Consider the following 72,089-nt stretch of genomic DNA (forward strand, 5'->3'; position numbering starts at 1 on the left):
CATCCAGCATCCCTGGTTCATTAAACTCCTGTCTATTGTAGTTATCGGGGGTGTCTGATATCACAGTGTCAGATCCCAGCCCAAAGATCCCAGAATAAGTCAGTCCAACAAGAGACTACAGGACACCGAAATAGCAAAATTAATGGTATAGTTTTTTCATGGCACAGTTGAATTCAGTGCAGCTTTAGGATAATTAACGACACCATAAAGTTTGCTATTTGGATAAGCTGCGGTCTCTTCTTGAGTAAAAGCTATGTCTTATGCACCAAACCACAAACTCCTGGTGTAATAATTCTTACCACGGATATTCTAGTTCTAACCCAATGAGACATGTTGCAGTAAAGCTGCCTGCAGCTATGAGTTGAGATTGGTTACCTTGCAATCATTGAACTCGAGAAATGAAAATATTATTTCTATATGAAGAGATTATTGTGAGAGAAATATTAACTCTGTATTTCCACTTACAGGCCGTGAACTTCCAGAAGACAGCCCATATTGTGGAACGTAAAACGTACTGGGAGAAGTGGCGCTGGTACCTTATTTGTGGAGGGATAGTTATTTTGGCTGTAATTATCATAATTATTATTATTGCCATTCAGTTCACTGGTGGCGAAAGTGAAGGGGCATCACCGGCACAAGAGAGGGCAGCTGACCCGGACGATACGAATGGTTGACGCCCCAACTTCTCAAAGCATGGATTAACATAGAGACAAGGACAAATAAAAATATGGAAGCCATATCTGATAACACCGAGAAAGATCTGCAGAATTTTCTTCTTCCATGACTTACAATCTATTCTCAATGCAAAGTGTTACTCTATAAAAACCAGTATGCTTAGACCTCATAAGTGCCCAATGAATGTGAGTCTCAGAAAACCCTCCGTCCTGCGATGGTGTGAAGCTTTTTCCTACAAAACTGAGGAACATGAGAAGACCATGTTTATAGTCCTGAAGATTATTTTTGTGCACTTTTTTTGCTTAACCCTTTGTACATATGACTATATTGTGCCAGAAGAGCTCTCAAAGTCCAAGGACAAGGCACTGATGCCCTGACGTTCACCTGGTCCCTTAGAGATAAACCTAATCCAAAAGTCTACATTCTCTCCAGGTGCTGTCTGAATAGAGCCTGTCAGTTCCTGTTATTGGCCACTTTAGGTTTGGCTTACTGCCAGAGAGTTCAGTAAGATTTCAGCCCCTATGATATCTGTTTTACCTCACATGTTCTATTCTGATGACCTCCCAAAATGTTATTACACATGTGTGAAAACTATTATTAGAAGTTGCTTTTATAAGATAAGGCAAATTTCTTATAACTATATGTAAAGCGGTTATCTGGGAATTTGCATATTTTTTTCCTATGGGGTTAAGAACTTATAATCAGGTGCTATTACCTGTTGTGCCCTGTACCGATCTCTGCCGGCTCAGGGTGGTCACGGCGATTCTGCTATTTCATTTGACCTCAAGCCAACAATACGGCTATCCCGCTCTGTCAACACGGTGTTGCTACCAACATCATGCTGAATGACAACACCCGTACCGGCAGTTAGGTAGCGGGGAGCTGGCCATTAATCAGCATGACATCGGCAATCAAGCTGCTTTGTCCATGTAACATCACCAGAAGCCGGAGAATCGCGGAAGGGATCCATGTTCGCTCTGAGCCTGCACATATTAGCGCTGGGCAGAACAACCAGGTAGTTAGCAACCAGCTACTGGAAAGTTCTTCACCCAGTAGGGAAAATAATCAAAGTCCTCCCAGATAACCCTTTAAAGTTCTAAACATCATTATTATACTCTTATTTTGAATTCTGCTGAATTACTGATTTCTTCTGTCGCTGTACCTCCTCAACCCACCCAGAAACAGTGCTCTCTATTAGTCATGTTTCAACTGCAATATCATAACCTTGGGGGATTCACTGAAAAACGTGTCCATGACTCTGCGTTCTTACACCCTGTAGTCTCTACTCTACAAATTCCAAATTGTCATCCTTTTAGTCATGTCCTGTAGATATGTCTTATCATGACCATCATTTACTGTAGTTTCTATTGTGCATGCACAGTAGAAGAAATTAATTTTTAGTCAAGGTTATGCTTTGCCATAGATACACTGCTTCTACTGTGTATGTAAGCAGGTACCGGGATGCAGTAAAGGCCCCATCACACTAAACGATGCACCAGCGATCCCGACAACGATACGACCTTGTCAGGATCGCTGGTGTGTCGCTACATGATCGCTGGTGAGCTGCCAAACAGGCAGCTTCACCAGCGATCAGGACCAGCTAGGACGCTGGTATCTAAGGTAAATATCGGGTAGCTAAGTGCGTGCATCACTTAGTTACCCGCTGTGTACCGTAGATACCTGCGTGCTCGCGCTAGAACGCTGGTATCTAAGGTAAATATCGGGTAACTAAGCGCGTGCGTCACTTATTTACCTGCTGTGTACCTTGGATACCAGCTCCCAGCGCCAGCACGCGGGTATCTAAGGTACACAGCAAGTAACTAAGTGACGCGCGCGCTTAGTTACCCGATATTTACCTTAGATACCAGCTCCCAGTGTCTGCTTACAGCGCTGGGAGCTCACTGATCGTCGGTCTCCACTCTGCCACACGCAGCGATGCATGCTGGCTAGCGGGAGACCAACGATCAAAAAATGGCCCAGGACATTGCTGCACGATCAGCGATACCCGGCGGGGGGGCGGTCGCTGATGTGTGTCACACACAGCGAGATCGCTGGTGAGATTGCTGTTGCGTCACAAAATCAGCGATCTCGCTAGCGATCTTGCTGTGTGTGACGGGGCCTTAATGCAGGGAATGCAGAGCAAGGGTTAACAGTAATGCAATTTAATTATAACAATATGGAAACTCCTCGCAGGGAGGCAACAGGTAATTATCAAATGGGATGGTAATGTAACACAACAGTCCTGTTATTAAACTTATCATGACTCCTATGCTCCTCAACTGCATGTAGTCTGATGAGGGTTGCAGTACCGCCAACACACGGGTGGTCTCTGGTTTTGCCTGTTGAGCCCCTAGTCCATTAATCTGTAGAGCTGATGTGAGTAACACTATGGAAGTCTCTACCCGGTGCGTGCTCTGCCGCATGTCTGTCCACATGGGGGAATACAGCTCACGATCCGGCACCTGGCACCCGATCCTCGCTGTGAGCACCTGACGCTGTCTGGCCTTGCGCCCGACGCTCTGAGCGCTCCCTGTTCCCCCAGGGCCCTCAAGTAACCCCTGCTGAGTCTCAGCTCCACATTCTCTGTATCTGCAGAGCGCGGTACATACCTGTCTCCACTCTCTGCCAGTGGGAAACTTTTGACTCTTCCCACGCTTCCTTCTCTCTCTTCCCCCTGCTCACCACGCCCCCTCTCACCAGGTCATGGGTCCTGTCCGGTTCCCCATTCTTTCCCCCCATCAACACTGGACGCAGCACTGACAGTTCCGGACCCGGCATCACGCAGGTACCCGCAGCCCAGTCTTCCTCCTTACAGTGTATACATCTGGCAGGTGATTTATCATGAAGAATCAGTCAGGCACAGAGCCATGAATTTGAGTGTTAGGTAAGCCCCAGGGCAGGATGTTGCATGGCATCGATGCAACAATAACCAGTAGAGAGCCCTGTTTTTGGGGTGTAGGGTGCAACAACAGGCGATATAAGAAATGAGTCAGAACTCAATGTACGGTTACGTTAGAAATGTTTACGTCATATTTATTAATGTATTCATAAAAAAGGTGGCCATTTCCTTTAAGATAACTACTTCTATGCCTTATGGTATTCGTAGACTGCAATTGCTATGCTCGTGAACCACAATTTCAGTCTTTGTGAAGGTTTTAAAAGATAACAGGCATATGACTGTGAACGGATGTGTTGTTTTGCTTATTGAGCAGCGTAGAACTGGTTTTTAACTTTCTCTTCTAATAAACTTGGATTAAAGGAATTTTCAGTTTATTCCTGTCTTGTGTGGTGTTATACAGAGCGATCAATGTAAAAAAAAAAGCTGACATTATACGGGATAAAGAGTTCACGTATTAGAGAGTTTGTGCCATTAGTACAGTAAATTTACATCATAAAGGAGATCCTCTGCTTTCGATGCCAACGAGCTGCTGCAAAGAACAAATACTCTAAAGGACTTGATCAGCTGATCCTTGTTTAGAGAAGTGGCTGATCATATAGAAAAATCCCTATGACATTGATGCTGGACAAATATATATCTTTGTGCCATATTAGCCAGTACATAGAAAAATATGAACATTTGTGAGTCCTCAGTGGTTGATACCATTTAATGGCTAACTTAAGATAGTAACAAATTGCAAGCTTTCGAGACTACTCAGGTCTCTTCATCAGGCATAGAATAACAAAATCTGACAAGTCACATATTTATGCACAAGAGGACACAGGAATAATGCAATAGATGAGACAAGTGACGTGAAGCAGAATTATCATTTTGACAGAGGGATAAACAGTTGTGGCCATACTCCAATTCATAGATAAGGAGTATGAAAGATTTATTGTCCTCTGACTGAGGTCTGGTCTATAATTGTGACGCCCCCAAATGGTCTGAGGAGCACATTCCTTAGTTGAGATAGAAAGACATAACCCAAGCGACACATTCAGTCCTGCTCTGAGTGTGTCAAAGGTTGTCATAAGTTTATATTCCCAGTTCCTTTTGTGTCTCTGAGACTTGAAGTTACCGTATTTTTTGGACCATAAGACGCACCTAGATTTTAGAGGAGGAAAATAAAGAAAAAATTTTGAAACAAAAATTGTGTTTTTTTCTATACTTAATATCCCCTATCCTGAGATATATATATATATATATATATTTCCCTCATCCCTATCCTGGTATGCATGGCCCCCCTCATCCGTACCCTGGGATGAATGTCCCCCATCTCGTCCTAGTATGCATGGCCCCATCCCTATCCTGGTATGCATGGCCCCCTCATCCCTACCCTGGCATGCATGTCCCCATCTTGTCCTAGTATGCATGGCTCCATCCCTATCCTGGTATGCAGGGTCTCATCCTTATCTTGGTATGATTGGCCCCATCCCGGTCCTAGTATGCATGGCCCCATCCTTATCCTGGTATACATGGCTCCCATCTCGTCCTAGTATGCATGGCCCATCCATATCCCGGTATGCAGGGCCCCATCCTTACCTTCCCGGCGCTCCCTTGCAGCATCTTGTTCCAATGCCAGCAGCTGCTTTATGCTTGCAAGCAGTGCATGACATCCTTTCCATGTGCTGCTTACAAGCATAAATCAGTTGCTGGCATTGGAGCAAGATTCTGCGAGGGAGCGCCGGGAAGATAAGTGTAAGTGGTTTGGTTTCCTAAATGTTTTCTGATGGGGTCATGCATACCAGGATGGGGTCCAATCTAACAGGATAAGGATTGGGCCATGCATAACAGGACGGGAATGGGGGCCAATCATACCAGGATACTAAAGAGAAATGAATAATCTTTGCCCTCCACGCCCATGGGCGTTGAATGCAGTGAATATTCATTTCTCTTTAGCAGCGGGCACAGGAGTTAGCTGCAGCAGCTGGCTCCTGCTTCTGTGACCCAATGCGCCGCCGATGTCGCTCCCCCACCTCCCCACCACAGCCAGAGCCGGTATATCTGGACTATAAGACGCACCCCCCATTTTCCTCCACATTTTTGTGTGTGACTTATAGTCCGAAAAATACATTACCTTTTAATACAAGTAATTTCATGTCCATGATGCTTTGATCAAGGATACAAAAATGTTTGGTCATAGGTAGATCTATTGTTTTTTCTTTTATTGTGTGGCAATGAGAATTCATACTTGTTCTAAGCTTTTGCCCTGTCTCCCCTATATACAGACACCCAGTTTTACACTATATAAGATGTGATGCAGCTGAAAGTACCTGGGATCTTGTAGTCCTGATGTGAGTTTGGGCTCTTTATCTTGTCCGTGGTCATTATAAAGGTTCCTGTAGCTGTTGGAGAGGACAGGGAGCTTCTGACAATGATGCTTCTTACATTTGGGGGTTTCCTAAAACACAGAAATGGGGGATTTGGAAATATAGATTGTTATCAGGCATCTTTTTGTAATAAAGGTTGTAGTTTTAGTGCAGTTCCCCTTAGCACCTCCAGATTTGGATTGTAGGTGACTACTAGAGGCGCCTGATTGCTTTCTTGTTTAGTAACATAGAAGATGATTCCTTGATATTCTGGTGTCTCTTGCAATCTGGTTTTCAGTTGGTGTTGGATGGTAGCACTTTTAAATAAATAAAGCAACTCACCTAACCCTGTTCCCCACTGCTCCGGACTGTGCTGTATATTAAGTTGCAACTGGCGCGATATAGTGATGTCATTGCACCTGCTATGTTCTTACACAAACAGGCTCAATTGTAGGAAAGGGGAGCTGACGGCTCCCAGTTTCATCATTGCATTCACCTTTTCTGCATCCTGAGAATACAGATACCATCCTGAGGATGCAGATACCATCCTGAGAATGCAGATACCAGTTAAGTGGAGATGCCAGGCAGGGGGTGGTCGCGTGGTGTGGACCTTACTGTGCCCAGCCCTTTGGCTGACCTGGTCCATGGGCAGCATCGGTACAGGCAAAAGGCTGCTGTATATCGGAATACTAAGTGTGCATAGAGGAGAAATGAATTAATGATCTGGAATAGACCAAGGCTCCATAGTGTGTTTTGGTGGATCCTGCACATCTGTGATTGACAGCTGACTAATTTTACTAGTCAATATGTAGTATATCCCTGGTGGCATTTCAGAGGAACTGAATGTTCGTTGCCAGTTCCCCAGATTACATCTGATTCAAATCAAATCAAATTTATTATCGCCAAGTACATATTACATATATACAAGGAATTCTTTGTGGCAAAGAGGCAACATAATATATAACAACAGATACAACAAGTAACATCTAACAAGACAGATACAGTATATAGTCTACACATGACGATTTATTTGTTGAACAGAGAGTGGATAGAAGCTGTTCATATGGCGGTTGGTGCTGCATTTGGGGACTCTGAAGCGACGTCCTGAAGGGAGTAGTTGGAATGAGGAGTGTCCCGGGTGAGAGGGATCGGATGAAATTTTCAATGCATGGGGTCGAATACTCTTATCATAAAGATCCTGGATTTTAGGCAGGGGGGAACCTATAATTCTCTCTACTGTTCTGAAAGTCCTTTGTAAGCGGAGTTTGTCATGCGCAGTGGCTCCCCCATACCAGACTATCAGAGAGGAACAAATCACAGATCTGATGACAGCATTAAAGAATAAGATCAGCAGATTCTTAGACAAACCATATCTTTTCAGCTGACGCAGGAAGAACATCCTCTGTTGTGCTTTTCTTATAACAGCATCCACGTTTTTCCCCCATTTAAGATCATGAGAGATGATAACACCAAGGAATTTGGTCTCTGTGACCCTAAGAACCACTTCGTCATGGATGTACATTGGAAGTATCTCATGTTGATCTTTCCTAAAATCCACAACCATCTCAGCAGTTTTTTTTAGTGTTGAGTACAAGATTATTGGCTTTACACCAGTCACATATTCTTTCCACCTCACTCCGATACAAGTCTTCAGCATTTCCCCTGATGAGACCAATCAGTGTCATATCATCAGCAAATTTCAAGATTTTTACTGAGTCTGCTGAAGAGATGCAATCATTCGTATAGAGAGAAAACAGTAACGGGGACAAAACACACCCCTGAGGTGCCTCGATGTTTGTGACCAAGGTGTCCGAAGTGAATGGTCCAACTTTTACACTCTGTATCCTGGCTGTCAGGAAGTTATAAATCCACAAGCATAAGTTGAGAGGGACTCCAAGAGCTACCATTTTCTTATTAAGTAAATTCGGATCAATGGTATTGAACGCTGAGCTAAAGTCCATGAAAAGAATCCGGACATATGAGTGCAGTTCATCTGTATGATCCAAAATGTACTTCAGTGCCAGATTGACAGTGTCGTTTGCCGAACGATTCTCCTTATAGGCAAACTGAAGCGGGTCCCATAGCTTCTGCGTGAATTTTATCAGGTGGGACATCATAATTCTTTCGAAGACTTTCATAGCTACAGATGTGAGTGCTACTGGTCTATAGTCGTTCAACTCAGAGGATCCCACTTTCTTGGGGACAGGGATAATTTTGGAACTTTTCCAACACTGAGGTACAACGCACTCTTTCAGTGACACATTGTATATATTTGTCAGTATAGGGGCAAGCTGGGTAGCACATACTTTCAGACACATTGGAGATACACCATCAGGGCCAGGTGCCTTTTTGACCTTAAGTCCCTTCAGGATGCGTATCACACTCTGCCTTGGAGATCACTACTTGGGTGTTGCACAATGAATGATCTTTATATGAACAGACTGAGGAGCTTAGAGATGAATAGCCACTGTGTGTAGAGCTTGCCTCAAATCTGCAGTAGAATTCATTTAACTCTGCTGCCAGACTTCTGCTGGGGTTCACTATAGTGGGGTGGCTTTTATAATTGGAGACCTCTCTTAATCCTCTCCATGCAGATCTTGTATCTTTTGATGAGAACCTTTCCTCCAGAATCTTTGCATACTCGTGTTTGGCTAACTTGATCTCTTTAGATAGCGAGTTCCTAAGTTTCTTGAATTCAGAATTATCGCATGCTTTATAAGCCTCCTCTTTTCTCTTACGGATCAACCTGACTTTATTTGTAAACCACGGCTTGTTGTTTCCCCGAAAGTGGACAGATTTGGATGGAATAAACGTGTCTTCACAAAAACGGATATATGAGGACACTGCATCAACCCATTCATCCAGACCCGAGCATGTTTCCTGGAATACCTCCCAGTCCGTGCATTCAAAGCATGCTTGTAGTTGCAATTTTGCCTCCTCAGACCATGTCTTCTTTGTATAAACTGTAGGTTTGGATGTTTTCAACCTTTGCCTGTAGGCTGGAATTAAATGAATTAGACAATGATCTGAAAAGCCCACTGCTGCTCTCCTCACTGCCCTGTAGGCCCCTTTTATGACTGTATAGCAGTGATCAAGCGTATTGTTCTCTCTCGTGAAGCAGTTTATATGTTGAGTAAATTTTGGGAGATCCAGGTTGAGTTTTCCTTTGTTAAAGTCCCCCATTACGATCACAAATGCTTCTGGAGATCCTTTCTCCCATTCTGATATTTTGCAAGCTAATTCACCAATAGCAGCTTTAACAGATGCTTGAGGGGGAATATATACTGCAACCAGGACCATAGAAGAAAACTCTCTTGGAGAGTAAAAAGGTCTACAATTGAGTGCAAGGTACTCTATATCTGGAGAGCAACCTTTTCCCAGTATGTTAACATCACAGCACCAGCTAGTGTTGATGTAGAGACATACCCCACCCCCCCTTTGTTTACCTGAAGCTACACAATCACGGTCAGCTCTGTAGATAACAAAACCAGGTAGATCCAGACTACAATCAGGGATGGTCTCATTCAACCAGGTCTCAGTAAAACAAAGAGCAGCTGAATTGGCCATATCAGATCTCATGTTACAAAGTAAGCTCAGATCCTCCATTTTGTTAGATAAGGAACGGACATTAGCCAAGTGGAGTGAAGGAAGAGCTGTTCTGAACCCTCTCCTCCGAAGGCGTGCCAAGACGCCTCCTCTCCTACCTCTCTTGCAGTACACCTCCACAGGTTTCACAGAAGTAATGGATTTTATGTACTCAATTGTTGAATTAGCAATCATGCTCCAAGAAGGGGAGTCCATGAGAAATTGCGAATGATTCCAGAATAATAAATGATTGTTGGGACATCAGTAACAGAATAACTTGTGATCAACTTACAGTATTGTCGAAGGATCCTTCTAATAAAAATAGATTGTCAAAAGTAGACAACCTTAATATTTTTATGTTTAAGAGTAATGATGATGTTCAGTTGGCTTGGATTTTTTTCAGCTGACTGCTTCACAGGTTGAAGGCACCCATATAAGTAAGACTACGGGACTATGTTCTACCACAAAGATGGATTGTCGGCTGGAGTTAATAAATTGTTCTATTCAACTTATGACTAATGGATGAACATTTGTTATTGTTGAAAATTGGACATGTTGGCTATTTTTTTGGTTGATGATAAATACTGGTTGTAACATGGGCCGAAAAAAAAAAAACAAAATTGCCAGTGCAGTCCGTGCAGGTTTATGAACCACACTCCCAATTCTCTCCAAGAATTTCTCGGTTGTTGTGAGTTCATTTTTCCCTTCACCATTAAGGTCTGATGAACTCCCTCCTCTGGTGAAGGAAGGTAGTGAGGCTGATTACCAAACACCTGGGCAGCTAGATGATGACTGGGTGGCTGGAATTGAGGACTGGATATAAGGCAGCCGACGCCCTTCTGCCTTGCTGGTGATCCTGCTGGATTCTTGGAGACCAGTCTGATTCCTGCATCTCAAAGCTAAGTTTTTCTGCTCTGCTTTGTACTCTTCAGTTTTGTTTTTGTTTTGCCTTGTTTTTCGGGAGTTCTGCCATCCCCGGCCGGGGGTGAGCTGAATTCCATTTTTGTCTCTGATCTGTTGATCTTTTGCTCTGTCTTCAGAATATACCTGAGTGCTGATATAGTCTTTTGAAGCCTAGCGACTTCAGGGCCTGTTTTTCCTATCAGTCGGTGGGCTCATTTTGGATAGGGTTTTTGCGGATGCAGACAGCAGCTTTCCTATCCTGTCCTATTTAGTTAGCTTGGGCCCCATCATTTGCTCAACCTATCTTTCTATCTGTGTTAGTGTTTTCATCTTGCTTCACCGTCATTATATGTTGGGGGCTGCCTATTGCTTTGGGGTCTGTTCTGGGGCAGTTTAGTTTTTCCCCTTTCTGTCTTTAGGCTATGTAGTTCTCCGGCTGTAATCGAGGGGTCTAGGGCACCGTAGGAACCCCCCACGGCTACTGCTAGTTGTTGTGGATAGGTTCAGGGGTCTGCAATCTGATAGCTGCCAACCTTTCTGGTTTTTCTGGACTTAGCTAGTACTATGTTTTTTCCTCCTTCGGTGACTCATCATAACAGAATCACCAGCCCTACCGCAGATCCTAGGGTACTCAATAGCAGGAGAGAATTGTAAAAAAAAAAAAAAGTGTGTCAGAATTTTTTTTTTTTGTGCATATTTTTTCCTCTATATCTCTGAGGCCGTAGGGGGAATTTTTCCCTCAATGGAGATGAAGCAATTGTCTGATCGTGTGGAGCTCATTCACATGCTGCTGAACCAAAGATTCCTACTCCTGATGTGTGTTTTGGGGATCGGTCTAAATTCTTGAATTTCAAGAATAATTGTAAATTATTTTTTGCCTTGAAGCCTAACTCGTCGGGGAACTCCGCGCAGAAGGTTAAGATTGTCATCTCTTTGCTGCGCGGCGATCCCCAGGATTGGGCGTTTTCTTTGATGATCCTATTCTGAATAATGTGAACGCATTTTTTCAAGCCTTGGGGTTGTTGTATGATGAACCTAATGCTATTGATCAGGCTGAAAAGACCCTGTTGGCATTAAGCCAGGGTCGGGATTCGGCAGAGTTGTACTGTCAAAAATTCCGAAAGTGGTCAGTCCTTACTACCTGGAATGATGGTGCCTTGGCAGCCCTCTTTCGGAAGGGTTTGTCAGAAACCGTAAAAGACACTATGGTGGGATTTCCTGTTCCCTCTGGTCGTGACGATTCTATGTCATTAGCCATTCAGGTGGATCGGCGTTTACGTGAACGCAAAACTGCACGAGAGGTGTTGCCACCTGTTGGACAAATGTCTGAACCTATGCAATGTGATAGAGTTTTGTCTAGGGCGCAACGTCAGGAGTTCAGAAGGCGTAATAAGCTGTGTTTTTTTTGTGGAGATGCCTCGCATATTATTTCTGTCTGCCCTAAACGAGAGAAACGTTGTGCACACACGTTTTCTGTTGGTGGTGTTCAACCTAAGTTTCTTCTGGCAATTACTCTGATCTGCTCCCTGTCCACATTTTCCGCCAAGGCTTTTGTGGACTCGGGAGCAGCTCTGAACCTGATGGACTTGGATTTTGCTAAACGTTGTGGATTTCCTATGACACCTCTGCGGACGCCTATCCCTTTGAGGGGTATTGATGCTACTCCTTTGGCGAAGAATAAACCTCTGTTTTGGACCCAGGTGGTAATGCGGGTCGCCCCAGACCATCAAGAAAATTGCAGATTTTTGGTGTTGCATAATTTGCATGATACCATTGTTCTGGGGTTTCCCTGGTTGCAAATCCATAATCCAGTTCTGGATTGGAAATCTTTGTCTGTGGTGAGTTGGGGTTGTCGGTGTGCCTTTAGTGAGGCTCCGGTGTTTTCCACCTCTCCTCAGTCGCATGATGCTCCTGATTATTTGGCTGACTTTTATGATGTATTTAGTGAGAATGAGTCTGCGTCTCTGCCTCCTCATAGGAGTTATGACTGTGCAATTGAACTGAGCCCGGGGTGTAAATTTCCCAAGGGTCGGCTCTTCAATTTATCTGTACCCGAGCACGAGGCTATGCGATCCTATATTAAGGAGGCGTTGGAGAAGGGTCATATTAGACCATCCTCGTCACCCTTAGGTGCCGGGTTTTTTTTGTAGCCAAAAAGGATGGATCATTAAGACCTTGTATTGATTATCGAGCCCTCAACAAAATTACTGTTAAATATCAGTATCCGTTACCCCTGATTTCTGATCTATTCTCCAGAGTTAAAGGTGCTTGCTGGTTTACCAAGCTTGACCTCAAGGGGGCGTATACTGTTATTCGCATTAAGCATGGGGATGAATGGAAGACGGCGTTTAATACTCCGGAGGGACATTTTGAGTACCTGGTGATGCCTTTTGGGCTCACTAATGCCCCTTCTGTCTTCCAGTGCTTCATGAACGATATATTCCGAGACTTTGTGGATCCATTTTTGATTATCTATCTGGATGATATTTTGATCTTCTCCAAGAATTGGGACTCTCATGTGGAACATGTTCGGACTGTGTTCCGGATTTTGAGGGAGAATTCTCAGTATGTCAAGGGATCGAAATGCCTTTTTGGGGTACAGAGGATTTCATTTTTGGGATTTATTTTGTCTCCGTCAACTATTGAAATGGATCCGGCCAAGGTACAGGCCATGTATGATTGGGTTCAGCCCACTTCTTTGAAGGCCCTCCAGAAGTTTTTGGGTTTTGCTAATTTTTATCGGAAATTTATAGCTAATTTTTCTGATATTGCCAAGCCATTGACGGATTTGACTAGGAAAGGTGCTGATGTGCTGAATTGGTCTCCGGAGGTTGTTTCTTCCTTTCAGGAGCTGAAGCGAAGATTCACTTCTGCTCCGGTTTTGCGGCAACCTGATGTCTCACTCCCGTTTCAGGTGGAGGTGGACGCTTCTGAGATTGGTGCAGGAGCGGTGTTGTCCCAAAAAGATCCTGTGACATCTAAAATGAAACCTTGTGCTTTCTTTTCCCGAAAGTTCTCCCCATCCGAACGTAACTATGATGTGGGGAATCGGGAACTGTTAACCATGAAATGGGCATTTGAGGAGTGGAGACATTGGTTGGAGGGAGCCAAACACCAAGTCGTGGTCCTTACTGACCACAAGAATTTGATTTACCTGGAGTCGGCCAAGCGCTTGAATCCTAGACAGGCAAGGTGGGCCTTGTTTTTCACACGTTTTGATTTTGTGGTCTCTTTTCTTCTGGGCACTAAGAATGTCAAGGCAGACGCCCACTCTAGGAGTTTCCTTGTTGATTCTCCTGTTGTGACTAAGCCTGCTACCATCTTAGGCGAGGGGGTAGTTTTTTCTGCCATCTCGCCCGATTTGAGACGTGCTCTGGAAGAGTTTCAGGAGGACAAACCTGAGTGTTGTCCCAGTGGAAAGTTGTATGTTCCTGACCAGTGGAGGAAGAGAGTGATGTCTGAAGTTCATTGCTCTGCATTGGCTGGTCATCCAGGTATTTTTGGTACTAGAGATCTGGTGAGTCGGTCTTTTTGGTGGCCCGCCTTGTCTTGTGATGTCAGGAATTTTGTGCAGTCCTGTGGGACTTGCTCCCGGTCTAAACCTTGTTCTCGCTCTAGTGGCTTGTTGATGCCTTTGCCTGTCCCCAAGAGGCCATGGACCCATATTTCAATGGATTTCATCTCTGATATGCCTGTCTCTCAAAGGATGACTGTTATTTGGGTGATTTGTGATAGATTCTCTAAGATGGTCCATCTTGTACCACTCCTTAAGTTGCCATCTTCCTCTGAGTTGGTGCCCTTGTTTTTGCAACAGGTGGTTCGCTTGCACGGGATTCATGAGAACATTGTATCTGACAGAGGAGTTCAGTTTGTGTCTAGATTTTGGAGGACTTTCTGTTCCAAGCTGGGAATTCAGTTGTCCTTCTCCTCTGCGTTTCACCCTCAGACCAATGGGCAGACGGAGAGAACAAACCAGACTTTGGAGTCGTATTTGAGATGTTTTATTTCTGCCGATCAGGATGATTGGGTTTCATTTTTGCCCTTGGCCGAATTTGCTTTAATAGAGCTAGTTCTGCCACGTTGATGTCACCTTTTTTTTGTAACTTTGGGTTTCACCCTCGATTTTCTTCAGGGCAGGTGGAGCCCTCTGCCTACCCAGGTGTTGACACTGTGGTGGAGAGAATGCACCAGATCTGGGACCAAGTAGTGGATAAGTTGTCTCTCTCCCAGGAAAAGGCCCAGCGGTTTTCCAACCGGCGTAGGACCGTTGGTCCCCAGTTTAAGGTTGGTGATATGGTTTGGTTATCATCAAAAAATATCGCTATGAAGGTGGCTTCTCCTAAGTTTAAGCCTAGATTTATTGGACCTTACAAGATTTTGGAGATTATTAATCCGGTCTCTTTTCGATTGGCTCTTCCTGTCACATTTAAAACTCATAATGTGTTTCATAAGTCCTTGTTGAAGAGGTTTGTTGAACCAGTAGTTCCTGTGGTGGCACCTCCTGACCCTATATTGGTTGAAGGTAACATGGAATATGAGGTAGAGGAGATACTGGATTCCCGTCTGGCTAGACGGAGACTACAGTATTTGGTTAAGTGGCAGGGTTAGGGTCAGGAGGATAATTCCTGGGTCTCTGCCTCTGAGATTCATGCCGAAAGATTGGTTCGTGCCTTTCATCGGGCTCACCCGGATCGCCCTGGTGGCATGGATGAGGGTTCGGTGACCCCTCCTCAAGGGGGAGGTACTGTTGTGAGTTCATTTTTCCCTTCACCATTGAGGTCTGATGAACTCCCTCCTCTGGTGAAGGAAGGTAGTGAGGCTGATTACCAAACACCTGGGCAGCTAGATGATGACTGGGGGGCTGGAATTGAGGACTGGATATAAGGCAGCCGACGCCCTTCTGCCTTGCTGGTGATCCTGCTGGATTCTTGGAGACCAGTCTGATTCCTGCGTCTCAAAGCTAAGTTTTTCTGCTCTGCTTTGTACTCTTCAGTTTTGTTTTTGTTTTGCCTTGTTTTTTGGGAGTTCTGCCATCCCCGGCCGGGGGTGAGCTGAATTCCATTTTTGTCTCTGATCTGTTGATCTTTTGCTCTGTCTTCAGAATATACCTGAGTGCTGATATAGTCTTTTGAAGCCTAGCGACTTCAGGGCCTGTTTTTCCTATCAGTCGGTTGGCTCATTTTGGATAGGGTTTTTGCGGATGGCAGACAGCAGCTTTCCTATCCTGTCCTATTTAGTTAGCTTGGGCCCCATCATTTGCTCAACCTATCTTTCTATCTGTGTTAGTGTTTTCATCTTGCTTCACCATCATTATATGTTGGGGGCTGCCTGTTGTGAGTTCATTTTCCCCTTCACTACTGAGGCCCGAGGAACTCCCTCTTCTGGTAAAGAAAGGTAGTGAGCCTGATTATCAAACACCTGAGTCTGATGATGATGACTGGCTGAGTGGAGTTACTGACTGGATATAAGGCTGCCGACACCCTTCTGCCCTGCGGGTGATTTCTCTGTGGGATCCTTGGAGACCAGTCTGAATTCCTGCTCCTCTAAAGCTAAGTTTTCTGCTCGGCTTTTTGCATTTGTGCTTGACTTTGTTTTGCTTTGTTTTTCTGGATTTCTGCCATTCCCTGCTGGGGTGTGCTGAATTCCTTTAGCTCTGTATTCTGAAAATACCTGAGTGCTGATTTAGTTTTTGAAGCCTAGCTGCTTCAGGGTCTTTTTCATATCAGCTTGTTGGCTTATGTCTTTGATAGGGTTTTGGCAGATTGCAGACAGCAACCTTCCTTTCCTGTTCTGTTTAGCTAGCTTGGGCCCAATCGTTTGCTCAGCCTATCTTTCTATCTGTGTGAGTGTTTTTTCATCTTGCTTCACCGTCATTATATGTTGGGGGCTGCCTTTTACTTTGGGGTCTGCTCTGGGGCAGTTAGATTTCCTTTTCTGTCTTTAGGCTATTTAGCGCTCCGGCTGTGATCGAGGGGTCTAGGGCATCGTAGGAACCCCCCACGGCTACTGCTAGTTGTGTTGATAGGTTCAGGGGTCTGCAATCTGATAGTTGCCAACTTCTCTGGTTTTCTGGACGTAGCTTCTATTTTTGTGTCTGCCTCCTACGGTGACTCAATCATAACACTGCCTATTGCTTTGGGGTCTGCTCTGGGGCAGTTTAGTTTTTCCCCTTTCTGTCTTTAGGCTATGTAGTTCTCCGGCTGTGATCGAGGGGTCTAGGGCACCGTAGGAACCCCCCACGGCTACTGCTAGTTGTTGTGGATAGGTTCAGGGGTCTGCAATCCGATAGCTGCCAACCTCTCTGGTTTTTCTGGACTTAGCTAGTATTTTGTTTTTTCCTCCTTCGGTGACTCATCATAACACTCAGTCATGTTTGCTTGCCATTAGCCATCATTTGTCATCTCCACTGTAAGGCTATGTGCCCACGTAGCGATTTTCAAGCGATTTTTTCCTGAGCAGAAACGCATGCCCTTGCCAGGGAAATCGCATGCGCTTTTTGACACGCGTTTTCCCATGCATTTTTGCTCATATAATTAATGGTATGCGGAATCGCGGGCGATTCCGCAAAATTAATGAACATGCTGCGTTTTTTACCATTATGCGATTCCACAGCGGTAAAAAACGCACCATTGGCACAACATGTGCGTTTTCTATTACAAATGCATGGAACGCTTATTTTAAGCGTTTCCGCTGCAGAATCGCGTGTTAAAAAACGCAGCGGAAACGCTTAAAAATCGCTACGTGGGCACACAGCCTAAAAGTAACAGCTCTGATGGCACTTGTATATCCAGAATGTTGGTTTCAGAAACGCGATATTCCAAGAACAAATTTCCGGGAAGGCCATACAGTTGTAATGGACTGAAAAGCTGAGAATAAAGATATTAAGGCCGGAGTCACACTAGCGATTAAATCGGACGAATGCAATGCGATAAAAAATCACATTGCATTCGTCCCAATGTTATTCTATGGTGCTGCTCCCATCATGCGTTTTTTGTCGGATCCGTTCCTCGGACCGAGACAATCACAGCATGCTGCGATTGTCACCGATTTTCGGATCGGACTCGCCAATGCAAGTCTATGGGGGCGAGAAAAAATCGGACGACAAACGGACCCGATGTGTGACTTGCGATAAAATCGCACCCGGTGTCCTTTACCAAAAGCCGGCAATTCTTTTTACAATACAGTAAAATCACACTGACCGGTGAAATAAAGAAACGAAAGAATAGATCTAGACATATATATATATATATATATATATATATATATATATATACAGTACAGACCAAAAGTTTGGACACACCTTCTCATTCAAAGAGTTTTCTTTATTTTCATGACTATGAAAATTGTAGATTCACTCTGAAGACATCAAAACTATGAATTAACACATGTGGAATTATATAGTTAACAAAAGAGTGTGAAACAACTGAAAATATGTCTAATATTCTAGGTTCTTCAAAGTAGCCACCTTTTGCTTTGATTACTGCTTTGCACACTCTTGGCATTCTCTTGATGAGCTTCAAGAGGTAGTCACTGGAAATGGTCTTCCAACAGTCTTGAAGAAGTTCCCAGAGATGCTTAGCACTTATTGGCCCTTTTGCCTTCACTCTGCGGTCCAGCTCACCCCAAACCATCTCGATTGGGTTCAGGTCTGGTGACTGTGCAGGCCAGGTCATCTGGCGTAGCACCCCATCACTCTCCTTCTTGGTCAAATAGCCCTTACACAGCCTGGAGGTGTGTTTGGGATCATTGTCCTGTTGAAAAATAAATGATGGTCCAACTAAACGCAAACCGGATGGAATAGCATGCCGCTGCAAGATGCTGTGGTAGCCATGCTGCTTCAGTATGCCTTCAATTTTGAATAAATCCCCAACAGTGTCACCAGCAAAGCACCCCCACACCACTACACCTCCTCCTCCATGCTTCACGGTGGAAACCAGGCATGTAGAGCCCATCCGTTCACCTTTTCTGCGTCGCACAAAGACAAGGTGGTTGGAACCAAAGATCTCAAATTTAGACTCATCAGACCAAAGCACAGATTTCCACTGGTCTAATGTCCATTCCTTGTGTTCTTTAGCCCAAACAAGTCTCTTCTGCTTGTTGCCTGTCCTTAGCAGTGGTTTCCTAGCAGCTATTTTACAATGAAGGCCTGCTGCACAAAGTCTCCTCTTAACAGTTGTTGTAGAGATGTGTCTGCTGCTAGAACTCTGTGTGGCATTGACCTGGTCTCTAATCTGAGCTGCTGTTACCCTGCGATTTCTGTGGCTGGTGACTCGGATTAACTTATCCTCCGCAGCAGGTCACTCTTGGTTCCTTTCCTGGTGCTGTCCTCATGTGAGCCAGTTTCTTTGTAGCGCTTGATGGTTTTTGCCACTGCACTTGAGGACACTTTCAAAGTTTTCCCAATTTTTCGGACTGACTGACTGACCTTCATTTCTTAAAGTAATGATGGCCACTCATTTTTCTTTACTAAGCTGCTTTTTTCTTGCCATAATACAAATTCTAACAGTCTATTCAGTAGGACTATAAGCTGTGTATCCACCAGACTTCTGCACAACACAACTGATGGTCCCAACCCCATTTATAAGGCAAGAAATCCCACTTATTAAACCTGACAGGGCACACCTGTGAAGTGAAAACCATTTCCGGTGACTACCTCTTGAAGCTCATTGAGAGAATGCCTAGAGTGTGCAAAGCAGTAATCAAAGCAAAAGGTGGCTACTTTGAAGAACCTAGAATCTAAGTCTGTACTGTATATATATATATATATATATATATATATACATGTCATATAGATACATTTATATATATATTTCTAATTCATACAGTTCTTCATAGCAGTATAGCACCCCATCACTCTCCTTCTTGGTCAAATAGCCCTTACACAGCCTGGAGGTGTGTTTGGGATCATTGTCCTGTTGAAAAATAAATGATGGTCCAACTAAACGCAAACCGGATGGAATAGCATGCCGCTGCAAGATGCTGTGGTAGCCATGCTGCTTCAGTATGCCTTCAATTTTGAATAAATCCCCAACAGTGTCACCAGCAAAGCACCCCCACACCACTACACCTCCTCCTCCATGCTTCACGGTGGAAACCAGGCATGTAGAGCCCATCCGTTCACCTTTTCTGCGTCGCACAAAGACAAGGTGGTTGGAACCAAAGATCTCAAATTTAGACTCATCAGACCAAAGCACAGATTTCCACTGGTCTAATGTCCATTCCTTGTGTTCTTTAGCCCAAACAAGTCTCTTCTGCTTGTTGCCTGTCCTTAGCAGTGGTTTCCTAGCAGCTATTTTACAATGAAGGCCTGCTGCACAAAGTCTCCTCTTAACAGTTGTTGTAGAGATGTGTCTGCTGCTAGAACTCTGTGTGGCATTGACCTGGTCTCTAATCTGAGCTGCTGTTACCCTGCGATTTCTGTGGCTGGTGACTCGGATTAACTTATCCTCCGCAGCAGGTCACTCTTGGTTCCTTTCCTGGGGCGGTCCTCATGTGAGCCAGTTTCTTTGTAGCGCTTGATGGTTTTTGCCACTGCACTTGAGGACACTTTCAAAGTTTTCCCAATTTTTCGGACTGACTGACTGACCTTCATTTCTTAAAGTAATGATGGCCACTCATTTTTCTTTACTAAGCTGCTTTTTTCTTGCCATAATACAAATTCTAACAGTCTATTCAGTAGGACTATAAGCTGTGTATCCACCAGACTTCTGCACAACACAACTGATGGTCCCAACCCCATTTATAAGGCAAGAAATCCCACTTATTAAACCTGACAGGGCACACCTGTGAAGTGAAAACCATTTCCGGTGACTACCTCTTGAAGCTCATTGAGAGAATGCCTAGAGTGTGCAAAGCAGTAATCAAAGCAAAAGGTGGCTACTTTGAAGAACCTAGAATCTAAGTCTGTACTGTATATATATATATATATATATATATATACATGTCATATAGATACATTTATATATATATTTCTAATTCATACAGTTCTTCATAGCAGTATAGCCGCTGAAACATTTGCCGGCTTTTGGAAAATCATTCTCCTACCCGACATGAAATGACACATGGTTTACATACAGTTAACCATTTCATTTAATCTTTTTTTTTATATGTCTATCACTAGTTATTAGATGAGGGTTTCTGGGTTAAATTTTGGAGTTGTAGGGGTTAATTTAAGGGGTTAATTTGTTGTTAAAAATTACGGGGACTCCCTGCAGCCTCAGTGACGTCAGCGGGAGTCCCCGCAATTTTATACAACGAATTAACCCCTAAAATTAATCCCTACAACTCCAAAATGTAACCCACAAACCCTCATCTAATAACTAGTGATAGACATATAAAAAAAAAGATTAAATGAAATGGTTAACTGTATGTAAACCATGTGTCATTTCATGTCGGGTAGGGGAATGATTTTCCAAAAGCCGGCAAATGTTTCAGCAGCTATTCTGCTATGATGAACTGTATGAATCAGAAATATATATATAAATGTGTCTATATGACATGTGTATATATATATATATATATATATATATATATATATGTCTAGATCTATTCTTTAGTTTGTGTTGGAAAACCTGTCATTGGGCTCCATTATATGTCCATTTTGCTAGCCTGTGAGAAAATCTCAGCATACGAATGTCAAACGGATGCTTAGATGCGAGTAAAATCGCATCATCACACGAAATTCGGCTGACAGACAGATCCCTGGTGAAGAAACCTTTGTGCGATTTCGGTCCGTCAAAATTGGACCGATTTTTTTTATCGTTTAGTGTGACTCCAGCCTAAGAGAAGAAACCGTATGAAATGTTTCTAGAGCTAGAGGCTGCAATTCTCACAGCAAAGTGTAGTATTAGCCCTTGGGGATTAATCAGGACTCTGCGTGACTACAAATATAAATACTGTCTGAGAGCCACAATGTGCTGAAGTCATCATGTATCCTGTGACGGCGCTCTGGCTTCAGGTCACAACAGTCAACACACTATTCATGCAATAGGATTGGATTTCCCAGGCATTCTTTGCCAGAAGAGTTTTTACATCCTGTTTAGTAGAACATTATTAAAACTTTAGTTTGTTAGTTCTTTTATTGTCATGCCTGCAGGTGGGGCACGTGGTTTGTTTACCTACTGTTCCAAAAGGTTAGGCCTGCCTAGGAAGGGGCATAGCTAAGCGGCTACCTGGTGTCCATTGGAGCTCCAGATGGTTGAGACAGGCTGCAGGTAGCCACCAGGTAACACTCCAATGCAGAACCTGGCACTGCATATGTTGACCTCAGTGGTCAGGTTCGCTGACACTAAGGACTAGGGCTTCGTTCACACTAATAACTTCTGGCTCCTCTACAGAACAGTTACTGACATGGATTGGGGCTATGTTCAGATTGGGCTGATTCAGAGACTGATTTTAGCAGACCGGATACACACATCGCGGCACAGGGATTCAGGCATCGGCTGAACACACACCAGGGGAGCAGGTTCAGGCACTGACTGCATATGAACCAGTGGAGCAGGTTCAGGCACTGACCGCATAGGGACCAGGGGAGCAGGTTGAGGCACTGACCGCATATGGACCAGGGGAACAGATTCTGGAACTGGTCTCACACAGATCAGGTTCAGACTCTAGCCGCACATGGACCAGGTTCAGACACTGACCGCACACGGACCAGGGAAGAAGGTTCAGGAACTGTCCGCACACGGACCAGGGTTTTGGGTTCAGACCTCTGGCCATACTGAGACCAGGGGACCTCACTATACCCTGTTGAATATTGTTATTTCGGCAACTCCCTAAAGAGGAGGGAGTCTTTTATACAAGATGCAATTCAGTTATTGTCAGGAAATAGCGTTACAGTTATGTAGTACAAGAATAGGGTATGAGCGTCTTCACACCAGCAGGGCAGCCATGAAATTGATACAGATGTTTAGTGCTAATAAATATTTATTTTCACACAAAATACCTGCTTTAAATTGGTCCTCTCACCAGGTTAAAAGTTTGCAGTGTTTTCTCTTACTTTATTCCTGCTACATCCCTTTCATTTTTTTTTTTAAATCCACCATGTGGTTCCAGAGATATGGCCTTTTTATTTACTACAAATTTTTATGATCTTTGCAAGGGGCATGGTTTCCAGGATTACTCAGGGGCGTGTCTTTAGGTTGCGCTGCATAATCATCCTGAGCCACGCCCACTTGATAAGTATCATAAAAATTAGCACTAAACAAAAGCAAACATATCTCTGTAACAGCATGGCATGTTTAAAAAAAAAAATGAAAACAGATTACTCAGTGGAACAGCGGGAATAAAATAAGAGGAGAAAGTACTCACTTTTAACGTGGTGACTGGTTCTCTTTAAGGTAACATTAGTCAGGAGTTGTTCCTAATGATTGTTCTGAGTCTTCTGCTTCCTGTTGATGAGTTGAACGAGCCCATAGTAAGCCTGATGGGTATAACTTGTAGAATTTCTTGTGAAAACATCAGTAGCTCGTACGGAAGCTGACACCCAAACAGGAAGGTAGATGGTTCGTAGCCGACGTGAATTGCCAAAGTGTGAAGATAGCACCAAAGGGAAAAAACAGTGAAAACACCTTGAAATGACATCCAAAATGGCAATGAAAAGTGGTCTTCTGGAGGATGGTCTTCCCAAAGCAGGTGGCCAATTTCTATGATACATGATGGAACTGAAAAACTATAACAGGAAATCTCGTCTATCTCTATCCTCATGCTAATTAGGGATAGTCCAGCCGCCAATCAGGTGCTGTAACATGCTGGGCTGTTCTCATATAAATTTAAGATTGTTCAGCAGCCCAATCACAGGCTGGGCCTGCTGGGCTTCCTCAAGGCGTCACCCATTCAGGGTGATCACCTAGCTATTTAGCTGGCTGGCAATAGTGAGAAAATTGTCAGTCATAGATTTGTTCGGTTGTGTGCATTCCTTTTGCTTTAGTGTTCTGCTGTTCTGATCTTTTGCTGCCTGACATTGGACATTGCCTTTGACTATTTGTTTGACTAGCCCCTTTGTCTTGATCCACACCGTTTTGGACTGGTGACTTTGGACTGTGACCTGTGTACTCTTTTGTCTTGCCCCCCTGCCTTTGATGTACACTCTTGGTATTTGACCCGGGACTTCTTAACTCCCTGGCTTGACAGTTTGTCCACCAAGCAACTGTGCTCCACTTAACACATTTTCTACACCATCCTCCGGCGGGCTGTAGATTATTATTAATATTAGTTATTTATAAAGCACCATTGGTTCCATGGTGCTGTACATGAGAAGGGGTTACATACAAATTACTGATATCACTTACAGTAAGCAAACTAACAATCATAGACTGATATAGATGGGAGAGAGGACCCTTCCCTTGCGGGCTTACATTCTACAGGATGGTGGGGAAGGAGAAAGAAGGGTTGCAGCAGCTCCAGTGATGGTGAGGCAGTAGCTCCAGTGGTGGTGAGGAGGCAGCGGGGATCATTGCAGGCTGTAAGCTTTCCTGAAGAGGTGGGTTTTCAGGCTCCGTCTGAAGGATTCGAGTGTGGTTGATAGCCGGACGTGTTGGGGCAAGGAATTCAAGAGGAGAGGATGGGGGCTATTCAGGAGAAGTCTTGGAGGTGGTTGGGTGAGGAGCGAATAAGTGTGGAGGAGAGAAGGAGGTCTTGGGAGGATCGGAGATTACATGAGGGAAGATATTGGGAGATTAGTTCAGAGATATATGGAGGTTATAGAAGGCCTTGTAGGTCAGTATTAGTAATCTGAACTGGATACGCTGAGGGAATGGGAGCCAGTGAAGAGATTTGCAGAGGGGAGAAGCGGAGGAGTAGCGAGGAGAGAGATGAATTGTCGGGCAGCAGAGTTAAAGATGGACTGAAGAGGTGCGAGGGTGTTAGCAGGGAGGTCACAGAAAAGGATGTTGCAGTAGTCGAGACGGGAGATGATGAAGGCATGCACAAGCATTTTAGTAGAGTGAGGGTTGAGGAAGGGACGGATTCTGGAAATATTTGTGAGCTGGAGGCAGCAGGAGTTGGAGAGAGCTTAGATGTGCGGTGTGAAGGACAGGGCAGAGTCAATGGTTACTCTAAGGCAGCGGACCTCCGGTACAGGGGAAAGCGTGATATTGTCAATTGTTATTGATAGGTCAGGTAAGGAAGATCTGTGAGATGGGGGAAAGATGATCAGTTCAGATTTGTCCACATTCAGTTTGAGGAAGCGGGAGGAGAAGGAGGATATGGCTGATAGACACTCCGGGATTCTGGACAGCAGAGAGGTGACCTCTGGGTCAGAGAGGTAAATCTGAGTATCATCGGCATAAAGGTGGTACTGGAATCCATGGGACTTTATGAGTTGCCCCAGACCAAGTGTATAGATTGACAAGAGTAGGGGTCCTAGAACAGAGCCTTGGGGGAATCCAACAGAGAGAGGGTGGGATGAGGAGGTAGTGTGGGAGTGGGAGATGCTGAATGTGCGGTTGGAGAGGTATGAGGAGATCCAGGATAGGGCGAGATCCTTGATGCCAAAGGAAGAGAGGATCTGTAGGGGGAGGCAGTGGTCAAATGTGTCGAAGTCAGAGAACAGGTCTAGAAGGAGTACAGAGTATTGCCCATTCACTTTGGCTGTAAGTAGGTCATTAGTAATTTTGTTCAGGGCTGTCTCAGTGGAGTGGTGGGGGCGGAAACCAGATTGTAGATTGTCAAAGAGCAGGTTAGATGAGAGATGGGAGGGAAGTTCGGCGTGGACGTGCTGCTCCAAGAGTTTGGAAGCTAATGAAAGCAGCGATATTGGGCGATAGTTGGACATACTGCAGTGGTTGGGTCGAGGGTTGGCTTTTTAAGGATAGGCGTGATTGTGGCATGTTTGAAAGCAGAAGGGAAGGTACCAGAAGTTAGTGATAGGTTGAAGAGATGGGTTAGGGATGAGATAAGAGTGATGGCGAGGTTGGGGAGGAGGTGGGATGGGGTCGAGTGCACAAGTGAGGTGTGATTTGGAGAGAAGATGAGCAAGCTCCCCTTCAGTGATGTTGAATAAGGAGGTTATGGGGTTTGGGCATTTGTCTGGTATAAAGCTTGTCATGCATAGCAGAGTGCGACGAAAAAATAGACAATCCTGGCACAATAACACCACTAAAAAGCTTCGGCAAGCATCCAGAACTGCTGAACGGCGCTGGAAGAAAACGCACTCGCAAGACAACCTCACTGCACTCAAACAAGCAACACTCGTATTCAAATCTGCCCTCACCTCTGCTAAAAGTCCTTCTTTACATCCCTTGTATCTTCCTTATCCCACAACCCTAAACTGTTGTTCAATACTTTTAACTCCGTCCTCCGCCACCACTGCCCCCTCCAACCTCCCTAATCTCCGCTGAGGACTTTGCCACGCAATTCAAAAACAAGATAGACAAAACACGGCAAGTCTTTATTGCTCAATCACCACAAACCCTTTGTCTGGTATAAAGGGTTTGTGGTGATTGAGCAATAAAGACTTGCCGTGTTTTGTCTATCTTGTTTTTGAATTGCATGGCAAAGTCCTCAGCGGAGATTAGGGAGGTTGGAGGGGGCAGTGGTGGCGGAGGACGGAGTTAAAAGTATTGAACAACAGTTTAGGGTTGCGGGATAAGGAAGATACAAGGGATGTAAAGAAGGACTTTTAGCAGAGGTGAGGGCAGATTTGAATACGAGTGTTGCTTGTTTGAGTGCAGTGAGGTTGTCTTGCGAGTGCGTTTTCTTCCAGCGCCGTTCAGCAGTTCTGGATGCTTGCCGAAGCTTTTTAGTGGTGTTATTGTGCCAGGATTGTCTATTTTTTCGTCGCACTCTGCTATGCATGACAAGCTTTTCTGGAAAATTATATACAGAAATAGCTAATACCGAGAGGTTGAGGGTACGGGTGACTCCGTCCTTTATAGTCGAAGTGTCACTTCGCTGTCAGACTCAGGGCCTGCTGTTCCGGCTTCAGCCACTAGGAGGCGCCGGACTGGCACGTCGCCGCCAGACTCAGGGCCTGCTGTTCCGGCCTCGGTCACTAAGAGGCGCCGGTCTGTCACGTCGCCATCAGACTCTGGGCCTGCTGTTCCGGTCTCGGCCACTAGGAGGCGCCGGTCTGTCACGTCGCCATCAGACTCGGGGCCTGCTGTTCCGGTCTTGGCCACTAGGAGGCGCCGAACCGTCACTTCGCCGTCAGACTCAGGGATGGCTGTTCCTGCCTCGGCCACTGGGAGGCGCCGTGGTTCGCCCATGGGTGATGGTGGTGACAGAGAAGGGGCTCCTTCACAGACATCTGGTGGGCGCAGGCTCCGCCCCTCTGTCAGTCATTAGGGGGTTACTGCATCACCATCTGGCCTAGTCCTGGGGATGGTCCTAATGACATCATCAGTCCGGGAACCTGTGAGGGATGACCTGATCCCTCAAATACCTTGGGACTGGTCTTGCAAGCCGCTGGATATATTCTTGGTTCCCCTGAGTGCTACCGTGTGATTTGCTATAGTTAACTCTGACCACAGCCTGGATTTCTGACCATTCTATTGCCTGCCGTTTTTGCACCTCTGCCTCTCGCCCGATTTTTGACGCTGACCTTGGCTTGGATTCCTGATCTTTCTTCTGCCTGCTGATTTTGCACCTTTGCTGCCCTTCTGGTATTTTACTGACCTTGGCCCGGACTTCAGACCCTTCTTCTGCCTGTTGATTTTGTACCTCTGCTGCCCGCCGGCCTCCGTCTCCTGTCTCTGGACCACGATTACGGGTTTTAGTTTTAACCCCTTGACGACCGTTCTGCTCTGGTCCACTGCTCCCCTAGACAGCTACCCCCTGGGCCTTGCTACAATTCCAGATCCCTGTATAGGGGTTAAGGGTCTTGGGGTTACTCGGGGCGCTGTCCTACTGCATCCCAGATTCGCAGACGGTCGTCACATTACAGTTGTGGCCAAAAGTATTGACACCCCTGCAATTCTGTCAGATAATACTCAGTTTCTTCCTGAAAATGATTGCAAACACAAATTCTTTGGTATTATTATCTTCATTTAATTTGTATTAAATGAAAAAACACAAAAGGAATTGTCCTAAAGCCAAATTTGATATAATTCCACACCAAACATAAAAAAGAGGGTGGACAAAAGTATTGGCACTGTTCGAAAAATCATGTGATGCTTCTCTAATTTGTGTAATTAACAGCACCTGTAACTTACCTGTGGCACCTAACAGGTGTTGGCAATAACTAAATCACACTTGCAGCCAGTTGACATGGATTAACGTTGACTCAACCTCTGTCCTGTGTCCTTGTGTGTACCACATTGAGCATGGAGAAAAGAAAGAAGACCAAAGAACTGTCTGAGGACTTGAGAAACCAAATTGTGAGGAAGCATGAGCAATCTCAAGGCTACAAGTCCATCTCTAAAGACCTGAATGTTCCTGTGTCTACTGTGCGCACTGCGCAGTGTCATCAAGAAGTTTAAAGCCCATGGCACTGTGGCTAACCTCCCTAGATGTGGACGGAAAAGAAAAATTGACAAGAGATTTCAACGCAAGATTGTGCGGATGTTGGATAAAGAACCTCGACTAACATCCAAACAAGTTCAAGCTGCCCTGCAGTCCGAGGGTACAACAGTGTCAACCCGTACTATCCATCGACGTCTGAATGAAAAGGGACTGTATGGTAGGAGACCCAGGAAGACCCCACTTCTTACCCCGAGACATAAAAAAGCCAGGCTGGAGTTTGCCAAAACTTACCTGAAAAAAGCCTAAAACATTTTGGAAGAATGTTCTCTGGTCAGATGAGACAAAAGTAGAGCTTTTTGGGCAAAGGCATCAACATAGAGTTTACAGGAGAAAAAAAGATGCAATCAAAGAAAAGAACACGGTCCCTACAGTCAAACATGGCAGAGGTTCCCTGATGTTTTGGGGTTGCTTTGCTGCCTCTGGCACTGGACTGCTTGACCGTGTGCATGGCATTATGAAGTCTGAAGACTACCAACAAATTTTGCAGCATAATGTAGGGCCCAGTGTGAGAAAGCTGGGTCTCTCTCAGAGGTCATGGGTCTTCCAGCAGGACAATGACCCAAAACACACTTCAAAAAGCACTAGAAAATGGTTTGAGAGAAAGCACTGGAGACTTTTAAGGTGGCCAGCAATGAGTCCAGACCTGAATCCCATAGAACACCTGTGGAGAGATCTAAAAATGGCATTTTGGAGAAGGCACCCTTCAAATATCAGGGACCTGGAGCAGTTTGCCAAAGAAGAAAGGTCTAAAATTCCAGCAGAGCATTGTAAGAAACTCATTGATGGTTACCAGAAGCGGTTGGTCTCAGTTATTTTGGCTAAAGGTTGTGCAACTAAGTATTAGGCTGAGGGTGCCAATACTTTTGTCTGGCCCATTTTTGGAGTTTTGTGTGAAATGATCAATGTTTTGCTTTTTGCTTCATTCTCTTTTGTGTTTTTTCATTTAAGACAAATTAAATGAAGATAATAATACCAAAGAATTTGTGATTGCAATCATTTTCAGGAAGAAACTGAGTAAACTGACAGAATTGCAGGGGTGTCAATACTTTTGGCCACAACTGTATATCCGGCCCAAAAAATACTACTTTTGTGTGTATGTCCATCATATATAAAAGCAGTCTCCTGAACTTTTTTTTTCCTTCTTCTCCTGCCTGAGCTGATTTCTTGGCCTAACACCTGCTTCAGTGCACAGCCTGAAGGAACACTCCCATCTTCCTATACCAGCACGCTGCAGCCAGGAGACTTCAAGGGAAATGCTGGGCGTCAGAAATCCACATTCCTGGGACATCGGCCCCTGGGCAGCCCTGGTCAAACCTGCCCGGGGGCTCAGGTATTGCCCGCAAGTGCGGCTAAAGTCTTGCTACCTGTCTCTCTCTCGTTTTCTAAGAAATCTCTGTGTGTAAAGGCTTATGTGGATTGTGGTTCTGCAGGCAACTTTATGGATTTTTTGCTTGCAAGGAGTCTTGGTGTACCTCTGCTAAGGCTTAATGCCCCTGTTCAAACCAATGCGATTAATGGTACATCTATTATCCAGGGTGGAGTGGAATTTGTCACTACAGAAATTGCTATGTCAGTGGGGACATTACACACCGAACAGATGTCGTTTTTTGTTATTCACAATTCATCACATGCAGTTGTTTTAGGTATGCCATGATTGCACCAGCATAATCCTGTTATTGACTGGCACCTAGGTGACATCGTGCGCTGGAGTCCAGAGTGTCAGAATAACTGTATGTCGCTGTCAGTGAACCAAATTAAAATGAAAACACCCTTTATACCATATGCATTCAGGGACTATGAGGATGTCTTTTCCATAGTGGAGTCTGAGAAATTACCCCCTCATAGAGAGTATGACTGTCCTATAGACTTGGTCCCAGGTTCCCGTCTCCCTAAGGGGAGAATATTTAATTTCTCTGGTCCAGAACGTGTAGCCATGAATAACTACATAGCAGACAGCCTACGAAAAGGCTTTATTAGACCTTCCACCTCACCTGTAGGGGCTGGGTTTTTCTTTGTAGAAAAAAAAGATGGTGGACTCAGACCATGCATTGATTATCGTGAGCTGAACGCTATTACTGTAAAGAATCAGTATCCGCTTCCACTCATCCCTGATCTTTTTTTTTTTTTTTTTTTAAACCAGTTATTTTTATTTAGGTTTCAAAAGATTTTAAACAATAAACAGTGGATATCAATATACATGTAACAATTCACATATCTTGTAGTAATACAATCAAAGCCATCCCCCCCTCCCCCAATACTCCTTATGCCGGGTATACTTGAGAGTCTTAGCAATCATATCACCGCCATCCAGGCGAGGCGGACCATATTTTTTCGAAAGTGCTTTCACCATGCCTTCGCCTGTAAATGCTTTCCTCTAAATGCATTACCGTACGTGTCTGAGCAATAAATTCCCTCCTAGTGGGGGGTTCCGAATCCTTCCATTTTCGTGCTATTAGTTTGCGTGCCACATACAGCAACCTCGCTATTGCCACTTTGTAATGTTCTGAGACAGGTATCCCATCCACCTCCCCCAAAACACACAGCACTGGATTCCTGTTGAGCGTACATGCATAAGCTCTCTCAATTTTGGACACGACACGACCATAGCATGTGTAACAGTCCGGCCTGGTCTGTGCCACATCTAGGGCAGCTAGAGTCTCCCCTCAAGCCCGCCTTGAATAGGACCAGCGGTGTTTTGTATGTTCTATATATTACATATAATTGGGAGAGCCGTGCCTGCTCGCTTAGAGAGATCTTCGGGACATATTCAAGAATAGTCTCCCATTGTTCTGTTGTGAGGGTACCCACCTCCCTCTCCCATTTACTCTTTGCAGTGAGGTGATTGTCCCCCAGATAGGAGTGTAGTAGATCATGATATATGCTCGATATAACTCCCCTCGTCCCTCCTTTCATACACACAAATTCTAGTACAATGTCGCCCTGAACCGTCATGGCTCCCAATCTACAATGTGCCCTCCAAGCATGTCGAAGCATATAGTATTGAAACCCCCATACCGAAGGCAAATCAAATTCCTCTCTCAATGTCTCAAAGGTCTTCAGGTCCGTTCCACTCTGCAGCTGGCACACATATCTTACTCCTTTCGCCTTCCAATTGCCCATTTGACGCAGCTTATTAAGTTCCGGCAGATGCTCATTGTCCCACACCGGTGAGTACCTAGTCAGCTCATCCACCCCTCTGATCCTTTTAATGGTGTCCCATACCTTCTGAATCATGCCTACGGTAGGATATGGTGCTCCCAGTTTCTTAAAGGTACCATCCTCTAGACCCTGGATAAGTGGGCGTCTCCCCGTCACATGTACCAGTACCCGGTGAGCTGCTCCTCCACAATCGAGCTCTCTCCATCCCCTGACATGCTGGCCCTGTACTGCCAAGAAATAGACCCATGGATTTGGTGCGGCCAGTCCTCCCTCTTCCTTTCCTTTTTGCAGAGTTCCAAATTTAATCCGTGCCTGCTTCTTGCCCCATATCAAGGATCTGAAGATAGAATCAATGCCCAGAAACCGTTTTTTTGGTAGCCATATCGGCGAATTGTGCAAAACGTACATTAGTTGTGGCATAAGGACCATCTTAATCAGGTTAGTTCTACCCGTTACCGTTAAAGCCAATTTGCACCATGCACCTATTTTCCCTTTAAATTTCTCTAGCAGAGGAACCAAATTCAGATCCGTGAATCGGGACAGTGGAAGAGCTACCCATATCCCTAGGTATTTAAACTGTGAAACTAGCTGGAGTTGTTTCCCCCTCTCATCTATCTCCTCCGCTTCTATTGCTCTATCCACAGCCATGACATAAGACTTGTGCCAATTTATCTCCAGTCCCGAAATGCTCCCAAATTGTTTAATTACATCCATCGCGCACCCCAGTGTCTCTCCTGCACTTTCCAAAAACAACAGGATGTCGTCGGCATACAATGATATTTTTTCTTCCAGCTTCCCAAATTTAAATCCGACCACTCCCCTCTCAGCTCTAATCTTGGCCGCCAGGGGCTCCACTGCCACCGCGAACAATAGCGGGGACAGCGGACACCCCTGCCTTGTGCCCCTATGCAAGTCAAACATCCCGGACTGTTCTCCATTCACCTTAACTACCGCCTTTGGGGATGAGTACAATAACTTCACCCAGGCCATGAACGCGGGGCCGAATCCCATCAGTTCCATGATTTTCCATAAGTATTGCCATTCCACGCTATCAAATGCTTTCCTAGCATCCAATGACATCACTATTCTCCTACCACCATTATCAGCAGGCAGTTGCATATTAAGAAATAATCTTCTTAAGTTAACAGCCGTGGAGCGGTTAGGCATAAAGCCCGACTGGTCCTCGTGTATAATGGTATGCGCAACCCCGGTGAGCTGGGTGGCCAGGATCTTAGCGCGTATTTTGACATCAGTTGTCAACAACGAAATGGGCCTGTACGACTCCGCATCCATGGGATCTTTTCCCTCCTTCGGCAGAACCACTATCACTGCTTCCTCCATTGATCTCGGCAGTGCCCCCGTCACTAAAGCCTCATCAAACACAGATTTCAATTTCGGAGCCAGCAGTTCCACTAACTCCCTGTACACCTCCCCAGGTAGACCATCAGCTCCCGGTGATTTGTTATTGGGCATAGACAGTATTGCACATTCCACCTCCTCCACACTCACAGGTTCTTCCAACCTCAACCTATCTTCCTCAGACAATTTAGGTAGTGAAATGCCTTCCAAAAATTTCTCCACATCCCCCTCTGTGTCCCGTGCTCTCGAAGTGTACAGTGCCATGTAATATGCCTTGTTGACCTCCAGTATGTCCTTTGTGTCTGTCAGAGTCGCCCCTGTTTGATCTCTCAGTTTATACACCCTGGAAGACTCCCTTTGTGCCGCAGATATCACCGCCAACAAGTGACCTACTCTCTCTCCTTCTTCAAAGAATTGAGCTTGCTGAAATGCCCTTTTCCTCTCAGCTTGCATCATGTGCAGTTTATCAACTGCCTCCTGAGCCAATTTTAGTCTATTGTGAGCTTCACTCGTTGGCGCCAAAATCATGTCTGCCTCCGCTCTTGTCAGGTCATCCTTTATTTGTTGATCTGCCAATTTAGTTTTGGTCTTACACCTCGCAATCTCACTTATAAAAAGTCCCCTCATAAATGTCTTCATGGCATCCCATACCGTTGTGGCCTCAGTACTCCCTTCGTTCATTTGGAAGAAGTGCTCTAGCTCTTTGGTTATGCCACCCATGTCCACCACTTTAAGCCACGTCGGGTGTAGACGCCAACCTCCCCTCTGACCCCGAGCAGATCTCACCATAAGCGTGACCACCATAGGACCATGATCCGAGAGAGTCCTCTGTAGGTATTCCACCTCCCCCACCATCCCGTCCATAGCGGTATCCCCCAAAGCCAGGTCTATCCTCGACAGTGTTCCATGTATTGCCGAATGACATGAAAAAGTCCTCTTACCCTCATTTCGTACTCTCCACAGATCTACCAGCCCAAGTTCCCCTACATACTTGCCAAAGGCAGTCATCCTGTCCTGTCCAGCTTCCGTACCTGCCGGTCGTACTTTATCCCAAAAATCATTCATAGTGTTATTAACATCTCCCATAATCAACAATGGAGTCTCCCCCCATCTGCCCGTCAGTTCCAGTACTGCTAGTAGTTTTTTTAGAGTAAGGTGGAGGGATATATAAAGCCACTAAAATCATTTTGTGTCCGAACAATCTGCAAGCAATCCATACATACTGCCCTTCACTGTCTACATGCACTTCCAGCTCTTCATAATGTGTGTTTTTGTGTATTAGGACTGACACCCCCCTGGAGTACGAGGAATAAGTAGAATGATATGTCTTTAGCATCCAGGCTCTTGACAACCAGTGCATAGTGTCTCTAGTGAGATGTGTCTCCTGCAAGCACGCGATCATAGGTTCACAGGATTTGATATGATTCAGAACAGCCGCCCTCTTAACCTTATCAGATATACCACGTACATTCCAACTTAACATCCGAACAGTACGGTTACTCATTGTGCATTAGAAAGAACAATCCATCATCATCAAATAACATCATTACATTGTGGTCCCAATCATACCCGGTCAAACAGCATGAAAACCACCATCTCCCTACAAATCCACCCCACCCACCTCCCCCCATCCCTCTCCGCTTCCCCTCCCCCCACCCTTCCCCTTTTGCACTTGTCACTCTCTCCCCAACGTGAGAGTGGGAGCTCAAAGAACCTGAGCAACTTCTCAGTATTCCGCACTTCAACATGCGTCGTGTCCTCCTCCATCATTGGCAGCCTCTCCGCCATATTGTCAACAGTATGCATAGTCCCGAACCATTAGTCAAACAATTAACCATAATACGTAGATCCCAGTGGGGAGTTCTCCCCCTCCTCTGCGCTCCTATTTCGCAGAGTAAAGCCGCGCCACAACCCTGTCCAGTGATCAGTCTAGCAGGGTCATGTGGTCATATTGCCATTATCTTCTCTCAATTTGCTCCGGTTGCGCTCCAACCACGAAGCAGCCTCAACCGGTGACGGGAAAAAAATGACATTTCCAAAAGCTTCCACTCTTAATTTAGCAGGATAAATTGTAGAGTATTTCAAATGCAAAGAGCGGAGCTGTTTCTTCACTTCGCCATACCGCAGTCGCAACTTTTGCACCTCGGCTGAGTAATCCGGGTATATTTCGATTCGTTTGCCCTCCAGGTTAAGATCTGTCAACTTTCCAGCCTTTCGTAAGATAGTGTCCCTGTCTCTGCAATTCAGGATTCTGGCTAGCATCGTGCGAGGTCCATCTCCCGGCACTGGGGGTCTCATGGGTACGCGATGGGCACGCTCCACCGCAAACACTCTCGACAAGTTATCAGCACCAAACTTGTCCAGCAGCCAGGTTTCAATAAAGGTTGTGGGGTCAGCACCCTCAGCTCTCTCAGGGATGCCCACAATGCGCAAATTGTTCCTACGTGACCGGTTCTCCAGGTCATCATTTTTATTGGCTACTACCGTGATCCTCTGAGTGTGCTGTTGTTGTGTCTTTTGCACTGAGGTTAAGTGATCTTCTGTTACACCAACTCTGTACTCCACCTCAGTTAATCTGGCTGTAACTTTCTGCATAGATGTTTTTATGCCTCCCATTTCTTCTTTCAGGCAATTCACTTGCTTTGTTATAGCAGTTAAGGCAGTCTTGCAGTATAAGACAGCTTGGAATACATCCCGCAGGGTGGGCTCTGCTACATCTGCACTTTCAGCTAACTGCACAGTGTCACCATCCCCCTCTTCCTCCTGCTCCAGCTCTGCATTCAGCACAGGCATCTCCTCATCGTCTTCCTCCTCATCTCTGTGCTTCTCACTCTCTCCATTTCCTTCTTCATCTGTCTCTATGCCCTTCACATACCTGTTCAGCCGGGCTGAGACTTCCAGCCTCTGTGCAAAGGCTGTGTTTCTTCTTCCTGCCTCCTCCTCTCTCTCAGCACCATCTTGGACTGAGGCACTGCTGCAGGATCCGACATCTTTCTGCCTTTTGCGGCCCATGTCTGTCTCTCTGAGTCTGGCAGAAGCTCACCCCTGACTCCTGGGACCTTCAGACATCTGATCCTGGTAAAGGAATTAGCTGGTTCGGGCTCTGTGCAGGATAATTGAGGCTAATGGTGGCAGAGAAGCACAGCCACCCGACTTCTCACATCAAGAGCTAGGCCCCGCTCCCCCATCCCTGATATTTTTAATCAGCTACTGGGAGCCCGTTGGTTTACTAAGCTTGATCTCCGGGGAGCTTACAATCTTGTCCGCATAAGATAAGGAAAAGAGTGGAAAACCGCGTTTTTAACACACCCCTTGGTCATTTTGAGTATCTTGTTATGTCGTTCGGGCTAAGTAACGCACCTGCTGTGTTCCAAAACTTTGAGAATGATATTTTCAGGGATATCTGTGTTGTATATGTAGTGGTTTATTTAGATGACATCCTGATCTACTCCGCTGATGTTCTTACACACGCGCAACATGTCTGTACTGTGCTCCAGAGACTTCGAGAACATTCTCCATTTGCCAAGCTGGAAAAGTGTGTTTTTATGGCTAAGGAGGTACAATTTTTGGGGTACATGATTTCTGCTAAGGGGTTCCGCATGGATCCTGCCAAGATCCGACCCATTAGAGAATGGGTGCAACCCAAAACTCTAAAAGCGCTGCAGCGATTCTTGGGGTTTACAAATTACTACCGTAAATTTATCAAAGGCTTCTCGGAGATCGCCAAACCGCTCACGGATTTGACCCGGAAGGGGGCAGACATGGTTAATTGGAAGCCTGAGGCACTTCAGGCATTTTCTGTTTTAAAGGATTGTTTTTCTGCCAACCCGATATTAATCCAGCCTGATCTAGACCGCCCCTTTGTGGTAGAGGTCGATGCCTCTGAGGTTGGAGTAGGGGCAGTGCTTTCGCAAGGCACTTCCTCCCTCACTCAGCTCTGTCCATGCGCCTTCTTTTCCCGAAAATTCTCTTCTACTGAAAAAAATTATGATATAGGGAATCGGGAATTGTTGGCCATAAAATGGGCCTTCGAGGAATGGCGCCACTTCCTCGAAGGTGCTAAGCGCAAGATTACAGTGATCACAGATCACAAGAACCTGACCTACTTGGAGTCAGCTAAATGACTGAATCCTAGGCAGGCTAGGTGGGCTTTATTCTTCTCAAGGTTTAACTTTGTGATCACGTTTCATCCAGGGACTAAAAATGTAAGGGCTGATGCCCTCTCTCGAAGTTTCTGCCCCTCACAGGCCGAGGACTCAGAACCAGTTCCAATACTGGCCAATGGGATCGTTGTGTCGGCCGTGTCTCTGGACCTTCTGGAGGAGATCCGTAGGTCCTCAGAACCAGCCTCTGACATGATGCCCCCCCCAGAAATTGTTCGTTCCAGCCCCGTTTCGTCTACAAGTTCTGAAGGAGTCGCAAGACTCTGTCCTGGCAGGCCATCCTAGTGTCAATAATACTGCCAGACTAGTGACTAGGAATTTTTGGTGGCCGACAGTAGTTAAGGCCTGTAAAGATTACATACTAGCTTGCGAAATCTGTGCTCGCGCCAAGTCCCCCCATAATCGGCCTGCCGGCTGGCTCCAGTCCTTGCCCGCCCCAGAGAGTCCATGGACCCACATCTCCATGGACTTCATTACTGACCTGCCGCCCTCAGAAGGGAAGACATGTATCTGTGTGGTGGTGGACAGGTTCAGTAAGCAATGCCATTTTGTTCCCCTGTCTGGACTACCTAATTCAGAAACTTTGAGTAAGTTGTTCATTATTCATGTAATAAGACTGCATGGCACTCCGGTGAATATCGTGTCCGACCGAGGTACCCAGTTCGTTTCTAAATTCTGAAGGGCATTCTGCAAACGCATTGGCGTTGAATTATCCTTCTCCTCCGCTTACCACCCTGAGACCAATGGTCAAGCTGAGCGCACCAACCAGGCTCTAGAGCAGTATCTCCGCTGCTATGTCTCAGAACATCAGTCCGATTGGGTGGACCATCTCCCGTTAGCCGAATTCGCCCTAAATAACCAATACCAGGAATCCATCAAAACCACCCCGTTCTTCTGCAATCATGGTTTGCACCCACGTTTTGGTTCATTTTCGGCCAAGATGTCGGAGCTCCCGGGGGTAGAGAATTCCATACGTCACTTAAGGACAATCTGGTCGGAGGTGAACACAAACTTGAAAGGGTCCCAGGTCAGGCAGGCTTCGGCCGCAAATAGACGGCGGTCCACGGGGCCGCACCTAGGATTTGGGGACAAAGTTTGGCTGTCTACCAAGAACATTAAGCTTAAGGTGCCATCTGCCAAACTGGGTCCCAGGTTTATTGGTCCCTATGAGATATTAGAGGTAAATAACCCGGTAGCCTTTCGTTTAAAGCTCCCTCAGTCCTTTAAAATACCCAATGTTTTCCACAAATCCCTCCTCAAGATGTACCGCTCCCCAATTCATCCCGTCCAGTCCCCTCCTCCTCCAGTTTTGGTCAAGGGTGCCTTGGAGTACGAAGTCCAGGGTATCCTTGATTCCCGTTTGGTGAGAAGGTCCATGCAATATTTGGTGCATTGAAGGGCTACGGTCCAGAGGAAAGGTCCTGGGTCCCCGCTAGTGACATCCATGCCAAGGGGTTAATTAGAAGGTTTCACCTCCTTCACCCTGACAAACCGGGTTTTGAGGGTCCGGAGGCCCCTCTTGGAGGGGGGTACTGTAACGTTACTGTCAGGGCCTGCTGTTCCGGCTACAGCCACTAAGAGGCACTGGACTGGCATGTCGCCGCCAGACTCGGGGCCTGCTGTTCCGGCCTCGGCCACTAGGAGGCGCCGGTCTGTCACGTTGCCATCAGACTCGGGGCCTGCTGTTCCGGTCTCGGCCACCATCAGGCGCCGGACCATCACTTCGCCGTCAGACTCAGGGATGGCTGTTCCTGCCTCGGCCACTGGGAGGCACCGTGGTTCACCCGTGGGTGATGGTGGGGACAGAGAAGGGGCTCCTTCACAGACATCTGGTGGGCGCAGACTCCGCCCCTCTGTCATCAGGGGGTTACTGCATCACCATCTGGCCTAGTCCTGGGGGCGGTCCTAATGACATCATCAGTCCGGGAACCTGTGAGGGATGACCTGATCCCTCAAATACCTTGGGACTGGTCTTGCAAGCCGCCGGATATATTCTTGGTTCCCCTGCGTGCTACTGTGTGATTTGCTATAGTTAACTCTGACCTCAGCCTGGATTTCTGACCATTCTATTGCCTGCCGTTTTTGTACCTCTGCCTCTCGCTCGATTTTTGACGCTGACCTTGGCTTGGATTCCTGACCTTTCTTCTGCCTGCTGATTTTGTACCTTTGCTGCCCTCCTGGTTTTTTACTGACCTTGGCCCGAACTTCAGACCCTTCTTCTGCCTGTTGATTTTGCACCTCTGCTGCCCGCCGGCCTCCATCTCCTATCTCCGGACCACGATTACGGGTTTTAGTTTTAACCCCTTGACGACCGTTCTGCTCTGGTCCACTGCTCCCCTAGACAGCTACCCCCTGGGCCTTGCTACAATTCCAGATCCCTGTATAGGGGTTAAGGGTCTCGGGGTTACTCGGGGCGCTGTCCTACTGCAGCCCAGATTCGCAGACGGTCGTCACACGAAGATGATGATTTTGTGGTTTCATGGGAGAAAATTTGTAATGAAACCTCCTGGAAACTTATGGAACTCTTGATTGGTTTTAATGCTAAGTCCATCATCAATGTGGACAAAGAGCTAGATGAATTTTTTAGCAAAGCCAAGTCCAATTTGTCCCCTGAACAATTCAACAATCTTAATGATTCCCTGGATAAAGACTTGGAATTATTGGTTAAAGATATCCAACGGAAACATACTAGTAAACTAACTAGGGATCAAAGTGATCTGTCTTTGGGGAAAATCTATCATTGGAAAAGGCGCACAAGTAACAATCAAAGCAGGGAACGTTCTGTGTCGATTGCTTCAAATCCTTCTGTCGGTGATTGCTTCTATTGCCTCCTCCATTTCTGTGTCCTCTATGGTTACCCCCAAGAGGAAAAGGAATTTGCGTTTCCTCCCTAACAAAATAAATTATTCCCCAGAAATAAACTCCAATCAATTAAAGGTAATCAATTTGAGCACCCTAGTTTTTTCTCCTGTGGAAATTAATATTTTAAGTAGAGGCTTAATGCTTTGCCCAACAGCAAACTTTGACTGCTTCACGGCAGTCAAAGATTTACATCTATTTTCCAGGAGGTTATTATTTAAACGCATTTTTCATGATCCAAACTCTTTTAAAACTTTTCCAACAGAGGCGGAACAGGAGGCTTTAGCCGACCTGGAGCAATTGTCAAGAGAACACAATGTGAATGAAGGTGAGGTCCTTCAGGTCATCAAAAAGTCATCTACCAAATTTCCTCCACTATCATCTTGCTCAAATATCGACATATTTGTCAAGACTGTGAGTAGGGAATTTAATAATATCCCCTCAAACATCCATGCAGACAATTTGAACAATGAAGAAAGGTTGGACCTTCGGTGATTATCCAATCTCCAGGATATTGTGTTTAAGCCAGAAGATAAGGGTGGGAATGTGGTGGTATGGCCAAAGAACATGTACGAAACAGAGGCATTTTGCCAACTGAATAACCCTGATTGCTACAAGAGATTGACATTCAATCCTCTGTCCAAATTTCAGGTTGAATTAAAATCATTTTTGCGTGATGCCGAAGACGATGGTATAATAAATTACCTCTTTTGGCCCTACAAGTTCAAGAGCCCACCATTCCCACCCTTTATCTGCTACCCAAGATGCTTAAAAATAAGAAGACACCACCTGGTAGACCAATCATATCAGGGAGAGGCAATTTCTTGGAAAATGTTAACAGATACATTGATTTTATCTTACAGCCTTTTGTTGCATCCCTCCCCTCGTACACCAGGGACACCAATGATTTTCTCAAAAAAATCGATGGTATGCACATTGACGGGGACTCTGTTGTGAGTTCATTTTCTGGTCTACCAGTTGTGAGTTCTCCTTCCAGGCTCCCTCTGGTGGTAACAGGAGGTAGTGAGGCTGATTTAATCAGTAGAGATCTGCCACCTGATAATGAGGATGACGATTGGACCTCAGGAATCTCAGATTGGATTTAAGATAGCCGACGCTGGTGATATCTTCTGCTTGTCAGGTCTTGGTTCTCAGCTCTGTTCCATTCAGCTCAAGCTAAGTTTTTCTGCTAATGTTCACACTTGATTTTGTTCTATTCAGTTTTTTGTGTGGTCAGCCAGCCCCGGCTGGGGCTGTGCTGAATTTCCACTCTTATTTATTAGTATTTGCCAATTTGCTTTTTGTCCCTTATTAGATTGGCCTCTTTTTGCTCTGTCTCAGAATATTTCAGAGTGCTGATATAGTGGGAGAAGTCTAGTGACTTCAGGGTTAATTTTGTTATCAGAAGTGTTGGACATTATTTTGTAGGGTTTTGGGCAGATTGCAGACAGTGTCTTTCCTTTCCTCTCCTTTCTAGTTAGTTTGGGCCCCATCGTTTGCTCAGCCTATTTTCCTGCCTGTGTTTGTGTTTTCATCTTGTTTCACCGTCAATACATGTGTGGGGGCTGTCTATTCCTTTGGGGTCTGCTCTGGGGCAGTTAGTTTTCCCATTTTCTTGCATTAGGCTTATTTAGTCCTGCGGCCGTGACGAGGCGTCTAGGTTCATCGTAGGTACGCTCCACGGCTGCTGCTAGTTGTGTGGTTATGATCAGGGATCTGCAATCTGCATAGTTACCAAACTCTCTGGTTTTTCTGGGCTTAGCTTGTTTAAGTTTTTTCCTCCTCGGTGACCCATTCATAACGGACTCCATATTAGTCACATGTGACGTGGAGTCCCTTTATACCAATATAAGACACTCTGATGGGATCGCAGCAGTATCATATTTTTTACAGCACTCATCCTTTTCACGAGCCTTTATCATGTTTTTTATTAACTTATTGGAATTTGCCTTATCTCATGATTTTTTTATTTTTAAGGGTTCCTTTTTCCTCCAGACCCAGGGAACAGCGATGGGTGCCTCTTTTTCCCCATCCTATGCCAACCTGTTCCTGGGTCTGTGGGAAAGGGACCTCTTTTTTTATCTGGCAATTGTGAATTTATTGAGCGTATCCCATTTTGGACACGCTACATCGATGATGTGTTTTTTATTTGGCAGGATTCCACCAGTGTGCTATCAGATTTTATCAAAATGCTAAATTCAAATTGTATCAATGTGCATCTAACATACCAATGCGACTATGGGGTCATTGATTTCCTGGATGTTCGGGTGATGAGGGACTCCAATGATTGTCTCCAAACTGACCTGTTTAAGAAACAAACTGCTGTTAACTCCCTTCTTCATGCATCATCATCTCATCCTCAAAATTTAATTAACTCTATTCCAATTGGGCAATTTTTGCTTCTTAGGCTGGTTTCACATTTGCGTTTTTTAGCGCTGGAAAAAAACGCATACGTGCGCATGCGTTTTTTCCCCTATATTTAACATGGGTGCGCATACCTGCGCGCTGGCATGCGCACGTATGCGATTTTCATGCGCTGCGTTTTTTTGGGGTGTGCGTTGGTATTTTCCAGACGCAGCATGTTGCATTTTTTGGCCCTGGAAAAAAGCGCATGTGCACGTTTTGCGCTAAAAATGGCCATTATAGCCTATGGATGCGCATACGTGCGCACTGGCAAGCGCATGTATGCGTTTTTTTAGCGCTGCGTTTTTTGGTGGTGTCCACTTGTTGTCCTAGTTATAATCTTCTAAAGTAAAAAAAAAAAGTCTATATAAAGGAGGTGCCTGCCAAAACTCTGCCACTACTACACTGACAGATTGAAGAGCAGACAGTCAACCAAGAACCCATTATATCAGCGAAGAATGTGAGTATATTACATTATATGCCTGTCCTTTTAAATTATGTATGTACTAATGATTTTTATTATTTTTACATGCAGTATGTCTTCAGAATCCGAGTATTCCCCATCGCGGCAGGAATTGGCGCAAGCAGACCGTGAGGTGATTATTTTCGTGCATCTGGTAAGTATATCTGCTGCTTCTCCAAATCTCTTACGTTTTTTTCAACTTTTTTAAGACATCGTCATCATCATCTTCTGCGGACGGGACTAGTGAGGGCGAAGAGCAGGAGCAGCGAAGCCAAGTCCCGGTGGTGATACGGAATGTAAGTATCAAATGATTTGTAATGTTCTTTATTTTTTATCTTCTATTTTTACTCTTTTTTATGTTTCTTTTTTTGTAACTTTTTATTCAATTTAAATTTGATTATTCTAATGAATGTGTTTTGTCTAGGTTCCACAACGGGATGAAGACGTCTACCTGGATAATGAGCAGCTCATCAGCCTGGTCCAGGAGCGTTCGCCGTTGTGGGACAGCCGTGACCGGCTGCACAAGGACATTGTGGTGACCCGGCGGCTATGGAATGAGGTGGCCGCAGCGTTGATGGATGGCTGGGACAGCTCCACAGCATCCTCCAAAAAGGCGTTTAGTGAGTATTTCCCTGCTCTGTATTGTGCCGCAGTGACTGTTGTCCTTGACGGCACTGTTGGGTTTCGTGCTAGGCATATTCTAGCAGGAAACCCAACAGTGTCATCGGGGTCTACAGTGACTGCTTTGAGTATTGTATTGCTACATTGTGCCGCAGTGACTGTTGTCCTTGACGGCACTGTTGGGTTTCGTGCTAGGTGTATTCTAGCAGGAAACCCAACAGTGTCATCGGGGTCTACAGTGACTGCTTTGAGTATTGTATTGCTACATTGTGCCGCAGTGACTGTTGTCCTTGACGGCACTGTTGGGTTTCGTGCTAGGTGTATTCTAGCAGGAAACCCAACAGTGTCATCGGGGTCTACAGTGACTGCTTTGAGTATTGTATTGCTACATTGTGCCGCAGTGACTGTTGTCCTTGACGGCACTGTTGGGTTTCGTGCTAGGTATATTCTAGCAGGAAACCCAACAGTGTCATCGGGGTCTAGTGACTGCTTTGAGTATTGTATTGCTACATTGTGCCGCAGTGACTGTTGTCCTTGACGGCACTGTTGGGTTTCGTGCTAGGTGTATTCTAGCAGGAAACCCAACAGTGTCATCGGGGTCTACAGTGACTGCTTTGAGTATTGTATTGCTACATTTTGCCGCAGTGACTGTTTTCCTTGACGGCACTGTTGGGTTTCGTGCTAGGTGTATTCTAGCAGGAAACCCAACAGTGTCATCGGGGTCTACAGTGACTGCTTTGAGTATTGTATTGCTACATTGTGCCGCAGTGACTGTTGTCCTTGACGGCACTGTTTTTTTGTTATCAACAGTGGACAAAGTCCGAACACGTTGGCGTTCGATCAAGGACCGCTTCAACAGTGATGTTCGTGCTGAGGGCCAGGTTCGCAATGGATCTGCGTCAAGGACCAGAACTAGATACCGTCACTATCACGTGTTGCAGTTCCTAAGACCGGTCCTTGCCACGAGATCGTAAGTATTATAAATTTTGGGTTTTTATTTTTATTAATCTGTGTTTTTCTAATCCACAGCTGATGCTTCTTGTAAAGGCATGGTAGTAATGATTTTCCTTTCTTCCACAGCACCTGGAGCAGCACCCTGCAACCTGGCCCTGGAGCGGTCCTTCCTCGGACGTCCTCTGACCCGTCCCAGCCATCCGACAGCCAGGAAGCACCTTGCAGGTCAACCACACACACAGCTGGTGACCAGGAAGCTGGGCCATCAGGTGTTCCCCTGTCCCAGGTCTCTGCCACTGGTTATGCGGGCACTACCCGCCAGCGGCAGAGGGCCTTGGACAGGAATGTCTTGCCCGAGTTTATGCATTTGAGCGAGACATTTAATTCCAGCCTCAAGTCACTGTCCGACAGAGTTGAAAGCGGTTTTGCACTCATGGAACGTGGTTTTAACCACTTTGAACACCGCTTCAATTCTGTAGAACAGCGCCTTGACCGTCTGGAGGCCGACCTCAACAGACCAGCACACCATTTTTTTAGTAAGATTGAAAAGGGCATGGCGGAACACCTTAGTCCTGATCAACAGCTGAATGTGCTGCAGGCCTGCAACAATGCTTTCTTGCAGGCTATGCAGCATAATCGGTACGGTCAGCAGTCAGTGGTGTCCTTTCCACCTGTGCCACCATTGACTCGCTTCACCTCACTACCGACTTGTGCTGCATACCACTGCACGGACACCTCTATTCAAAGCCAGGACACCCACCGTTACACCACCACAAGTCTGAGTGCAGCTGGTCACTTCACCGACACCACCATGGCAAGCGCTGCTCCTGTCTGGAGCACCACCGCCACTCCCATGCATGCGTGGAGCTCAGCCACCACTAGGCAAACATGGAACAGCCCTGCCGCTACAACAACATGTAGTAGCCCTGCCACCACCACTCTGCAAACCTGGACCATCACTGCCGCCACCAGTCCTCCTGCAAGGACGAGCACTGACAACGAAGAGCAGCAGCAGCAGCCACCTCAGCAGCAGCAGCCACCTCAGCAGCAGCCACCTCAGCAGCAGCAGCAGCCATCTCAGCAGCAGCAGCAGCCACCTCAGCAGCAGCAGCAGCCACCTCAGCAGCAGCAGCCACCTCAGCAGCAGCAGCAGCCACCTCAGCAGCAGCAGCAGCCACCTCAGCAGCAGCAGCCGCCACCTCAGCAGCAGCAGCCGCCACCTCAGCAGCAGCAGCAGCCATACCAGCAGACGGGGGACCTACATTCCATATTTGCCCCTAGTTCAAGGCGAAATCTATCAAGGCGGGCATTGGGCCAAAGTCGGTCCAGGCACACAAGCCTACGGCGACATGCCATTACAACTAATGTACCTGAACAGATTTCCTCTCCTCCAAGTGTTCCTAGTTTAATTCCCTTAACTGGACTACCTTCCCCCACAAGTTTTGTTGCCCCTTCCCCTCAAACACCGTCTTCAACTGCAAGTGTTGCATATTCCCTGCACACCCCCAAATTGAAACCATCTGCCCCCAAACGCCGGAAAAAATAATTTTTTGGTTTATTTTTGTGATAAAAAATAAATTTACATTTGTGGTTCACCATTACTAAGTTTCATTAATGTTGTTTGCGCCGCTCACACACACTGATGGGTAAATACATGTTAAAAACCAACCCAAGGCCTAGTATAGTCATATGTGAAATAACACGGACTAGTATAGTCATACCAAGGCCTAGTGTAATAACTCGAGTTTTACCAACTTGGATCTGGTTTCATGAAAAACAAACTGTTGAAACTTGTCTTAAAAATAAGTTTCTTTCTAGTTTCACCAGTTTGTTTTTTGTGAAACAAGATGCTAGTTGTTAAAAATCGAGTTATTACAGTAGGCCTTGGTATGACTATACTAGGCCGTGGTATTTCACATATTACTATACTACAAGCCCCAAGGCCTACTATACTCATATTTGAAATACCACGGCCTAGTATAGTCAGTCATTCCAAGGCCTAGTGTAATAACTCTATTTTTACCAACTAGAATCTGGTTTCATGAAAAACAAACTGTTGAAACTTGTCCAAGTTTCACCCGTTTGTTTTTCGTGAAACAAGATCCTAGTTGGCAAAAATCGAGTAGGCCTTGTTATGACTATACTAGGCCGTGGTATTTCACATATGACTATACTAGTAGGCCCAAGGCCTACTATACTCATATTTGAAATACCACGGCCTAGTATAGTCATTCCAAGGCCTAGTGTAATAACTTGTAAGTTGGAATGGAGCAGATTACATTCATCCACTCAATGCTGACTTGTATTCCCCATGGACTTTCATTGGGGTTGGGTTTTGAGGGTTGTGTTTTGAGAAAATCACATACTTTGTTTTCAACTAGTTGCACAATTTTCTCTTGAAAAAAAATGGTTTCCTGATTCATGGCCTGCAGCTTTGCTCGTTCCAATATATTTCACGCAGACTAGCAATGCTGCATTTTAACTCATATGTGTATTTACCTGCCCAGGTGTGTGAACATCAAAAAATTCAGTTATACATGGGAAGTTTTTTATTTAATTGGAGTTTAAAAAATATAGTGCACTCAGTAATGGTATCAAATAAGGTTTTTTATTACCATAAACAAACAAAAACATTACACCATTTCATCTTGCCAGTGCACCCGTCCTACATCAGAAATAAAGTAGGCCGCAAATTGGTCCCTCATTTGGCCAACTTCAACGGATGACCTGAGAGTGTGCTGAGTGAATTCAGGCAATGGGTTAGGAGCATCATCGTCCAGTTCAAAGGTCGGGTGCTCTTTAGCCATCACAAAGTTATGTAGAACCACACAGGCCTTCACCACCTCATCGACTGTTTCAAGTTTAAGATTAATGGCCGTGCCCAGAATTCGCCATCTGGAAACAAGAATCCCAAAAGCACACTCGACAGTTCTTCTGGCCCTGGTCAGCCTGTAATTAAATATTTTTTTGGTGTGGTCCAAGTCCCGGCTGGAGTAGGGTTTCAGTAAGTTTCCGCACATTTGAAAAGCCTCATCGCCAACCATTACAAAGGACAGTGGCGGAGCTTCGGTGTGAGGAAGAGGCCGTGGCATAGGGAAATTAAATTGGTTGCCATACAACCTCCGGCCCATGTCTGAGTTTTTAAAAGCCTGTGAGTCATTACCACGGCCAAATGCTCCAATGTCCACTGCTACAAACATACATCCGGCATCCGCAATTGCAATGAGTACTATTGAAAAGTACTTTTTGTAATTATAGTACTCAGATCCCGTTCTTTGGGGTTTGATGATCCGTATGTGTTTACCATCAACAGCTCCCAAACAGTTGGGAAAATTGCATACTGTCCAGAATTTGTCAGCAATTTCCATCCACTTTTCAGCGGTGGGCAGGGGCATAAATTCTGGGCAAAGAACATTCCAGAGAGCCCGGCAGGTGTCAGCAACAATTCCAGACAAGGTAGAGATTCCAATACGGTACTGGAAGTGTAGTGAAGATAGGGTTTCTCCAGTCGCCAGGAATCTGTGAACAGACAAAGAAGTAAAATTAATATTTATGTATATTATTTTAAAAAACTATAAAATAAAATATTAGTACATTCACGAAAACTAATTACCCAAGGTTTTGAATACTAAATTTAAAAAAAAAACATCAGACCGCACCCCTTGGTTTTTAAAACATACCGTAATGTCACCAGTAGCCGTTCCTCAGGAGGAATCGCACGACGGAGCTGTGTGTCCTGTCTCCGGATGGATTGTTGGACACGAGCAAGCAAATCCATGAAACTTTCGTGGGACATCCTGATATAATCTGTAAATTTCTCCGGGTTTGCCTGTAGCTCGCTGTAGAGGGTGTGGTATGCCCCACGGCTCTCCCGGAGTTCAACAATCGGATGTATCCACATACGCCGCCGTCTTCGCTGCCTCTCTCTCTTCCTTTGTTCATGGCAAGCAACTGCATACGCCTGAGCCATCGCGATGTCCAAATCCAAGTTGAAGTGAAAACTCTTCCAGCGCAGATCCATGGTCACGAGAAGAATCAAGCAAATGTGAAGAATACTGTAGACAGGGTCTATATATTAACATACCACACCCACAATGAAGTCCCATTGGTCTTGTGTGTTGTTGAATGGTTGTTTTTTCATTTTAGTGGGGTTTTTCCAAAATCTGTAAAAAAACGCAAACGCACAAAAAACGCATACAAACGCGCAAAAACGCTGCGTTTTTTTCCTGCATGCGCATAAAAATGCTTGAAAAAAACGCAGCGTTTGTATGCATTTGTATGCGTTTTTTTAATGCGTTTTTTTGTGGGAAAAACGCGCTGCAAAAAAAAGCAAGTGTGAAACTAGCCTTAGAGGTATTTGTTCTACAGAAACTGATTTCTTGAAACAATCTGGTTTATTGAAGGAGAGATTTTTAGAACGTGGCTACTGCAGGCGTTCTATCAAAAGAGCCTTTAACAGAGCAAGGCACACATCACGTCATAGTGCCCTTTACAATAACAACAAAAATACATCAAGATCAACCGAGGTAGTTCGGATTATCACGAAATTCAATGGCCAAAATGAACTGCTCAGGTTGTATTTAAATAAATTCTGGCCTATCTTAAAAGCTGACCCCATTCTCTCTAAATATATTGGCGACCATCCCAATATTTCATTTAGTAGATCACGTAATCTCAGTGATAGATTAGTAAAGAGTCATTATATTCACGAACCAGCACTCAATTTCATCACACAACACACACGAGCCACAGGGTGTAAACCTTGTGGGTCCTGTGTAGCGTGTCCCAACATTGTCAGGGCAAGGACTTTCACTAGTTCTGACAATTCTCGTGTCTTTGACATTAAGAAATCAATAACTTGTTCCTCCACAGCTGTCGTGTTTTATGCCATGTGCCCGTGTTCCCTCATCTATGTTGGCCTTACCACCCGATAGCTAAAGGTGAGGGTGCGCGAGCATGTTCTGGCCATCAGGGCAGGTAGGGATGTTGAAGACCTTTCCTCCCTTAAAACGCTGCCAAGACATTTTAAAATACACCACAATTGCGACCCCATATTGTTGAAGGTGTCTGGCATAGATATGGTGTGCAGTGGTATCAGAGGGGGAAATGTCAGCAAACATCTTGCCCAGTTGGAGACCCAATGGATATGGACACTAGGTACCGTGTCCCCATTGGGTCTCAATGAGAGTCTATCTTTTATCCCATTTTTATAATTTTATATCAATATTTTTTTAGTGCATTTTTTATTCTCTATTTTTTATCATGTTTTCTCAGCTGTGTGTTCTGACGTACATATGTGAGGATCCCTTCACATATCACATTTCAGCGGTGGAAAGAAGAAACAAGAGAAGAAATGCTTCAATAAATATTTACATGATATGTAATAATTTTTTTATTAAAATTATTTTATATGTATTATGAACTAGAATACGCATATGATTCATACCATATATTGAATCAATTGTCATACTAATATTTCATTATTATATGTATGTGGTAATTCCCCTTCTCTTTTTCCCCCTTTTTTCCTCCTCCCCCCCTTTTTTTCACACACGTTATTTTTTATTTTTGTTAGCGGGTGGGAATATTATTATTCGTTCCTCACATGTACTTTTTCATTCCCTGTGTGTAGGGACAACAACTAGCACAGATACTTTCTTTGTAGTATATGGTATATATTACAAGTGAAAAAATATTTTTATAGATTTTTTGGTCACATATCTAGTATGGTGCCTATGCTCTCATTACTGAGCATCTCATTCCTATCATTGAGTATCTTATCATTGGTATGCAATCTGCCATGATAAGATTTCTATTACAATTTTCATAATATTTTTTTTTTTATATATTGGCCATTTTCCTCTGCTATATGTGAGAGATCTCCTCCCCTTTTCCCTTCTTTTCACCAATACCAACATATCCTCCTTATGTTACGTCTATATTTTCTACTTCTCCAGTTATCTGTGGAACTGATAACCACGCCGGTGGTTCACATGGCGACGGCGTCTTCCTGTGACGTTCAGCCTACCAGGCAGTGTTCGGTCACATAACGCCTGCCGCGCTGTGTCTTCCGGGTCAGCGCTGACGACACATGCGCCGCTAGGTCTCGTGCCCAGGATTAACTATACTATAAATAACTCCACCGCTGAGCCCTGAAACATCCCCCCTGACAAAGGAGATCAATTCCGAAACGCGCGGCGGGGCGCGTTACACAGCACTCCGCATTGTATATCAGGCTTACCAGGTAAAACTTGTCCTCTAATTTGCACTTCTACGGTTCTAGTTCCACTTGCCTAGTTTGCACATACACATTGAGTGGTATTATCCACTATTGTGTTGTTTATTTTGCACTTTAATGGTTCTAGTTCAACTTGCTCAGATTGCATATATATGTTGAGTGGCATTAATCACCATTGCACTATCGCACTTTTAACACATTTCACATATAAAAAAGTTGGTTTCAAAAATATTTTTTATCTATTTTTTCACTTGTTCTATATACAAATCGTTGGCCTGGTTTTATTAATTAAGCCTTTGTATTATGGGTATCCAAGATTCATATAATTGTATAACAATTTGATTTTTGTAAGGATACACTGTGGTTTGTGCTTTTTATGATTATGCACTTGTATGTTGTGCCAAAATTCCAATAAAGTCTATTTTATCAACATTTGCAATTCTTATTTTATTTATATTTTATTAATTTTATATCCTGTACCCTGGTTTATACCTTGTGGGAATAAAAGGACAAGAAATAGGAAAAACCCAATGTGGCTAAACAAAAAAGTAAGAGGGGCAATTAACAGTAAAAAGAAAGCATTTAAACTACTAAAGCAGGATGGCCCCGTTGAAGCTCTAAAAAACTATAAGGAGAAAAATACTTTATCTAAAAAAATATTTGAAGCTGCCAAACAGGAAACAGAGAAGCACATTGCTAAGGAGAGTAAAACTAATCCCAAGCTGTTCTTCAACTATATCAATAGTAAAAGAATCAAAAGTGAAAGTGTAGGCCCATTAAAAAATTCTTTACTTTCAGGGCAGTGAGAATCTGGAATTCCCTGCCTGAGGAGGTGGTGATGGCGAACTCAGTCGAAGGGTTCAAGAGAGGCCTGGATGTCTTCCTGGAGCGTAACTATATCGTATCTTACAGTTATTGTTAGGTTCTTTAGAAGGACATAGTGTAGATCTGGGGATTTATTCTGACAGAATTTTATAGGCTGAACTGGACTAATGTCTTTTTTCGGCCTTACTATGTTGCTATGTTACTTACTATGTTATCCTGCTTGTCCGTAATTCCACCAATCTCCGAGTTTACTGTTTTATAGACACCGGATGGTTTGCATCTATTTATGGTAGAAGGGTTTTAATCAACGAAGACATTTTCTATACAAATATACATGTGTTGTCTTTACTGTGATATAGTGGTTTTGATTGTACGCTCCTCTCTTTAATTTCTTAATTATGCATGACAGGGGCGACCGAGTCGATGGCTGATGCAAGAGTGGCAGTGTTGAAACTAGTGGCAGTGTCTGTGTCGTGGAGTGAAGCTATGGAGGACAGTGGTAGAGTAGAGTCAGAGAGTGTGTGAGTATCTAGGTGTGCAAGGTTTCTGCGGGGGTGCGCATGTTGCTGGACATGGGTGACAGGAGAGGAGGACAGTGATGAGAAAGTGAGTAGATGGAGGTCAGATAGATGGAGAGGGTAGATTGTAAAGTTAGATAGGGAGCAGAGACGGGTGAAGGCCAGGTCTAATGTGGGTGGCAGAGGAGGACCACTGAGTAAGTCCAAAGGATGAAGTAAGGAACAGGAGTATGGAAGCTGCCGACTGGCGAGTGTCAATGGGAATGTTGAAGTCACCCATGATGATGGTGGGAATGTCAGCAGAAAGTGAAGGAGCCAGGTAGATTCAACAATGGTCTATGAAGCATCTGTAAGATGTATGAGAATGGTAGTTGCAAATGAACTACTGTCTGGTTGCACTCTGACACTTTACAGACATGAGATATCCCAGTCCCATTGTGCTGTACAGTGTGGGGTGCATCACACTGACTTATAGGCCGCAGGTCTTCGCTGCCTCAAGTTTCTGTTCTCAAGAGCCATAACACACAATGCTTGGGACACCAGGTTCTTTGTAACAGTCACACTTTAACTAAACAGTCCAAGTTCATCAGGTGGATAGGGCACAGTAGTTTGCACTTCCTTTCTCCTTAGTACAACTCCTCTTCTGTTCTTCCACCTGTTCATTGTAGACTACACCCAAACCCAATGATTCTGTGACTCTCAGGGATTTCCCGTTGTCCACTCCGGCAGTGCCCTCGGGACTGGACACCTGCCCCCCATGTACAGTCATTTCATGTCCATCGACCTCATGATGTCAGAAGATCAGGCCAACAGCGTGTTACTGTAGGATGGATGAGAGAGTGTAACCAACAGGCATGGGGGGTGACCCACTTCTTGCTGCCGACAGACACGAGACTGAGACAGAGGTTGTTGTTGTGATTGGGTCACCAAGGAGGAAAGCAAGACCAAGCTAAGCCACTGAAAACCAGAGAGGTTGGTAACTAAGTGGATTTCAGACCCCTGATCCTATCCACACAACTAGCAGTAGCCGTGGACCGTACCTACGATGATTCTAGATGCCTCGACACAGCTGGAGAACTAAATAAGCCTAAAGCAAGAAAGGGGAAATCTAAACTGCCCCAGAGCAGACCCCAAAGGAATAGACAGCCCCCAAACATATATTGTCGGTGAGACAAGATGGAAACACAAACGCAGGTAGGAAAATAGGCTGAGCAAACGATGGGGCCCACACTAACTAGGCAGGACAGGAAAGGAAAGACACTGTCTGCAATCACGCAAAAAACCCTGCAAAACATGCCCAACACATCTGATAGAAAAATACTGAAGTCACTAGACTTCGCCCACTATATCAGCACTCTGGCATATTCTGAGAGCAGAGCAAAAAGAGGCCAATCTAGTAAGGGACAAAAACAAACTGGCACAAGCAGTAGCATAAGGATGGAAATTCAGCACAGCTCCAGCCGGGGACTGGCTGACCACACCAAACTGATTAGACAAAACCAAATCAAATGTGAACAATAGCAAAAGAACCCTTAGCTTGAGCATGCAGGGACTGAGCTGGAACTAAGACCTCAGGAGGCAGGAAAAAATCACCAGCAGGAATAGAGGGAGTCGGCTGTCTTAAATCCAGTCAAAAAGTCCAGAAGTCCAATCGTCCTCCTCATTATCAGGTGGCAGGCCTCTGTTAATTAGATCAGCTCCATTACCTCCTGTAACCACCAGAGGGAGCCTGGAAAGAAAACTCGCGACCCCTCTGTCAATATAACCAGCTCCACTACCTTCACTAGTAACCAGAGGTAGGCCAGAAAGTGAATTCACAACAGGTTGTATTCAACAGGTCCGTTTTTATTGGCCGCCTTTCTGACGACCACCGCAATTCACCATAGGGATTTCACACTTCTCTTGTACACAGACCCGGGTACCTTCACTTCTTTATTATTATCGTCGTGGCGTCCTTTGTGGCTTTTCTCACTGTGGCTGCCCTAGGCCCATCCACCACAGTGCTTTACCAATCCAAATATGCCGTCCGTTTTGGTACCCCCAGACCGTCTTCGTCTGCGGCTACTGTCCTCTGGGCCACCCCCCGTGACCGCCTCAACTGTCAGTCCTCTCTGGAGCCTTTCTACCGTTTCTTTCTCTACAGCAGAACCGCCTTACAAGTGTGCTTCCATCACTGACTGGACCTTCCAGAACCTTCCCTCAACCTTTTATACTCCCAGTTCTGGTAGCTCCGCCCACTATCACCTGACAGTTTCTTTGACCAATGGCAGTTATGCAGTCCCACTCTTACACTCTCCACTGCCCTCTAATGGTCAAACTATAATACGCCACCCTTTTTCTTTATCTCAGTGCTTTCACAACTACGCTGCGCTATCCCTCTGCCTCTCGCTACAGGCAGATCTGTCCGTCAGTTCAACCTCCCTACACTCCTCCTTCCTTTATCCATTGTAGTCCTCGACAATCTTGTCCTATTCTCTAGGAGTGTACCTTCCACCTTTCTAATTTTCTGTGCCCCTTTTTCCATTCGGACCACCATAACCAAGGCCCTAACCTATCAGGTCATCGTCAGGGTCCTTCTATTCTTCTGGGGGTACGTGGTACTGGGGGCCTGACTTGTGGACCACTGTCTGTCTACATTCTACCTGTCTTGTTGTCCTGCCAACTTAAATACGTCATGGTCGGCATACTCCAAGTACCCGGGACCTGTTGAACACACATTTTTTTTTATAACACTTCAGCATTTCAAATTTACTACACATCATACCACATTTACTGCAATACGTTTTTATCAAAATATTTTTTTTTAGCCTTTTACTTTTTTTTTCTTTAAGAAAAAACAATACACTCTTAAAAATGTTAACCATATGAGGACAGGGGTGCTCCCCCTTCCTTTAAGAAAAACACTTCCTCTAGGCATCCCTACTGCACCAGGAGGAGGCTATTTTTCCCCATGGGGATGCGTAACAGTCCCCTCATTGTGCAACGGTGCACTGCAGTCCCAGCAGTCCATTGTAATAGGTGCTACAGGCCTCCTCCTGGCGGCCGATGTTTCGCCAAACAGGAGACTCCATAGCCGTGGGGTCTCTGGGATGCTTGTAGTATCCCTGGGCCTCGAGTGTCCCTGATGCTCAAGACCCAGGTGTCCTCGTCTCTTTATGGGGGCTTGTACCCCTCAGGGTAGGCGATGACGGCCACCGCATAGTAGCCGCGGGAGCAATATTCTTTGTAATAGGAGACTAGGTCTCCCTCCCGCGGAACCCGGCCGTGCTTAATTGAGGCCACGTTTAGATAAATTTTATAGCCGGTTTTGAGGTCTCTATTAAAACAGTAGCCCTTGCCGGTATCCATATACACCAGCCGCCTGTATGGCCGAGGAGTAGACATGGCGGCCTCCCCCTTCTCACGGTGCAACGCCCACACCTCCCGTTCCTTGGCCTTCTTCTTCTCAATGATCTCTGCAACCCAAGCAGAGGGTCCAGTATAGGCCGCAGAGTCCGGTGGGCGGGCCGCAACCGAGAGTGAAGCAGAGGTGATCGCAGACATTGGGGAGCAGTCCGCAACCGGAGTAGCGGACGGGGCAGAAACGGCCACAGGTGTCATCGGGTACGCTGTGGAGTCGGCCGCAGCCGGGATCAAGGCGGCCGTGGGCTCCGGTGAGTAGGCCGCAGCCGAGGCCGCGGTGACCTGCGGCGGGCCCGAAGTGACGGCAGGCTCCGATGAACAGGCCGCGGCCAGAAAGACAGATCACACCAGGGGCAGCCGCAGGTTGGTTCCACAACGGGGCGGATCGGGATGGTTGTCAAGAGCCATGAAGTCATCCAGGGCTGTAGTCACTGAAGAGCGAGAGGTCGGCCGGGGAGGTCAAGGGCCGGCGTCAGGGCCCGGGGGCCTGTTTTGTGCACTGGGCATGGTGGCGGGATCTGCTTGCAATGCCGCCGGCTGGGTCGGGGGAATGCTCACCTTCCCCGGCGTCGAGGCTCCCAGCAGCTTTCCAGCAGCTCCTCCAATAGCCATGGATCTTCACCCTGCTGTCCGGTAGGGCGGGCCTCCAGGCCCGATGGCTCCGCGGGAAGAACTTGTGCAGCTTCTTCCAACAGCTGTTGCAACAGGGTATGGGGTATCGAGAATGGCTCCCAGGGGCAGGTCTCCCGGCAGGTTTCAACCTCCTGACGCCATTTCCACTCAAGGCATCCAAAGCCACGGCAACTGCAGCGTCGCATATCGCCTGAGTTCCCGAAGCTCAATGGCGCCAAGCAACTACACCCAGTCTCTTCACCTGGGCCACTCCCGCTCGGGGTGGGGCGTTGGTCGGCCTCTCCACCCATTTTCCAAGGTCCAGCATGGAAGGGCGGCTGTCTTCTGATGCAGGCCGCTTTCCCCAGGGGCGGATGCGACATAGTCCTAGATTGTCCAGTATGGCTGCAAACTCCCGTGTCTCTTCCTGACGCTGAAATGCCACAGCCATTTTGACAGGACACTTTTCTGCTCCGGTTTCACTTATTGACAGTCAGCAATCCGAAGCACAGTCACAAATTGTAATCCACAGGAAAAATAAAATTCTTCACCCCGTACAGCTTGGGGTCCTTTAGTACGTGCTGGCAGGCTTGCCGCTGAAGGTGTTGTATTTGCGGCAATTATCCTGCCGACTACGCCAAATGTAGGATGGATGAGCGAGTGTAACCAACAGGGATAGGGGGTTACCCACTTCTTGCCGCCGACAGACACGAGACTGAGACAGAGGTTGTATTCAACAGGTCCGTTTTTATTGGCTGCCTTTCTGACGACCACCGCAATTTACCACAGAAATTTCACACTTCTCTTGTACACAGACCCGGGTACCTTCACTTCATTATTATTATTATCGTCGTGGCGTCCTTTGTGGCTTTTCTCACTGTGGCTGCCCTAGGCCTATCCACCACAGCGCTTTACCAATCCAAGTACGCCGTCGGTTTGGTACCCCCAGACCGTCTTCGTTTGCGGCTACTGTCCTCTGGGCCACCCCCCGTGACCGCCTCAACTGTCAGTCCTCTCTGGAGCCTTTCTACCATCTCTTTCTCTACAGCAGAACCTCCTTAAAAGTGTGCTCCCGTCACTGACTGGACCTTCCAGAACCTTGCCTCAACCTTTTATACTCCCAGTTCTGGTAGCTCCGCCCACTATCACCTGACAGTTTCTTTGACCAATGGCAGTTATGCAGTCCCACTCTTACACTCTCCACTGCCCTCTAATGGTCAAACTATAATATGGCACTCTTTTTCTTTATCTCAGTGCTTTCACAACTACGCTGCGCTATCCCTCTGCCTCTCGCTACAGGAAGATCTGTCCGTCAGTTCAACCTCCCTACAGTACCTCACCCGAGCCCTTGGCTCCGGACTCTGTTGGAATTAATGTCCATCAGAGAACTCCATTTGGCCACGCACTGTGTCAAACGGCTGATCTATGCTGCCTCTAGCAACCCATCAATCCTGAACTTGGCTTTCACCATCCACTTCAATAACTGACACTGAACTCCCTCTAACCTGGAAGTGTCCCCCTTTTATTGACACTAGGCTAGTTCCATCCTTAACCATTTCCTATCTTACATGCTAGCCTATTACCCTTATTCTATATTCTATGCTGTCCTAAGCTTATCCTTAAGCTATATTCACATTATACATTAACACTTTACACACTGTACATCACCATAATACATTACATCACATTACATTAGACAGACGTTACTTTCACATATAGAACTGCACCACAAAATTCACAAGACGCCTCTGTAGTCTTTAGGGGAATTAACAGGGTAAGACAGTCCACATCCTTACACATCAATCTTGATAAATTCTGCTTACTGTTTACACCAGGAGAGCAGGAGAGACCTCTAGTAATATTACCAAATATCACCATACAGGTGAGATCCAGTGGGGCCAAAATAAAGTGACTATTACATAAAAACTGTATCCTTTTTGCTCATGCCACTTAGAATAATAGCTTTGTTTTTTTTAAGCAAATATCTTATTTAGTTAGTGTTAGGCCACAGGCCCCCCAGGACTGCATGCGATATCAATACACCTCCCTACAGTCACTGACTAGCCGCTTCCATCTGTGCACTACACTGCTCTATGCAAAATTTTACAGACACCCAAGAACATCTTGGGTCCCCGTTGGCTGCGGCCATTATACTGATCAGGCTGTATAACTTTTCGCTGTCCTTCATCTGCTCCAGTTTGCTTCACTTGCAGAATTTTGACCATGCATCACACTCTCGTGCTTCTGTACCTCAATTGTTCCCAATGTCCCTCCGGCTTTGTATGGGTCATGTGCCCATTTTACTGCAAACAGAAAGCCACCTTTGTGTGAGTGCCAGTGAGTCATGAGAAAGAAGCTGATGACAAATTATGAGATGTATCACAATGAAGTAGGAGAAAAAGAAAGGGCGAAATTACAGAACAACATAGAAACGACTAAATTATCACGGAAAATAGACATTGGGTGAGATGTGGGCACTGAAGAGATGTGATGTCAACTAGAGAAGAATAGAATCCATATGAATAATTGGAAAAAGGCTTTCTCATCCCAGAAAATGATGACATATCGCCAGGAGGTAACATCACTTTTTAAATATTGGGGATCTATTTTTCTGGAAACCCTGAAGATCATAAGAATGTTTTGCAGACATTCTTTGTTGATGAGGAACATATTAGAACGTAAACGAGGTTCTACTAATGGCAAGCAAACAAATTAAAAATGGTTAAAGGTCTTGAAACCTTTTAGTTAATCTTTGTCCCTGGACAGTTTGGTATAAGAAAAAAGAACCTACCTATAATCGCCATCCCAGGGTCCAGCACAGAGTCTCTGCAGCGGCTCCTGGTGTCTATCATTGGCTGCAGTGCTAGTGTCAAGTCAACAGTGCGGCACCAGTGAGATCAGTGATTCTGAGTAGGGCGTTCTGTCTACACTGGCAGAGTCGCTGAGCTCACTGAATGACAGCTGCGCTGTTGATGTGATGTCGGTGCTGCAGCAAATACCAGACCTCAGCAGTGTCACGATTCCTCCACTCAGGGTGTCTTGGATGCAGTGAGTGAGTTTTGCTGCCCTATGGAATCAGGGTCGTGCTGAGCTGTCAGTTTGGTGAGTGACTGCTCAGTCATCCAATCCAGTGCAGGGTTGTGCTGAACTGTCGGTATTTTGATAGATAGCTCAGTCATCAAATCTAACGCACGGGCCTGCTGAGCTGTCGGTACTTTGATAGATAGCTCAGCCGTCCAATCTGAGATTGGGAGGTGCTGAGCTTGCTTCAGGTAATTCCCAGCTACTTAGTTAAACTGTCAGTCCCAGGTCATTGCCAGTTGTATCTTTCAGGTCAGTGATGTGTTTGAACTCTAATATTTTGATCTTTACTGCCGGACCTTGCATTTGCCTTTTAACTACCCGTTTGTATGACCCCTTTTGCCTTTACACACTCTGACCTTAGTTACTTGACCCAGGACTTTGCCTCTGACTATACATTTGTCTTATCCCTTTGTTTTTGACGTACCCTCCTGGCTTTTCACTTCAGACTCCTTGACTTCCTGCTTTGACACACTCTGACTTTGGAATTCTGAGCCAGAGTATAATATTACCATGCTTTTGTCTCTTCCCTCTGTTTATGACGTATACTCCAGGCTCTTTACCTCAGAGTCCTTGACTTCACCAGCTCCCGACTTGTTCGTGAGAAGTGACAACAGCGTCACAGGCAGCAGATTTTAAAGCTCGATGGCAAACTTGGGAACAGTGATTACAGCATAATTTGTTTTTCAAATATAACAAATTCTACCAGAGGGCAATGATCTCCTGAAAGAGGACAACCATTCTTAAGGATTGAAAAACAAACTATATTGGATAAACAGTGGGTGCGGAAAGTATTCAGACCTCTTTAAATTTTTCACTCTTTCTTTCATTGCAGCCATTTGGTAAATTCAAAAAGGTTCATTTTTTCTCATTAATGAGTTATCACATGGTCATAAGTATTCAGACCCTTTGCTCAGACACTCCTATTTAAGTCACATGCTGTACATTTCCTTGTGATCCTCCTTGAGGTGGTAGTAATCCTTCATTGGAGTCCAACTGTGTTTAATTAAACTGATAGGACTTGATTTGTAAAGGACTTGATTTGTAAAGGCACACACCTCTCTATATAAGACCTCACAGCTCACAGTTCATGTCAGACCAAATGAGAATCATGAGGTCAAAGGAAGTGACAGAGGAGCTCAGAGACAGAATTGTGGCAAGGCACAGATCTGGCCAAGGTTACAAAAGAATTTCTGCAGTACTCAAGGTCCCTAGAAGAGCACAATGGCCTCCATAATCCTTATATGAAAGAAGTTTGGGACCACCAGAAGTCTTCCTAGACCTGGCCGTCCAGCCAAACTGAGCAATTGTGGGAGAAGAGCCTTTGTGAGAGAGGTAAGGAAGAACCCAAAGATAACTGTGGCTGAGCTCCACAAATGCAGTAAGGAGATGGGAGAACGTTTCACAAAGTCAACTATCATTGCAGCCCTCCAGCGGTTGGGCCTTTATGGCAGATTGGCCCAATGGAAGCCTCTCCTCAATGCAAGACATTTGAAAGCCCGCGTAGAGTTTGCTAAAATGCACCTAAAGGACTCCCAGACTATGAGAAATAAGATTCTCTGTTCTGATGAGACGAATGTAGAACTTTTTGGTGATAATTCTAAGCGGTATGTGTGGAGAAAACCAAGCACTGCCCATCACCTGCCCAATACAATCCCAACAGTGAAACAAGGTGGTGGCAGCATCATGCTATGGGGGTGTTTTTCAGCTGCAGGGACAGAATGACTGGTAGCAATTGAAGGAAACATGATTGCGGCCAAGTACAGATATATCCTGGATGAAAACCTCTTCCAGAGTGCTCTGGACCTCAGACTTGGTCGAAGGTTTACCTTCCAACAAGACAATGACCCTAAGCACACAGCTAAAATAACAAAGGAGTGGCTTCAGAACAACTCTGTGACCATTCTTGACTGGCCCAGCCAGAGCCCTGACCTAAACCCAATTGAGCATCTCTGGAGAGACCTGAAAGTGGCTGTCCACCAACGTTCACCATCCAACCTGACGGAACTGGAGAGGATCTGCAAGTGAGGTTGGCAGAGGATCCCCAAATCCAGGTGTGAAAAACTTGTTGCATCATTCCCAAGAAGACTCATGGCTGTACTAGCTCAAAAGGTGCTTCTACTCAATATTGAGCAAAGGGTCTGAATACTTATGACCATGTGATATTTCAGTTTTTCTTTTTTAATAAATTTGCAAAAATTTCTACATTTCTGTTTTTATTTTCAGTCAAGATGGGGTGCAGAGTGTACATTAATGAGAAAAAAATGAACTTTTTTTTGAATTTACCAAATGGCTACAATCAAACAAAGAGTGAAAAATTTAGAGGGTCTGAATACTTTCCACACCCACTCCATTGTATTTGGTAGCTGGAGTCCCTGCTCTTCATATTAGGGTTTAATTGTGCAGCCTACGGCCTTCTTTTTCGAGTTTTCTTGACTTCTTCAGTTCAGACAATATTGCTGAACCTGCATGAATACTAATAGCCTGTGGTTTATCTAATAACCCTTCTCATCAATTGAGAATTATATGAGGAAGGACAGATAGATCTATGAATTATATACAAATATTTTGAGATAATATTGCACGAAGAATCCATAGTTACCAATATTGATATTGCCATTTAGAGACACTTTAGTCCCGCTCTGGCGCATCCTTAATCAAGTCAGAAAAAGACCATTCATGATGGTTTTGTGTAGACTCTGCTCCTTATCAGCCCAATATCCTGCAAATTTGTTTCCAAAAATCAGGACACTTCAGACAAATTCTAGAAAGTTGACATGTTTGGGAATTTCGCATTACATCTCTTGTTGTCTCACTTTGGCAACCTTGGAAAAGCTGCAGTTTCTCTGGTGGCTTTGATCCCCTCTGTGACCTGTGACTGATGAGGTTTCATCCACGTGCTAACTGCCCCTTTTGATTTTGCCTTGCTTTCATATTAGGAATATCGTGAATGTGTTGTTATATTTGTGATTCATGTTTCGCTTGTCGTTTCGCAGTCAGACTTTTCTCATGCCTTCACTTGCAAATTTACCTTTAATAACATTTTTATTTCATGACTAAAATTCTGCATTTCTTCAATATAAATTTAAGATTTTATTTTACTAGGGCAAGAGGAAGTAATGCCACTATATACAGTTAGGTCCATATATATTTGGACAGAGACAACATTTTTCTAATTTTGGTTCTAGACATTACCACAATGAATTTTAAACAAAACAATTCAGATGCAGCTGAAGTTAAGACTTTCAGCTTTCATTTGAGGGTATCCACATTAAAACTGTTTTTAAAGGGACCAAAAGTAATTGGACAGATTAAATAATTGTAAATAAAATGTTCATTTCTAGTACTTGGTTGAAAACTCTTTGTTGGCAATGACTGCCTGAAGTCTTGAACTCATGGACATCACCAGACGCTGTTTCCTCCTTTTTGATGCTCTGCCAGGCTTTCACTGCAGTGGTTTCCAGTTGCTGTTTGTTTGTGGGCCTTTCTGTCTGAAGTTTAGTCTTTAACAAGTGAAATGCATGCTCAATTGGGTTGAGATCAGGTGACTGACTTGGAAATTCAAGAATATTCCACTTCTTTGCTTTAATAAACTCCTGGGTTGCTTTGGCTTTATGTTTTGGGTCAATGTCCATCTGTAGTGTGAAACAACGACCAATCAGTTTGGCTGCATTTGGCTGGATCTGAGCACACAGTATGGCTCTGAATACCTCAGAATTCATTCGGCTGCTTCTGTCCTGTGTCACATCGTCAATAAACACTAGTGTCAAGTATAGCGTGGCACTACCACAAGGTGCACAAGTAGGTTACCCAGAACCAAGTGAACTAATAAAGTAACTTGGCACTCAACTGAATGATCCTTTAACCTCTTCCTGCCATCCGACGTACTATCCGGTCCATGGGACCTGGGCCCCTATGCCCATGGACGGGATAGTACGTCTAGAGCGATCAGCGGCGCCCACGTGGTGAGCGCCGCTGATCGCGGCCGGGTGTCAGCTGATTATCACAGCTGACACCCAGCACAATGTGTCAGGGGCGGTCACGGACCGCCCCCGACACGTTAACCCCTTGCACACCGCGATCAAACATGATCGCGGTGTACCGGGAGTTAAAGGGAAGCATCGGCAGGGAGGGGGATCCCTCCGTGATTCCCTGAGCCCCCCACGGCAGCGCAATGTGCAGCGCTGCTGCGGGGGGCTCCTTTCCTCCAGGCCCCCGAATCCAAGATGGCGACGGGGGCCTGCAGGAAGCTGGCTTCCTCAGTGCCTGCAAAGCGCAGGCATGAGGAAGCCTTCGGCACTGCCTGTGACAGATCGCTGATCTGTCACAGTGATCTGTGATGTGACAGATCAGCGATCTGTCACAGGACAGTGATGTCCCACCTGGGACTATGTAATAAAGTAAAAAAAAAAATAAAAAAAAAGTGTAAAAATAATTTTAAAAAAATCGCCAAATAAATTAGTAAAAAAAAAAAAAATATTCCCCAATAAATTCATTTTTTGAAAATAAATAAAAAAAAAAACAATAAAAGTACACATATTAGGTATCGCCGCGTCCGTAACGACCCGCCCTATAAAACTGTCCCATTAGTTAACCGCTTTAGCGAACCCCTTAAAAAATAAAAATAAAAAACGAAGCAAAAAATAATGATTTATTATCATACCGCCAAGCAAAAAGTGTAATGACGCGCGATCAAAAAGACGCATATAAATATCCATGGTACCGCTGAAAACGTCATCTTGTCCAGCAAAAAACGAGCTGCCACACAGCATCATCAGCGAAAAAATAAAAAAGTTATAGCTCGCAGAATAAAGCAATGCAAAAATAATTATTTTTTATATAAAATAGTTTTCATTGCATAAAACCGACAAAACATTAAAAAACGACCTAAATGAGGTATCGCTGTAACCGTACTGACCCGAAGAATAAAACCGCTTTATCAATTTTACCGCACGCGGAACGGTGTAAACGCACTCCCCCAAAAGAAATTCATGAAACGCTGGTTTTTGTTCATTCTGCGTCCCAAAAATCGGAATAAAAAGCGATCAAAAAATGTCACGTGCCCGAAAATGGTACCGATAAAAACGTCAACTCGTCCCGCAAAAAATAAGACCTCACATGACTCGGTGGGTCAAAATACGGAAAAATTATAGCTCTCAATATGTGGTGATGCAAAAACTATTTTTACAATAAAAAGCGTCTTTTAGCGTGCGACAGCTGGCAAACATAAAAACCGCCATAAATAGTAAATCAAACCCCTCGTTATCACCCCCTTAGTTAGGGAAAAATAATAAAATAAAAAAAAATGTATTTATTTCCATTTTTCCATTAGGGTTAGGGTTAGGGCTATTGTTAGGGCTAGGGCTAGGGTTAGGGCTAGGGTTAGGGCTAGGGTTAGGGCTTGGGTTAGGGCTAGGGTTAGGGCTGAGATTAGGGTTAGGGGTGTGTTGGGGTTCGGGTTGGAGTTAGAATTGGGGGTTTCCACTGCTTGGGCACATCAGGGGCTCTCCAAATGCAACATTGCGTCTGATCTCAATTCCAGCCAATTCTGAGTTGAAAAAGTGATATGGTGCTCCTTCCCTTCCAAGCTCTGCCATGCGCCCAAACAGTGTTTTACCCCCACATGTAGGGTATCAGCCTACTCAGAACAAATTGCAAAACAATTTTTGGGGTCCAATTTCTCCTGTTACCCTTAGGAAAATAAAAAATTGGGGGCAAAAATATCATTTTGGTGGAAAAAAATGATTTTTTCATTTTCACGTCCGAGCGTGATAAACTTCTGTGACGCACTTGGGGGTTCAAAGTGCTCACCACACATCTAGATAAGTTCCGTGAGGGGGTCTAGTGTCCAAAATGGGGTCACTTGTGGGGAGTTTCAATAGTTTAGGTACATCAGGGGCTCTCCAAACGCACATGACACCCGCAGACCATTCCATCAAAGTCTGCATTCCAAAACGTCACTGCTTCCCTTCCGAGCCCCGACGTGTGTCCATACAGTAGTTTTCTCCCACATATGGGGTGTCAGCGTACTCATGACAAATTGGACAACAACTTTTGGGGTCCAATTTCTCCTGTTACCCTTGGGAAAATAAAAAAATTGGGGACTAATTGATCATGTTTGTGGAAAAAATACGATTTTTTTATTTTCATGCCCTGGCATTATAAACTTCTGTGAAGCCCTTGGGGGTTCAAAGTGCTCACCACACATCTAGATAAGTTCCTAAGGGGGTCTAGTTTTAAAAATGGGGTCATTTGTGGGGGTTTCCACTGTTTAGGTACATTAGGGGCTCTCCAAAGGCAACATGACACCCGCAGACCATTCCATCAATGTCTGCATTCCAAAACGTCACTACTTCCCTTCCGAGCCCCGATGTGTGCCCATACAGTAGTTTTCTCCCACATATGGGGTATCAGCATACTCAGGACAAATTGGACAACAACTTTTGGGGTCCAATTTCTCCTGTTACCATTGGGAAAATAAAAAAAATGGTGACTAAAAGATGATGTTTGTGGAAAAAATACGAATTTTTTATTTTCACGCCCGGGCGTTATAAACTTCTGTGAAGCACTGGGGGGTTCAAAGTGCTCACCACACATCTAGATAAGTTCCTTAGGGGGTCTAGTTTCCAAAATGGTGTCATTTGTGGGGGGTTTCCACTGTTTAGGTACATCAGGGGTTTTCCAATCGCGACATGGTGTCTGATCTCAATTCCAGCCAAAAACGTCAAATGGCGCTGCTTCCCTTCCGAGCTCTGCCATGCGCCCAAATAGTGGTTTACCCCCACATGTGGGGTATCAGCGTACTCAGGACAAATTGCACAATAACTTTTAGGGTGCTGTTACCCTTGGAAAAATAAGAATTGAGGGTGAAAAGATCATTTTTGTGGAAAAAATATGATTTTTTAATTGTACGGCTTTATGTTATAAACTTCTGTGAAGCCCTTTGGGGTTCAAAGTTCTCACCACACATCTAGATAAGTTCCTTAGGGGGTCTAGTTTCCAAAATGGTGTCATTTATGGGGGGTTTCCACTGTTTTGGTACATCAGGGGTTTTCCAATCGCGACACGATGTCCGATCTCAATTCCAGCCAAAAACGTCAAATGGCGCTGCTTCCCTTCCGAGCTCTGCCATGCGCCCAAATAGTGGTTTACCCCCACATGTGGGGTATCAGCGTACTCAGGACAAATTGCACAATAACTTTTAGGGTGCTGTTACCCTTGGAAAAATAAGAATTGAGGGTGAAAAGATCATTTTTGTGGAAAAAATATGATTTTTTAATTGTACCGCTGTACGTTATAAACTTCTGTAAAGCCCTTGTGGGTTCAAAGTTCTCACCACATATCAAGATAAGTTCCTTGGGGGGTCTAGTTTCCAAAATGGGGTCACTTGTAGGGGGTTTCCATTGTTTAGGTACATCAGGGACTCTCCAAACGGGACATGGCGTCCGATCTGAATCCCAGCCAATTTTGCATTGAAAAAGTCAAACGGCGCTCCTTCCATTCTGAGCTCTGCCATGCGCCGAAACAGTTGTTCCCCCCCACAAATCAGGTATCAGCGTACTCAGGACAAATTGCACAATAACTTTTGCAGTCCAATTTCTCCTGTTACCCTTGGTAAAATAAAAAAAATTGAACCTGAAATATTTTTTTTGTGGGGGGGAACCACTGTTTCGGCGCATGGCAGACCTCAGAAGGGAAGGAGCGCCGTTTGACGTTTTCAATGCAAAATTGGCTGGAATTCAGATCGGACGCCATGTCGCGTTTGGAGAGCCCCTGATGTACCTAAACAGTGGAAACCCCCCACAAGTGACCCCATTTTGGAAACTAGACCCCCCAAGGAACTTATCAAGATATGTGGTGAGAACTTTGAACCCACAAGGGCTTCACAGAAGTTTATAACATACAGTGGTACAATTAAAAAATCATATTTTTTCCACAAAAATGATCTTTTCACCCTCAAATCTTATTTTTCCAAGGGTAACAGGACCCTAAAAGATATTGTGCAATTTGTCCTGAGTGGGGGTGGGGGAGTGAGTGGGGGTAAACCACTATTTGGGCGCATGGTAGAGCTCGGAAGGGAAGCAGCGCCATTTGACGTTTTGGGCTGGAATTGAGATCGGACACCATGTCGCGATTGGAAAACTCCTGATGTACCAAAACAGTGGAAACCCCCCACAAATGACACCATTTTGGAAACTAAATTGATAAAGCGGTTTTATTCTTCGGGTCAGTACGGTTACAGCGATACCTCATTTAGGTCTTTTTTTATGTCTTGTCAGTTTTATGCAATGAAAACTATTTTATATAAAAAATAATTATTTTTGCATCGCTTTATTCTGTGAGCTATAACTTTTTTATTTTTTTGCGGATGATGCTGTATGGTGGCTTGTTTTTTGCGGGACAAGCTGACATTTTCAGCGGTACCATGGATATTTATATGCGTCTTTTTGATCGCGCGTTATTGCACTTTTTGTTCGGTGGTATGATAATAAATCATTATTTTTTGCTTCGTTTTTTATTTTTATTTTTTAAGGGGTTTGTTAAAGGGTTTAACTAATGGGAAAGTTTTATAGGGTGGGTCGTTACGGACGCGGCGATACCAAAAATGTGTACTTTTATTGTTTTTTTTTATTTTCAAAAAAGAATTTATTGGGGAATGTTTTTTTTTTTTTTTTTACTAATTTATTTAGTGATTTGTTTAAAATTATTTTTTCACTTTTTTTCTTTTTTTTAACTTTATTACATTGTCCCAGGTGGGACATCACTGTCCTGTGACAGATCGCTGATCTGTCACAATACAGATCACTGTGACAGATCAGCGATCTGTCACAGGCACTGCTGCAGACTTCCTCATGCCTGCGCTTTGCAGGCAGTGAGGACGTCAGCTCTCTACAGGCCCCCGTCGCCATCTTGGATCCGGGGGCCTGTAGGGAAAGAGCCCCCCCGCAGCAGCGCTGCACATTGCGCTGCCGTGGGGGGCTCAGGGAAGCACGGAGGGAGCCCCCTCCCTGCCGATGCTTCCCTTTAACCCCCGGTACACCGCAATCGTGTTTGATCGCGGTATACAAGGGGTTAACGTGTTGGGGGCGGTCCGTGACCGCCCCTGACACATTGTGCCGGGTGTCAGCTGTGATAATCAGCTGACACCCGGCCGCGATCAGCGGCGCTCACCACTTGGGTGCCGCTGATCGCTATGACGTACTATCCCGTCCCTGGGAATTAAGTCCCAGGGCACATGGACGGGATAGTACGTCTGCTGGCAGAAAGGGGTTAAACAGTGTTGTTCAGGAACACCATAGGAAGCAATTTAGCAGTTAAGAGGTGAAAGAAGGTATTCATCTAGTTATACCTGTTGTTAGGGTATGGTGCAGATATATTTTTTATTATTAATATAATATCCAGCTGTCCCCAGGACGTTCCGTGCTATATAGAAAAAGGACCTGAATAGGGACTATGACCTATTGTCTATCATGTGAAATTGTGATCCATTAAATATTCCGGATACAATGTTGGTGTTCTCTACAGTAGTTCGGTATATGGAAGGATGAAATGCTGTATATGTCAAAATAAGGGAATATGTTACTATCTACTGCTGTATGGCCTCTACCATGAATATTAACATTATTCTTTCTTTATTCCAGAGCCGACTACTATATTGATCTCAAATGGCTATCCTCACGTATCACGTCCATCTGGGCCTCACTATATCTCTATCCTACTCGACTGCAATATTCTCACAAGTGGTAATATTGTTTTTTTCTATCAAGAATATTCCACATAATATATACCTCCTCAATTCATACTGCTGACAGTACTATAAATTGCTATACACAAAAATTTCCTATAATTTCATATATTTCTGGTCAACTCACCTTTTATTATATGCAGTAATCCCGCTCTGCACTTATAATGGACATACTATTGTAAATGTATATTCGAAATTATTGTATCAATTATTGTACCAATTATGAGGATTTTTCTGTAATTTTGTTATTTTGTATTTGTAATTATTTTACTATAGCAGACTGACGAAGGCCGTCTGTAGGCCGAAACGTCTCTGAGACTGCACTAACATAAACTCCATCTTAAAAGGATCATTCAGTTGAGTGCCAAGTTACTTTATCAATAAACACTAGTGACCCAGTGCCACTGGCAGCCATGCATGCCTAAGCCATCACACTGCCTCCGCCGTGTTTTACAGATGATGTGGTATGCTTTGGATCATGATCTGTACCACGCCTTCGCCATACTTTTCTCTTTCCATCATTCTGGTATTGGTTGATCTTGGTTTCATCTGTCCAAAGAATGTTCTTCCAGAACTGTGCTGGCTTTTTTAGATGTTTTTTAGTAAAGTCCAGTCTAGCCTTTTGATTCTTGATGCTTATGAGTGGCTTGCACCGTGCAGTGAACCCTCTGTATTTACTTTCATGCAGTCTTCTCTTTATGGTAGATTTGGATATTGATACGCCTACCTCTTGGAGAGTGTTGTTCACTTGGTTGGCTGTTGTGAAGGGGTTTCTCTTCACCATGGAGATTATTCTGCGATCATCCACCACTGTTGTCTTCCGTGGGCACCGAGGTCTTTTTGCATTGATGAGTTCACCAGTGCTTTCTTTCTTTCTCAGGATGTACCAAACTGTAGATTTTGCCACTCCTAATGTAGTAGCAATTTCTCGGATGGGTTTTTTCTGTTTTTGCAGCTTAAGGATGGCTTGTTTCACCTGCATGGAGAGCTCCTTTGACCGCATGTTTCCTTCACAGCAAAATCTTCCAAATGCAAGTGTGGCACCCCTGAGGCTCAGTCGCCACAGAGGTACTGCACCTTCTCCTAAGGTGTAGTGCCCCACCATCCAGGTAACTGGGAACTCCTTTCCACACTCCAACACTCGCAACCCCAAACAATAGGGTAGTTCTGCACAACCACATTGCGGCTCAGTGCTTAGAGTAGCAGAGCACCTCTGGTGGTTCCCTGCATGGAACACTGGCTGTGCTGGGAGGTGGGTGTAGTTAGGATATATAAGAGAGGGGGAAAGTGTAGGATTACAGGTCAATCAGTCGGGTGCAGTCTGACAGAAGGTCAGTGAGGAAGGAAGCCACTCGGGAGGAGTGGGGATCCCTGGAAGAAGGGATGGAGGAATGAGTGCTGCAGCTGCCTCAGGGACCTGAGCCAGCTGGCACGGGAAAGGAACAGAAGGAGAAAGACATAGAACTGCAACCTAAGCTTCCATAAGAGAGAGAAGGAACAGTACGGAACGAAGGAGTAGGAGAACAGAGAGAGGAGTCCCCGAGAGAGGCTACAGCTGTCTGCCATACGAGTAGAATTGTTAGGAACATCTGACAGGAGGAACTCCAGAGTACCACGGTACTGGAGATCTTCACAATTTAAGGCGCAATAGAGGAGTCGTTCAGGAAGGTACATGTTGGCAGAGTGTTGGAGAGGAGCTTCCCATCTGGCCTGGAGGTTGGATGAGTCTCTGACCCAGAGAACACGGCCCGGAGGCAGGCACCCTTGTGTACCGCAGACTGTGAGTAAAGCTTTGGAACTGCAAGCCTCGGTGTCCTCCATTCATTCTCACGCCAACCCATTCAGCACCGCTACATCTGGGTATCATCCTTTACACTGCCTGCGCCTTTCCACAACCATTACAACTACACTGCCCTGGGAAACCAGCCCTGCCTTTGGAGGGCTATACCATCACTGCTGCACCATACCATCTGTCCCAGAGGATCTGTCTGCAGCGTCGGCTTAACACCTCCCTTGCCGAGCACCACAGGTGGCGTCACGAACTATTCCATTCCATTAACTACAACTACATTCCGCCATTGACTTGGGCGCCCAGGGCCACGGTCCGGGTCTCCGCTGCTGTGACACATTCCCCTGACACCGGCCCGGTACCGAGTACCCCGCAGCCCTGGGAGGGCGACCCACAAGCATCACACCTCAAATCAACTCCAGGCCTTTTATCTGCTTAATTGAGAATGACATAACAAAGGGATTGCCCACACCTGTCCATGAAATAGCCTTGGAGTCAATTGTTTTGTTTAAAATTCATTGTGGTAATATCTAGAACCAAAATTAGAAACATGTTGTCTCTGTCCAAATATATATGGACCTATCGGTATCAGATATCAGGGTTGCTTCGTTCTGTTCCTCTTTGCCAGCCTGTGCCAAGAAATAACAGGTGGCGTCGATGGCACCCAGCCTAATAAAAGGAAGATAAAACATAAGAGTGAGGAGTCAGGTGGATGACGGACGGCACGTCAGTAGTAGTAGTAGTAAGATCCATTGCCTGCAGGAAGAATGACAGATGTGAGATCATTCACCCCTGGGTACCTGGTAATGGATGATCGTTGTTCCTGGAACAGAATACAATAAACAAGAAACATTTAACTTGGCAGTGAAAGTCATAGAAAGCGCTTCCGGATGTTGTAGACACAAAATCAATACTAATAGACTGTCTAACAGAAGTTTTAGCAAATTTGCCCCATTGTGTTTTTGTTTGTAACATTTTAGGGTCACTGTTGTTTTTCTGGTATTTAGGTGCTGTAGGTACAGCGATGTAGAGGCAATGTTCTTCCATAAGTTTCAATTACTTTTTCTTGCGTTTGGATATATAATGGACTAGCTGAAGAGCCCGGCGCTGCCCGGGCATAGTAACTAACTGTGGATAGTTATAACAAATTATAATTATCCTCCATCCCATAGTCCCGTGCCCATATACCCATCATACATATTCTCCATCCCATAGTCCCATGCCCATATACCCATCATACATATTCGCCATCCCATAGTCGAGTGCCCATATACCCATCACACATCCTTCATCTCATAGTCCCATGCCCATATACCCATCATACATATCCTCCATCCCATAGTCCCGTGCCCATATACCCATCATACATATTCTCCATCCCATAGTCCCATGCCCATATACCCATCATACATATTCACCATCCCATAGTCGAGTGCCATATACCCATCACACATCCTTCATCTCATAGTCCCATGCCCATATACCCATCATACATATCCTCCATCCCATAGTCCCATGCCCATATACCCATCATACATATCCACGATCCCATAGGCTCGTGCCCATATACCCATCATATATATCCTCCATCCCATAGTCGAGTGCCCATATACCCATCACACATCCTCCATCCCTTAGTCCCATGCCCATATATCCATCACACATCCTCCATCCCATAGTCCCATGCCCATATACCCATCATACATATTCGCCATCTCATAGTCGAGTGCCCATATACCCATCACACATCCTTCATCTCATAGTCCCATGCCCATATACCTATCATACATATCCTCCATCCCATAGTCCCATGCCCATATATCCATCACACATCCTCCATCCCATAGTCCCATGCCCATATACCCATCATACATATTCGCCATCTCATAGTCGAGTGCCCATATACCCATCACACATCCTTCATCTCATAGTCCCATGCCCATATACCTATCATACATATCCTCCATCCCATAGTCCCGTGCCCATATACCCATCATACATATCCACGATCCCATAGGCCCGTGCCCA

Source organism: Dendrobates tinctorius, unplaced genomic scaffold (genome assembly GCF_039654945.1).
Source record: "Dendrobates tinctorius isolate UK_male_01 unplaced genomic scaffold, ASM3965494v1 ptg000104l, whole genome shotgun sequence".
In the NCBI taxonomy this organism is placed as follows: Eukaryota; Metazoa; Chordata; class Amphibia; order Anura; family Dendrobatidae; genus Dendrobates; species Dendrobates tinctorius.